The sequence below is a fragment of the Aquarana catesbeiana genome, linkage group LG03 (assembly GCF_042186555.1).
Source record: "Aquarana catesbeiana isolate 2022-GZ linkage group LG03, ASM4218655v1, whole genome shotgun sequence".
NCBI classification, from domain to species: domain Eukaryota; kingdom Metazoa; phylum Chordata; class Amphibia; order Anura; family Ranidae; genus Aquarana; species Aquarana catesbeiana.
Window position 1 is genome coordinate 607,251,944 of NC_133326.1, and position 72,089 is coordinate 607,324,032.

Below are 72,089 nucleotides of genomic sequence, written 5' to 3' on the forward strand. Positions count from 1 at the left end.
TTTTTGTTACCAAAAATATGTAGAAGAATACATATCAGCCTAAACTGATGAAGATTTTTTTTTTTTTTAATTGGGATATGTCTTATAGCAAAAAGTAAAAAAATATTGTTTTTTTTTCAAAATTGTCGCTTTTTTCTTGTTCATAGCGCAAAAAATAAAAACCGCAGAGGTGATCAAATACCACCAAATGAAAGCGCTATTTGTGTGGAAAAAAGGACGTCAATTTTGTTTGGGTACAGCGTCGCACGACCGCGCAATTGTCAGTTGAAGCGACGCAGTGCCGTATTGCAAAAAAATGGCCTGGTCTTTAAAGCGAAAAAATCTTCTGGTCTGTGAGTGGTTAATCAGTAGAGTTGTCATCCAAAAATACAATAGAAATACACTACAACACATGACATTTTTTATTCTGTCGTACGGAATTTTCATACCTTTAGTAACAATATGTGACTAGCATGCAAAAAAAAAAAAAATGAACGATCTGTCGTCCGATTTTTGGATCGTGTGTATGAAGCTATTATTCCTGAATCAAGTCACCACCCACCAGCTTCTGTTGCAGGAGACATTTTTAAAATGAAGGTCAGAAAATGAAGGTCTTCTTATGTTTGGTCATTGTGAAAAACTGCATTTTCTTTTCGAATGCACAGTCCACCTGGTTCTAGCAGTTTTAACTAGTGTGTATGTATTTTATGTATGCAGGTGCTATAGGTTGGGAGCACCCCTGGGCTGTATGGATCAGTAAAGGGTTAATTTCAGTCAATTAATTAGTGGAGGAATGTGCAGGACTGAGTCATGGCTCACAAGGAAGTATTCCTGCCATCTCCCTCCTGCAGGGACACATCTGAGTTCTATTAATGTGGAAAGAAACAGCCTTGACACAGCACACAGACAACTTACACCTCAAATCCTACTCAGGCGTAACACCTACCATATATTCCGTGAATGTGCATTATACCACAGAAACCTAATGCTTAGACCTGCACATACAGGTGCATCTCATAAAATTACAATGTCATTAAAAAGTTAATTTATTTCAGTAATTCAATTCAAAAAGTGAAACTCATATATTTTAAATAGATGCGTTACACACAGAGTTATATTGTACAATTAAAAAAGGGTGCGCTTGGCCACTATAGTGAAAGACTGCAGCACTAAAAAAATCCTTGGATTGGTGGGATGTGGTAAATGTGGTATTAAGTGTAAAGTGCCCTGTCAAAACTAAAGCCTCGTACACACAATTGGATTTTCCGCAGACAAAACCTCTGACTTTTGTCCGAAGGCGTGTGCCTGGATTTTGTCTTGCATACAAACGGTACACAATTGTCGGCCAACAAACACAAACGTAGTGACGTACTACGAGCCGAAAAAGAGGAAGTTCAATTGTCAGACACCACCCTTTGGACTCCTTCTGTTAATTTCGTGTTAGTAGAAGTTTGGTGAGTGTTGATTAGCGCTTTTCATTTTGTGCTTTTCAGTTTGTTTCTGAACGGCCGTTTGTCAACCAGCCATGTTGCGGAATCGGAGGAGATAACGTGTTATTTATTATTGGCCTTGGAGTTATTGCTTTGACCACAAGTCCAGTCCTGGAACAGGAGGAGGAGGATTTCTTGGACCAAAAATTAGTTGCTTTATAAATCGTGACCAATTATGTCATATGCCTTTGCTGCGGGAGCTCCAGGAGAATAATACAGATGATTTTCGGAATTATCTCTGGATGAGATTGCTTTCAATAACTCTTGGCATTGTTGACCCCCTATATTAAGAAGCAGGACACATGCATGAGGCTTTTATTTTATTTTTTGGTTGAATATGATTTGACTTGGTATAGTTTCTATATTTTTGGATGCATGTCTAATTATATTTGTTTTCTTTTTTTAATGCAATACAATAAAAAATTGTGTAGAATAATACTTGGCTATGTGTTTTACTTCAAATGACAGTTTGGGAGTAGGCAGTTACATTTAAAAAAATACAATGTAAAATTAACAAGGGACAGCAACATAGTTGTATCTTTGATCTTAAAAACTACGGGATAATGGCGTTGTGGTAACTTGAACCAAAAAAAAAAAAAGCATAATAATATTATTCTTGATATTACTAGAAAAAAAAGCCTTTGAAAATTTGTTTGCAATAACTCCATCAGTATCACCAGCAAAGCAGCTTCATTATTATCCCATTAAAGAAGAAGAGAATTGTGCGCTGCATTTTGAGATTTCATAATTTGCCACGTCATGAATGTTAATTCTCCATTATGAACGCTAGTTTACAAGACCAACTGCTTCTAGCTCGTCCTTGCTTCCGAGCATGCGTGTTTGTACTTTGGACTTTTGTCCGATGGACTTGTGTACACACGCTCGGAAAATCCGACAACAGACATTTGTCTGCGGAAAATTTTAAAGCCTGCCATCCAACGTTTGTCCGCGGAAAATCTGACAACAATTGTCCGATGGAGCATACACACGGTCGGATTTTCCGCCAACAGCCTGTCATCACACAATTCCCGCTTTAGGCTGCTGGGTTCACACTATTGCGAATTGGATGCGGATTTCCTCCGCATCCAATTCGCACAGCAGGAGATTGTGACCGGCTCTATATGGAGCCGGTTCACATATCCCTGCAGCAGCTCAGGTGCGACTTGAACAGGAACGCACAGGAACGCTGTGTGTCATTTGGTCTGTTTTAGATACAAATTCAGCCAAAAATTGAGGCTGAATTCGGACCTGAAACGGTGAATAAGGACGCACCGGACCCCTGCTGTGAGCCGCTGCATGCTCATATATGAACCCAGCCTAAAGGTTCAGTGCAAACATATCCAAAAATACTTCACCACCATGCTAAGGAATAAATAGACGGTAGCTTACCAGATCTTAAAAGGATCTATATGCACGTGTCTCCACATTGCTGGATCTCAAGCTGAACACCGACTCCACCTCCTGCTTAAGAAATCCCAACAGGATCCTTGTGTGTGTGTGTCTCCACCAGGGTAATTCAGCTAGTTATGATCAGTCGCTGGGATTCACATTAGACACCGGCTTGAAGTGCTCAAAAATAAATGTGTTGGAGAGGTAGAAAAAAACTCATAGTGCATAAACTTTTTAAACAAATAAAAGTTTAATAAAAAGTTGCACTTACAAAAAATTAGATAAAATAGCACAATAGTGTGAGCATAACCGCCTGCAGTACGGTCTGTGCTCTAAAACACCACACTGCTAGCTCCTTGTCCGAAGCGTTTCCCCTGAATAGGCGTCAATTGGGATTGGAGGCTCCAATCCCCGTTGACGCCTATTTAGGGGAAACGCTCCAATCCCAGTTGACGCCTATTCAGGGGAAACGCACTAAAGTATTTACATATTCTGGAAAAAAATGGATGTAAACTGATAAACAGTCCGTTTTTGCATTGGTAGTGGATGTAAATAAACTGATGACGGTCGGCATATGTGAAAGGGACCTAATTCCTGGCATTTTCTGGAGTCTGACGTGCCACAGGTCGGGGTACAGCAGGCCATAGAAGTGAATGGCTGTATGCAGTGGCAGGTTTTTTTTTGGGGGGGGGGCGGCAAACAAACCCCCCTACCCACTCATATCATATCACCCCGCCTATTTGCAAGCCCACCAACCCCGCACTTACCCCATCCAGGTTGCGGGCAGCTTCGGTGGGTTCACCGGTTTCTCCCCCCAATCCAGTCCCTTCTCTACCCGTCCAATCGGGTCTCGGGATCCGCTTCCTGATTGGCCAGGAGGTGAAGCAGGAAGACATTAGCGAATATTATTTTGCAAATGTCACACAAGTGTGTGGGCTCGGGGCGCAGACCCACCCTTTTTGAAGCAAATTAGAGCCTTTGACTCTTATCTCGTGCGTTACAAAAAAATAACTCATAGAACTCTATGCGTCCAGTGCCCCACATGGAGATTAGGAGCTGGTGCATAGAGATTAGGGGGGTGGAACCCTGTGCCCCTTATGGACTGGCTGCCACTTGCTGTATGCCCCTATGCCTGTGTAAATGCTTCTGTGCATTGGCATTTACCTGCACATGCGCATATGATGCATATTCCAGAATGCAGAGGTTTTGCTGAACAGGTCACAGATAATCTGCTTGCTGCAGACATGCTTGCATTAACCCCGTAAGTCCCAGAGTGGGTGTGAGCTGAGCCTGGCATGGGTGCAGGGTGCAAAGCTATGCAGGGAGGGAGATCGCCATTGCTGGAGAAGAGGAAAAAGAGACATAAACCAGAGACTCGCAATGATGGATGTACACATACAGGAGCTAGGGGAAGCTATGTGCGTTACAATACTGGAATTAGCCATTGTTCTCACTGCAGCCCACTGATAGCTGTTGGTTGGTGGTTACTGTACATCACACCTTATGCACTTAAAGAGCCCAATAGGGTGTAAAAAGTCCAGGCACGCTGGCTGGATTATTGGTGAGACATCACTTTCTTTGGGTCAGGACAATTCATCCTAATGTGGCCATTAGGGTCCTGGTTAAGGGAACACTTTGTCCACAAAAAGTGGGGCACTTTGCCCACTCGCCAACAGAAAGGGAGGCACTAGTCCACTGACCATCAGCAAGGGGGTTCTCCTGTCCACTGACCATCAGCAAGGGGGTTCTCCTGTCCACTGACCATTAGCAAGGTCAGTGGACAGGAGAAAGTACATCAAACCAGCAGTATATAATAGAAGGCTAATCTCAAAAAACCTGCAGTAAATCTGCACTGCACCCGCCTTGTGGGTAAACCGCAGCACATCAGTGTGGAAGCAGGCTTATACTATTATGCCCAGTGTATTGCTTCACACTGACCTGAAGATCTCTTCTTTCCAGCACCACTCTGGAGACCTCTAGCTGGGATAAGAGGTGGAGTGCTGTTGGTATCACTTCGCATGGGACAGGAGTCAAAACTTCAGAGGAGGCATCGGCTTATGTGGCTCATGCTCCCTACTACAGCTCCAACTTTACAAGTAATTCCTCTGCATTGCACTCTGTTTGATGCTCTGGGATGGCGGGTCAACAAGCTCAGACCACCAGTCACCAGGCCGCAAAGGTTGAAAAGGCATTTCTAAACATCGGGGTTCAACCTCCCAAAGCACCAGTGCCCAATGCTAAGAGGTATCGGGGTCTTTGGCATCCCAGAAGACAAGAGAGGGGTGGCGGTAAAGGAGGGGCTTATGTATCATTATTTTTAGTACAAAATGCAATGACTGGTCATCTCAAACCAGAGAAATATTAGATAAAATGGGTTCAAGAATGTTCAGTAAATGTTGTGTAAGGACCTTTTTTATTGAAGAACTGATGTTTTCCAATGTCAGGGAATGTCATTTTCACTTTGGGAATCTTGACCTAAATTTGGCTTGATACATAAAGATTGCTTCTCTAAAGGATTTATAAAATAAATTGTGTGAATATTTTCTTCATTTATCCAGTCATGTGTAGATAGAATATGTAAACAGGAATTTTCTGTATGATAAAAACTGTATACCCCTTAGACTTTAGATGTCACCAGTGGTGGCTGGTGCACAATTTTCTTGGGGGAGCAGCCGCCACTGGATGTCATTATTACACTTGTCAATTATGAGCCAGTGAGTCTTGCAAGTTATATAACTTTATACATACATATACACAAATAATCATTTTTAAGGCTACGTTTACATGGGGAGTACTAAAGCATACACCTAAGGAAGGCGGCTGCGTGTTTACCTGCATGAGGATGCATGGATGTTCTGTGCATCCCAGTGCAGACAGTCACATTTTTTCAGTTGGGACACCGCACAGATGTCAGATTGGGAGCAGCGCCCCAATGCACCTGCTGAGTCCCAACTGTGCATCCACATGCAGATAAACAAGGCCCCCCATGGACATATGCTTTAGTATGCCCCATGTGAACATGGCCTTAGAATAACCTAATTGAGGATAGCCATGCAACTTGCATTTGTATTTATTGCATCTTGTGTTTATTAAAATGAGAAAGCAGTGTGGTTCTTAATTAGACATGTGCAATTCATTTCGTTCCAAATCGAAATTCGGACGAATTTTTTTTCATTATTCAGAAATTCAGATGTATCCAAATTACTGAAGAACAATAGTAACAAATTTAAACAAATCCGAAATAACGAACCTAAATTCGGACAAAATTCAATATGAATTAGAAAACAAATTCAAATCAAAATAAAAATTAGAAAAAATTAGAAATTGATTTTTGAAAAAAGAATAGAAAAAAATAGAATATAAAAGAATAAAGCAATGGAATAAAAATAAAATAATAGGATAGAATAAATTAAAATAAAATAGAATATGACTGTCTTTCAAAATTTCAAATAGAATAGATTAGAATGGAATCCAAAATAATAGAAAATAATAGAATAGAAAATAAGAGAATAGAATAGAAAAACAATAGAATAGAATAAAAATAGAAAGAATATAACCATTTTCAGAAATTTGAATTTCGAATAGAATGAATTTCAATTGAAAAGATTAGAATAGAAAATAATATAAATTAATAGAATAGAAAAGAAGAGAATAAAATAGAAAAGAATAGAAAAATAATTAATATAGAAGGGAATAAAATAGAAAGAATATAACAGTTATTAGATTAGATATAGAATTAGAATAGAACAGAAAATAATTGAAAATAATAGAATAGACAAATAATAGAGCATAATACTGGTTCGAATCCCGATCACGACAGCATCTGCCAGGAGTTTGCATGTTCTGTGCCTGCGTGGGTTTCCTCCGGGTACTCTGGTTTCCTCCTACCTCTAAAGACATGCTGGTTGGTTAATCAGATCCTGTCTAAATTGGCCCTAGTATATGTATGAATGTGAGTTAGGGACTTTAGGGGAGAGACTGATGTGAATGTACAATGTACATGTAAAGCGCTACGTAAATTGATGGCGCTATAGAAGTACCTGAAATAAATAAATATATAAATAATAGAATAAAATAGAATATAGAATCATCTTCTGAAATTTGAATTTCGAATAATATGAATCAGAATTTGAATAGAAAAGATAAGAAAAGAATAGAAAAGAAAATAATAGAAGAGAATAGAACAGAAAATGAATAGGATAAAATAAAATAGCAAGAATATAACGGTTATTTTGTTCTATTCTATTGGTTTTCAATTCTAATCTCTTATTTTCTATTCTATCCTTTTCTATTATTTTCTATTCTATTCTAATCTTTTGTATTCAAATTCATTCTATTCGAAATTCAAATTTCGGAAGATGGTTATATATTATATTTTTTCTATTTTATTTTATTTTATTCTATTGTTTTTCTATTCTATTATTTTCTATTCTATTCTATTTTCTTATTTTCTGTTCTATTCATTTGTATTTATTTCTATTATTTTCTTTTCTGTTCTAATCTTTTCTATTCAAATTCAAATTCATTCTATTAGAAATTAAAATTTTGGAAGATGGTTATATATTCTTTCTATTTTATTCTATTCTGTTCTATTGTTTTTCTATTCTTTTCTTTTCTAAACAAATTTTTGCGTCCTGCACATGTCTAGTATATATGGTCATTTTTAGATTAGTAAGTACACTTTGTTATTAAAGATAAAGTGGACCTTCCATGCCAAACAGAAGGCCCTTTTTTGCAAGCTCCCTGCCCAACCAACACAAGTGACAAAAAAAAGCAATTTGTAAATAAACAAAAAAAATTGCCTCGGCCCTGGCCTACGGTGCACCTGGGAGGCAAGGGTGGCGTCACTATGCCTTCAGGTAGCGCTAAGAGTTCCACATCCCGCAACAATGCACTTGTGAAGTGGACTGAAGTGCCTTCTCGCAGGATTTAAAGTTTCCAGCTTTGTTCGAAGGCACAGTGTTCTGTCCCAGGCGTGTGGGGTTTTTTTTCTGTGTTGTATTGAACTGTTTATCTTTGTTTTATGTATGCTGGCATCTGCTGGCAGTTTTGCACCATTACTACCTATTTTCTTATATGATTGGGTGTCGCCCTCTGCCCTCCCATCCTGTTTAGTACTAGTTACTTTAGTCCTGGCTAGGTCCTCTCTGTTTCTTCCATGTTCCCTCACTCAGTGTTAATTATTCACAGAGACGGTGCTTAGGAAAGTTGTTGTCTTCATAGACTTCAAAAGAATGCAAAACTGCAATTAGCTGAAGTAACATTGCATTTAGAATGTAAGCTCTATGAGCAGGGCCCTCCTGTCCCTTCTGTATTGAACTGTACTGTAATTGTGCTGTCCCCCTTCTACATTGTAAAGTGATGCGTAAACTGTCGGCGCTATATAAATTTGTGTATAATAATAATAATTTGATTTAAATTTTGTGCATTACTGAAGAGATAAGCTGCCTGTAGATGGTAAAAAGTCAGCAGTTGACCATATTGTTAGGACACACTGAGTGTAAGGATTTATGTCAATGCATAAAGCAGGATTTGAAACAGAACACACGGTAATGTAATCTGTGCCTCCCAGAAAAGCCAAGGTAAGTGTTTTTTTTTTCTGGTGAATGGATTGTGTACAAATAGATTTTAAAGATAGTTGTGTTGGAGGAGGCAAAGGGCTTGCTAAAAAGCAGACCTTTCCTTTGCTTAGAGGGATCTACTTTAAAGTGATTGTAAACCTCAGACATGAAATATGAACAAAGCATATCCTTCTTTAGTGTGTACTTGTCTCAATTAAAAGCACTAAGTGTCAGTTCTTTCTGCTGATTTGTTCCTCTGCTAGCAGCATGAATCACTTATGACAAGTTTTCCTGACACCAAGAGAAAAATGGTGACAGGGGAGGGATCTCCAACAGATTGACAGCCTCAGCTCTGTTCCTGTGTGCTGTGTGAAAGGGGGTGTGTCCCTTCTCTCCAATCAGATATCAGAGCTCTCCTCACTGAGCTCTGCAGAGTGTGATTCCAGCTCTCCGCCCCCTGTTTTCTGACAGCTCAGACAATCTTTATAAATTCTGGACTTATGTAGACACATCTCTTAGTAAAGCAAATTATTAATTTAGACCAAGCGCACTATTTAAAGTCACAAGCTAACACATAATGTGCTAGGTACACTACTGTGCAAAGACAGGTGTGAAAAAAAATTGTAAATTAGGAATTCTTTCAGAAGTAGAAGTATAAATAGTTTATTTTTACCAATGAATAAGTAATAAAAGTAAGTGAACAAATGAGAAATCCAAATCAAACCAATATTTGGTATGACCACCCTTTGCCTTCAAAACAGCATCAATTCTTCTAGGTACACTTGCATACGGTCTTTGAAGGAACTCGGCAGGTAGGGTGTTCCAAACATGGGAACTAACCACAGATCTTCTGTGGATGTGGGCTGCCTCAAATCGTTACCTCTCTTCATGTAATCCCAAACAAGAGATCAGGGATCTGTGGAGGCCAAACCATCACTTCCAGGACTCCTTGTTCTTCTTTACGCTGAAGATAGTTTACATACATTGGCTGTATGTTTGGGGTCGTTGTCCTGCTTCAGAATAAATTTGGGACTAATCACACACCTCCCTGATGGTTGGCATGATGGATAAGTATCTGCCTGAATTTCTCAGCATTGAGGACACCATTGATCCTGACCAAATCTCAAACTCCATTTACAGAAATTCCACCCCAAAATTGCAGGGAATCTCCACAATGCTTTGCTGTTGCCTGCAGACACTCATTGTACCAGCTCCAGCCCTTCACCAACAAACTGCCTCCTGCTACAACCAAAAATTTCAAATTTTCACTCATCAGTCTAGAGTACCTGCTACCATTTTTCTGCATCCTAATTACAATGTTTTTGTGCATGGTTGAGTCTTTTAGCCTTTTTTCCATGTCAGAGGTATGTTTTTTTGGCTGCATTTCTTCCACGAAGACCACTTCAGGCCAGACTTCTCCAGACAGTAGATGGGTGTACCTGCATCCCACTGGTGTCCTCCTGTCCTCTGCTGATGACACTGCTGGACGTCTTCTGATCTCAAAGTGAAGTAAGCATGATGTGTCTTTCATCCATTTCAAGTTTCCTTGCTCGACGACTGTGTTTACGGTCCTCAGGGTTGCCTGTTTCTTTGTGCTCTTGAAACCCCAGTCTACTTTAAAATCTTTGCCTGGGAGAGACCTTGCTGATGCAGTATATCTACCTTGTGTCTTTTTGCTGTGCTCAGTCTTGCCATGGTTTATGACTTGTTAAATGTCTCTAACAGCCTCACCTTAGTAGCAGAGTTTGGCTGTTCCTCACCCAGGTTTAAGCTTCCTACACAGCTGTTTCTGTTTCAGTTATTGGCTCGGTTTCAACCTACATATGAAATTGATGATCATTGCCACCTGACTCTAATTCTACAAAATCCCTATATTTTGGCAAGCGTAAGAACTGATATGGATATAAAGCCAAAGGGTGGACCCACTAAATACTGATTTGATTTTGATTTTTCTTATGTTCGCTCACTTTGCATTTTGTAAATTGATAAAAATAAACAATTTAAAATATATATTTTTGAAAGCATTCTTACTTTACAGCATTTCTTCACACCTGCCTACAACTTTTCGCAGTACTGTATGTATACAGTATGTTCACATCTGCCTGGGTTAGAGTTAAGGCATTTAATTGTTTGTAGAGTGTACTGTACATGTAAATAGTTGCATGTGTATGTGTTTTGTTTTTTTTACCTTGGAAAAGATTGTCCTCTTAAAAAAAAATTAGAGCTCTCCTAAATTTCTAGTGCAACAGGAAGATGAGAAATAAGCTTCTTTCACAAATCCAAGCCCCCTGTCCTTCTAGTCAGGCTGGCCCATCATGCAGGTTTCCCGAGACGAACACCTTTTTCACCTCTTTTTTGTTTTTGGCCCTCAGCACTAACTATACTATAACTGTGCTATAGGTACCATAGACGTATGCACAAGGTGTGGCGGGTGTGCCTGAGCACACCCTAATCACCCCATGTGGTGCCGATTTCCTCTGCTTCCTGTTTCCTGTACCCCCGCTGCATTGCTGCCAACTTTCCCTCTCTCCTCTCAGGAGTGGAGAAAGGGGCTGGTAAATATTTCTTTCTTTTCTGAATGAACACAGTAAGCGATCTGTACTGATCGCTCCTGACTTCATTCTTAACTCTTCATTCTTAACTCTCCTGTCTTCATTCTTAATATAAAACTGTTTACTGCAGGCTGCAGAGAAAGGGACTGGGGAATCTCTGTCCTTAGATTCTTTCTCTTGTTTCAAAAGTAAGACATCAGGGGTCTGTTTAGAACCTTGATATTATACCAAAATAATTTTAAAAAAATAATAAAAAATAATATTGTAAAAAAAATGAAATTGTAAAAAATAATTATAAAAATAAAAAACTACAGATTAGGTCGTTATACAACCCCTGAAACCATAAAACCTCCACCCACTCCAAATCTTTTCCTCACCTACTCTTACTCACAAAGTCACTTTCCCCGAGTCTCCAGCTTACTCATACTTCCTGATATCCAACTTCACTTCTCGTAGGGTTTGCTAGTGGTCCATAGTCAGCAAACTAGCTGACTCTTGAGCCACCAGGTATATAGAGACAGGTGACAGTCGTCACCCTCATACAAACACACAGCAACACCACTTAAATATCTCCCATCTCTTCATCCCTAGCAGTGAGTCCACACACTCGAACTATAGCCACCATACTCTCTACGGGCCCACGCTCCCTACATATATGCTTTTAGCGAAAAACAGGCCATAGGCTTAGTATCGCATAAAGCGGTGAATAGATTCCCTTGATTGTATCAAGGTATTTAATTACAGACAATACACATACCTATCAAGGAATCCGTACAATGTTTCAACCATTTCGTTAAATAAAGGGCTCATTGCCCCTGTTGAGTTTTCGGTTATTGGTTATATATTTAGGATTTCTTCTTTTCCTTAAACTTGAATCATATAAATCTACAATGCTGTTTGATCATTTTTGAATACTGTACTTCCTACTCTGTATTACCATGTTGATACAAGCCTGTAACACCTTTCTTATTTATCGAGATTGTGTATTTCAACATGTAATTCAACTTGTTTGAACAATAAAGGTACCTTAAAAAAAAAACAAAAAAAACTACTGACACCATCCACTGCCCTACTAATACAAATCTTTGCTCTACTGCTCTGCTGATACACACGCATGTGTGTTTGTGCTCTGGGGTGCACACCTTTTAATGCAAAAGCTGCGCACACCAATGATAAGTATCATCTTAAGAGGACTCCAGGAACATCCAACATGAGACTCCCACGTGCCAACATACCATGTAGGCTTTGGCCCATATGGGCTTTTACAACAAGTGATTCCATATAATATACAATATTTTTACCAAAACAATTCTTTAATAAATGAATGTATGAACACATTCTGTGCAATCACAGCCACATCACTGCTGTTGCATTAATTAAAATACATTATCTGCATTGTTTTCAATTAAAGGTGTAAATTAATTAATTTAACTGAACCCAATTTATTAGGAGTATTCTTAGGGCCAGTCCACCCAAAACTCATTTTCGATCATTAATGCCACGTACACACGACCGGACTTTCCGGCAGAAAAGGTCTGACAGAATCATTCCGACAGACATTCCGATCGTACGTGGGCTTCATCGGACTTTTTCTTTCTAAAATTTCGACGGACCTAGAAATAGAACATGTTTCAAATCTTTCCGACAGAATCAGTTCCTATCGGTAAAACCGCTCGTCTGTATGCTAGTCCGACGGACCAAAAACGACGCAAGGGCAGCTATTGGCTACTGGCTATTGAACTTCCTTTTTATAGTCCCATCGTATGTCATCACGTTCTAAACGATCGGACTTTGGTGTGATCGTGTGTAGCGGAACTCCGTCGGAAAGACCGTCTATTCTGACGGAAAGTCCGGTCGTGTGTACGCGGCATAACTGCCTTTCCTAAATTATTCATGAGCTCCAGCTGCAAGATCTTCCTGCTGGAGTAACACAATAAAAACAATATAACATATCTAAAGACAGTGAGACCCTCTCACAGTGGCCATGGAAGATAGGCAGGTCTAGAAACTCATTTGCTGAGATCTTACCATCAGGATCTTTATGAGATATACAAAATAAGAAATTGATCACATCTGCTGGTGTCTACCTAATTTTGAAATATTAGTATTAGATGAACTGACCCTTTAAGTTTTCCCAGACTACTAGTATGTACAGTATGTTGATCTGGTTTCTACAGGTGAGTGACATATGTTTCTCTGCTTTTTAGTCTCAAATGTCTCAGAGGGTGTCTCTATCCCATTGTCTGTGGGACATAGAGGGTAAGGGTGAAGCTGATGTCCCCCTTGTCACCATCTCAGTGCTTCGTTCTGCTTCAGAGTCCCAGCTCCAGCAGCAGAAACAGCGTGTGATGGGGGAGAGCGTGCTCTGTCTTTAAATGAGAAAACAGTCTCACATGAACACTGTGTGTGGCTTTGGACATTTGGTCTTCTTCACTTTGCGCATAAAGCGGTTAAACTCGCGATTAGCCTTGTCCCACTTGTGGATTGCGGTGAGAATGTGCTGATTTTTCACTTTCCGCCCCAGAACCAGAAACTGGCCGTTCAGTTGCTCCAGCTGGGGACATGGACAATTAGCTCCATTTTTCAAGTAAAGGACCAGGTCCCCCCACTCCTTCCTCTGGATAGGACCCTTATTCAGTGCCTTCTTCTTCTTCAGAATCAGCTTTCTGTCTCCGCTCTCCTTCTTCACTTCCCGCACAGAAACCTTCAAGGCTATAACAAAGAAATATATATTAGGAGCAGTTATAGAATGACCCCTAACCCCCCCAAAATCTGACTCTACATTTCCTCTGCAGTTCCTACTACTGCAAATATCTCTGATGCCTTATTTACAAATCAAGTCCAAGTAGCACCATTTAACTTGATGCCAGTAAATCGTAGACATTTCTAGTCCACAAAAGATAGGATACATCTTTAAAAACCAGTGCCAAAATTATCACCCCTTTTGGCATTCAAAGAGTTATGAGCAAGCTAAGCAACAAAATTATCATCCGCACTCAGGTCGTATATGTCAAATAGCTCTTTTATTCAAGTTTATTAAAATCCAGCAGCAAACAGACTAATGTCTTGGTTAATACATTGTAGAGATGACGCCTAAAGCTGTCTTTTTCACGTTTGGAGTTCCCTCTAGTTGGTCAGTGCAGATACTCCTCCTGTCTGCTGATTGGTGATACACTTGAGGGTTTATATATAAAACATTTGTTGGACAAATGTGACATTCATCCCGCCTGCAGGAATTTTCCCTGTAGTTTCTCTAATATGATTATTTCCTATGATTGTCAGCTCCATCTAGTGGACAAAATGCTGTATTTTTTCTGATTAAGGCATTTAGGAAAAATATAACACATTATAGACACTAGATGGAGCTGATGATCTTGGTAATCATCATATTTGACAAACTATGGTGTGAATTCATGCAGACTGGGGGAATGCTTGTGACATTTCTCCAACAAATGTTTTATAAATGGACCCTTTGGTGCATTACTTAAAGCAGAGCCCCAGCCCCAGCCCCCCCCCCCCGAGCTGCTGACTTTTAAAATTAGGGCACCTGCCGGTCCAAGGATCTCGTGACGTCGCTCCCCAGCCAATTTTTCAGTTGGCTCTCGGGTACTGCCACCACCATTTCTTGTATGGGAAACCGACAGTGAAGCCTTGCAGCTTCACAGCTGGTTCCCTACTGTGCATGCACAAAGCGCGCTGCACTTTTTGAGTGGCCCAGCGGCGGTAGAAGGAGGAGGGGGGCGGGACTTTGCCTTGTTTTTGACAGGTACCCCCCCCCCCAAAAAGGTGTCAAATGTGGCAGCGGAGGGGGGGTGGAAGCAAACAAGCGCAGCTTCTACTTTTGGGTGGAGCTCTGCTGCTCATGCCATCTAGTGGCCAAATGCTGTATTTTCCATTTTAAATCAATGAAAACGTTTTAATCAGCACAGAAAATCACATAATAACATGTAAAGCATGGAAACATGGAAAATCTTTAAAAATACACTTGCAGGTGCACAAAGCTCAGAATACTCCAAGCTTGAATGGCCCACCATCATGACCCACAATATAAAGTAGAGAATACTTTGCTCCCCGGTAGGGATGAGCTTCGAGTTCGAGTCGAACTCATGTTCGACTCGAACATTGGCTGTTCGCAAGTTCGCCGAACAGCGAACAATTTGGGGTGTTCGCGGCAAATTCGAATGCCGCGGAACACCCTTTAAAAGTCTATGGGAGAAATCAAAAGTGCTAATTTTAAAGGCTAATATGCAAGTTATTGTCATAAAAAGTGTTTGGGGACCTGGGTCCTGCCCCAGGGGACATGGATCAATGCAAAAAAAAGTTTTAAAAACGGCCGTTTTTTCAGGAGCAGTGATTTTAATAATGCTTAAAGTCAAACAATAAAAGTGTAATATCCCTTTAAATTTCGTACCTGGGGGGTGTCTATAGTATGCCTGTAAAGGGGCGCATGTTTCCTGTGTTTAGAACAGTCTGACAGCAAAATGACATTTTGAAGGAAAAAACTCATTTAAAACTACCCGCGGCTATTGCATTGCCGACAATACACATAGAAGTTCATTGATAAAAACGGCATGGGAATTCCCCAAAGGGGAACCCCCGAACCAAAATAAAAAAAAAAAAATGACGTGGGAGTCCCCCTAAATTCCATACCAGGCCCTTCAGGTGCGGCCCCCCCCCCCCCTCCTGAACCGTACCAGGCCACATGCCCTCAACATTGGGAGGGTGCTTTGGGGTAGCCCCCCAAAACACCTTGTCCCCATGTTGATGAGGACAAGGGCCTCATCCCCACAACCCTGGCCGGTGGTTGTGGGGGTCTGCGGGCGGGGGGCTTATCGGAATCTGGAAGCCCCCTTTAACAAGGGGACCCCCAGATCCCGGCCCCCCCCCCTGTGTGAAATGGTAAGGGGGTACAAAAGTACCCCTACCATTTCACTAAAAAACTGTCAAAAATGTTAAAAATGACAAGAGACAGTTTTTGACAATTCCTTTATTTAAATACTTCTTCTTACTTCTATCTTCCTTCATCTTCTGGTTCTTCTGGCTCTTCTGGTTCTTCCTCCGGCGTTCTCGTCCAGCATCTCCTCCGCAGCGTCTTCTATCTTCTTCTCCTCGGGCCGCTCCGCACCCATGGCATGGGGGGGGCTCCCGCTCTTCTCTTCTTCTTCATCTTCTTCTCTTCTTCTTTTCTTCTCTTCTTCATTTTCTTCTCCGGGCCGCTCCTCACACATGCTAGCATGGCGGGAGGCTCCCGCTGTGTGACGGCGCTCCTCGTCTGACAGTTCTTAAATAACGGGGGGCGGGGCCACCCGGTGACCCCGCCCCCCTCTGACGCACGGTGACTTGACGGGACTTCCCTGTGACGTCACGGGGAATGCCACAGGGAAGTCCCGTCATGTCCCGTGCGTCAGAGGGGGGCGGGGTCACCGGGTGGCCCCGCCCCCCGTTATTTAAGAACTGTCAGACGAGGAGCGCCGTCACACAGCGGGAGCCTCCCTTCATGCCAGCATGGATGCGGAGCGGCCCGGAGAAGAAAATGAAGAAGAGAAGAAGAGAAGAAGAGAAGAAGATGAAGAAGAAGAGAAGAGCGGGAGCCTCCCCCCATGCCATGGGTGCGGAGCGGCCCGAGGAGAAGAAGATAGAAGACGCCGCGGAGGAGATGCTGGACGAGAACGCCGGAGGAAGAACCAGAAGAGCCAGAAGAACCAGAAGAACCAGAAGATGAAGGAAGATAGAAGAAAGAAGAAGTATTTAAATAAAGGAATCGTCAAAAACTGTCTCTTGTCATTTTTAACATTTTTGACAGTTTTTTAGTGAAATGGTAGGGGTACTTTTGTACCCCCTTACCATTTCACACAGGGGGGGGGCCGGGATCTGGGGGTCCCCTTGTTAAAGGGGGCTTCCAGATTCCGATAAGCCCCCCGCCCGCAGACCCCCACAACCACCGGCCAGGGTTGTGGGGATGAGGCCCTTGTCCTCATCAACATGGGGACAAGGTGTTTTGGGGGGCTACCCCAAAGCACCCTCCCAATGTTGAGGGCATGTGGCCTGGTAAGGTTCAGGAGGGGGGGGGGCGCACTTTCGTCCCCCCCTCTTTTCCTGCGGCCTGCCAGGTTGCGTGCTCGGATAAGGGTCTGGTATGGATTTTTGGGGGGACCCCACGCAGTTTTTTTTTTTTTTTTTTTGGCGGGGTTCCCCTTAAAATCCATACCAGACCTGAAGGGTCTGGTATGGAATTTAGGGGGAACCCCACGTCATTTTTTTTTTTTAATTTTGGCCGGGGTTCCCCTTAATATCCATACCAGACCTGAAGGGCCTGGTATGGAATTTAGGGGGACTCCCACGTCATTTTTTTTTTTTAATTTTGGTTCGGGGTTCCCCTTTGGGGAATTCCCATGCCGTTTTTATCAATGAACTTCTATGTGTATTGTCGGCAATGCAATAGCCGCGGGTAGTTTTAAATGAGTTTTTTCCTTCAAAATGTCATTTTGCTGTCAGACTGTTCTAAACACAGGAAACATGCGCCCCTTTACAGGCATACTATAGACACCCCCCAGGTACGAAATTTAAAGGGATATTACACTTTTATTGTTTGACTTTAAGCATTATGAAAATCACTGCTCCTGAAAAAACGGCCGTTTTTAAAACTTTTTTTTGCATTGATCCATGTCCCCTGGGGCAGGACCCAGGTCCCCAAACACTTTTTATGACAATAACTTGCATATTAGCCTTTAAAATTAGCACTTTTGATTATTCATGTTCGTGTCCCATAGACTTTAACGGTGTTCACGTGTTCGAACGAACTTTTTTCCTGTTCGCATGTTCTGGTGCGAACCGAACAGGGGGGTGTTCGGCTCATCCCTACTCCCCGGCTTCTCTTTACCTCTCTGATAAAAAACACCTGCTGTGCATAGTTGCACATTATAGCCTTATGCTTCAAAAATAAAGGACTAAAAAAACAAAAACAAAAAAAAACTTCATACAAACAGATGTACATAAAGGCTAAAGTCTTTTTAATAAACCCTGATGGAAAAAGAATGCTGAGACAATAGATAGTAAACTCAGTTATTTCCTGTTGCTGTTCTGATGAATCCTCTAGCTGAGCTGCACTGCTGAGGGTCACTGGAGATGGCCTACAATCCTACAGCTGAAGACTGTCCATGAGTCTACAATGGGATATGACTAATCTGAATCTCTCAGCAGTATCATCCCAGCCTACAAACAGCTGGAACAGCAAAGACACAGATGATGGAAGATCCCATGCTGCTTCGCTGATACCACTGACATGACACAGGAAACATTCAAAAATGCTACTTAAAGGACACCATACCTGAAAATTAAGCAAGATATGTTATATGCGACATTTAAATTTACCCACGTCTCTACAGAAACTGTGATAGTGGACATAAATCTCACGCTATTGTGTTAGCAGTAAAACTATCCTTTGCTTCTGTTATGCCCCGTACACACGATCGGACTTTCCGACAACAAAACCGTGGATTTTTGTTCGAAGGATGTTGGCTCCAACTTGTCTTGAATACACACGGTCACACAAATGTTGGCCAACAATTACGAACGTAGTAACGTAAAAGACGTACGTGATATCTCCATTATGAACGCTACTTTTACAAGACCGAGCGCTTCCGGCTCGTACTTGATTCCGAGCATGCGTGGACTTTTGTCAGACGGACTTGTGTACACACGATCGGAAAGTCCGACAAACATTTGTTGGTGGAAAATTTGAGAATGTGCTAGCCAACATTTGTTGGCGGAAAGTCTGACAACAAATGTTCGATGGAGCATACACATGGTTGGACTTTCCTGCCAACAAGCTCAAATCCAACATTTGTTGTTGGAAAAGTATTAGGCAGAGAAAAGAATAAAAGAAAATGATGAATGTGTGAGTGTTCATAAAATAATGGGTGTTAATATGAAACGGTTATGGGGAGTTATAGTAAATACATGTACAGTATTGACATTGTGGTTAGTACTTTTGCCTTGTAGTTCTTGGTCCTGGGTTAAAACCCCAATTGGTATTGAAGATTCTATGCTCTCACATGTCTGCATGGGCTTGCTCCGGTTGCTCAGGCTTTCTCCCACAATACAAAAACATCCAGGTGGCTGCTTTCTCCAAAATTGTATAAAGGGTGGGTGTGCATGGTAGGGGAATTAGACTGATAGAGCTTCTTCGGGGTACAGGCACTGATTTGGCTCTATGGTGTTGATTTACTAAAGATAAATAGAGTGTTCACCTTGCAAGGGTAGTTGCAATTGTAAGGGAATTTCCCCAGAGCTTGGTGAATTAGGTGGAGCTCTGCTGACTGGTATCCAATCATGTGCAAGAAAAAAATACATTTTTTTTTAAATTGTCCTTGCTCATATTGGGCTATTTTTGCAACATGAAAGTTCACCAAAAAAACAACAATGAAATTCACTAAGCTCTGTTTAAAGTTCTCTTGCAAAGTGAACAACCTGTTTGCCTTTGGGAGATCAACCCTAAGTACTCTGATTGTGTATGAGAACTGGTCATGTTAGTCCTTACATTTATTAATGGATATTTTATTGTGCCCACCCCGGGGCATCACATTTTTTATGGTTCTGTCTTTCATACGGCATGTTCCTAGGACATCCTTTATTAGCTCGGAAGCTGAGGTGGCAGTACACTCTAAGTACACCTGTAACAAGAGCAATATGGAGGCTGCCATTGTTGACCTTCTTCTGAAAATGCTAGTTCTCTGGCTTCAATACTCTGACTCACTGACCTGGAACATACACTGTATTGTCAAATTTAATGGGATGCCTGCCTTTACAGGCACATGAACTTTAATGGCATCCCAGTCTTAGTCTGTAGGGTTCAATATTGAGGTTGCCCACCCTTTCCAGCTATAACAGCTTCAACTCTTCTGGGAAGGCTGTCCACAAGGTTTAGAAGTGTGTCTATGGGAATGTTTGACCATTCTTCCAGAAGTGCATTTGTGAGGTCAGGCACTGATGTGGATGAGAAGGCCTGGCTCTCAGTCTCCCCTCTAATTCATCCCAAAGGTGTTTTATCGGGTCAAGGTCAGGACTCTATGCAAGCCAGTCAAGTTCCTCCACCCCAAACTAGCTTATCCATGTTTTTATGGATCTTGCTTTACCCCTGCAGCCATCCTCGTACCCCGCTCTGGCGGCCGACATTGTTCCCGGAGTTATTTCCAGGTATCGCGGGCACTGTGATTGGCCAGAGCCGCGATGACATCACTCCCGTGCGGGAGCCGCCGGTAACGGCACAGTCTAACTGAAGCAACGGCACGTACGTGCCATTGCTTCAGTTTGCTTCAGTGCACATGTGCCGATGACGTCAGCACATGCAAATACAGGGGATATCTCTTAAACCGTGCAGGTTTAGGAGATATCCAGTGTAGCTACAGGTACGCCTAATTATAGGCTTACCTGTAGCAAAAAGTAGTTATAAAGGGTTTACAACCACTTTACTAAAGGGAAATCCACTTTGCACTGCAAGTGCACTTGGAAGTGCAGTCGCTGTAAATCTGAGGGGAAGATCTGAAACGAGTGGAAGCTCTGATGATTTTATCATCCAATCATGTGCAAGCTAAAATGCTGTTTTTTATTTTCCTTGCATGTTCCCCTCGGATCTACAGTGCCTGCACTTCCGAGTGCACTTGCAGTGCACTTATAATGCAAAGTGGATTTGCCTTTAGTAAATAACCCCCTTTGTGCTACAAGCAAGCTCAGCTTATTTACCGAGGGCCCCCATGCCAAAACACTGGCTAAAATAACATTTGATTGAAACACCCTGCAGGTAAAAAACATTAGTTAATATAATCACCTTACTCCCAACTTACGTAGAGATCGGAGTGACACCACAATCTGTCTGGTGAAAGCCCAAGGAGTGCTAAGAATCTCAAATCTTGCAATACGAAGCTCGAGCAACCATTGCAGGAGCGTTTCCTCATGAGGTTTGAGCTATTCACCATTCCTTGGGAACTCACCAGGCCCTCACCTAGGCATTACAACCACCAGGAAGCTGTGAGTAAGGTAATGCTGGCCATACACTATACGAAAAATCGGCCGAAAAATCGTTCGTATGGACACTTCGTTCGTTTTTCGGCAAGTTAGTGGGTACAAATCGATAATCGTTTGTGACGTTTTTGTGGAAAAAAAACGAACGGCATGTTTGGAAAATTTCTGCCGAACGTACGATAAATTGCAAGGTTAATGTGTTTCCCGTCCGAACTGCCTGCACTAGGTATATGTAAAAAAACGAACACAAAATTATTTATTCATGTCCACTGAACAGATTATCGGACATTATATGATGGCACGATCGTTTGCGGTCACGGTCGAACGTTCGTTTTTCGAAAATGGGTTCGGCCGATTTTCTGTATAGTGTATGGCCAGCATTAGTATATTACCATTTTTAAGCACAGGTTTTTTGTTTTTGTTTTTTCCATTATAGTGCAGCATTTTAGCATGGGGAGAGGGTTCTCTCTAAATAAGTGAACCTTGCATTTTAATGCAAGATCCACTTAAGTTGTGAATAGAATGTTAAACAGTAGTTCCACAAAACAATGTAAATGAGTTGCTGAGTGGAATCTGGTGTATTAACCCCTCTGGGTCTTCTAATTAAATCAGCAGGAGGCCCCTGACCATCACCTCAATTGCCTTTACTTCAACTAGATTTCTAATTAGAACAGAGTTGTCGCAGCTCCACCCTCCTCATTATAATGAACAGTCATAAAACAAGGCTGTGACTTCCGTGTTTTGTTGGGATGAGGACACACAATATAAATTATATACAGTACGATGTGTAAAGATAGTCTTACCAAATTCACTGGCACACATATGTTCATAGAGAGAATCAGCCTTTATCTCGCTGTCACACTGCGGGCAAACTTCTGATCCTGTTTAACACACAAACATTATCAAAGACTTAATTATTTTTGTTATTATGCACGATAGTAACAACATTTTGCTTATCACTTCACTAAATAATGGGAGACAGTACAGTTACATTGCCATGAGCAGGAGAAACTGTGCTACAATCTCCTTAATATCCACGGCTCCAAGTTCCGGCAAAACATCTTCTGCCTCCAAAGCTGTGTAGTTCACAGGATAAAACTGGCGCTACAATATATCAGCACGAATGGATGTCCTTTATTAAAAAATGGGGAGTACAGTCAATAAAACGTGTTTCGGCCATCCTGCAAGAAAAAGGCATAAAGAGCTAGTATGCATTGCATACTAGCTCATTATGAAATACTTACCTTAATTCGAAGCTGTTGCAGCGGTCCCCGTACACCGCTGTGGCTGGCGACATGTCTCCTGGAGTTATTTCCAGGTTTGCGTGCTGCGGCGCTGTGATTGGCCAGAAGCCGCGATAACGTCAGTCCCACGGTCACGGTACGGCTCCTGAAGAAACGGCACGAGCGGGCTGCTTCTTCGGTGGGCATGTGCCAATGACGTCGGCACGTGTGAATACAGTGAATATCTCCTAAACTGTGCAAGTTTAGGAGATATTTCCAGTACCTACAGGTAAGCCATATTGTAAGCTTACCTGTAGATAAAAGTGGCGTAACACTGCCTACTGTGAGTACAGATCTGTGTCTTTGGGGCCTGTCGAATGAGGGCCTCCCCCTTCAGCTAGAAGAGTCAGTGGACAGGTGTCAGTAAAGGGGATGCTAGATAGTGTCCTGAAGATAATTTAGAGCAGTGGTCATCAACTCCTGTCCTCAGGACCCACTAACAGGCCAGATTTTAAGTATTACCTTGGGGAGATGCAGACTAGAATACTGCAATCACTGAGCAGCAAATGATATCACCTGTGATGTATTTCAGTTATATTGCAAACCTGGCCTGTTAGTGGGTCCTGAGGACAGGGTTGATGACCAGTGATTTAGTGCATCAAGTCTGCTGCTAGTGAGAGCAAGAAGACTTAACCCTTCCATGCATGTGGCTGTATGGTCAAAGCAGTGTGACTGCTTCTACTACCAATCCAACGAGGCCAAGTCATGTTGCTTGCCTTGATTCTGAGTTGCTTATGAGATGCTTTCACAATGATTGCAAGGGACAGACAAGCTGTCCATATAAATACTTCTATTTTGCCCATAATATATCTTTCAGTACTGTCTCCTATGGCAGTGGCACCAAAAAGCATGAATTCCTATAAATCCATAGAACACCTTCCAATAACTTTCTCCCATTACTTGTAAAATGTAATCATTTATTACTTAAATATATTGCCTTTAATATTTTTCACATAAAGTCATATCTTCCATTATTTAATTTATCACCTCCTAATAGATGCTCCAATTACTTCCTATATCAACTTTTTTTAATAACTTTCATTACTCCACGAATTACCTCAAAAAACTCCCCCTCCTCCAACCAAAATAGGGTGGGCTCTGGACGCAGAGCATTGCGCTCAAAGCCCACTTAGGTGTGTTAGAATAGCTCTGTTTGCTGCTCCCCCCCCCCCCCCAAAAAAAAAATTACCACCAGCCGTCACTGCCCTCCACATTTCTCCTTCCAGTAAATTAACTCCTAGTCTACCTAACTCTATTTCCTTTCAATAGGATATATGATCAGTTTATTAAATAATTTCCATTAATCTTTGTTGCTGCTCCATATTTGAATACATTTAAAGTACAGGCATACCCCACTTTTAAGTGCACAATGAGGTTTATTTACTAAAGCTGGAAAGTGCAAAATCAGGCTCACTTCTGCATAGAAACCAATGAGCTTCCAGGTTTTATTACCAAAGCTTAATTGAACAAGCTGGGGTTAGAAGCTCATTGTTTTCTATGCAGAAGGGAGCCTGATTTTTCACTTTCCAGCTTTAGAAAATAAACCCATTGTGTACTTAAAAGTGGGGTATGCCTGTATATCTAAAACCAATACAAATTTCTTAAATATTGGATAATATAGAAAAGGGTCAAAGTGTATCTAAACTGAGGAACAAAAATGTAATACTGTAAATGGCAGCTTACTAGTACTTATGGGGTGACTTCATTAGTTTTCCTTTTAGTTTTTTTCTTTATTTTCACCTGCCAGTAACACACTTCATATGGAGAAGCAGTGCTATTAACCCACCCATAGACGGTCCAAATCTTAGCTGGTTCAGCAGGGACTGGCCAGGACTCAAACCATTTTTGGGCAGGCTGATTGTACCCAAGTTGATCGATTTTTCATGCGATTACTACCAGTGGCTATAATCACAGTGTGTTCTCCCAGCAGGGATGGCTCCCCGCGCCAAAGGGATGGTGTTCTGCAGTTCAAAGAAGCTACTTGGGCAGGCATGATAATGCTGGTTGAGATTTCAGTGCACTAAAGAAAGAAAACACAGGAAGTTAAAAGCTCACTGGATTTCTAGTAGGATCAACAGGTATTTTTATTAAAATTTTCAAACATATACAGTAAAACACTTTCAATGGTATATTTAACAAACCAAAAATTGTGAGAATAGTTAATTGTTAGAGTTTATATACACTTTAAACTCCTTGTCGGTTTGTTTTATTTCTTTGCCATCTGTGTTCCATTCAAGGATTTTCCTTTCATTTCTCAATGGTTTTTGCCACACCATGATGCAGAGCATCGCTGCCATACCATGTGTATAACCCTGTAGGGTTGAATTTGCAGTGTAGAGGGGCAGTAAGACCCATCCACATTTCTTCCACCCCCCCCCCCCCCCCCCCCAATCACAAGTGTAAACAAAGCTTTGCTGAATGAAACGCATTAGTGGTATGAGCTCAGGGCATCTGCTATGCACCAGATGGAATAATAAAACATGGCTCCCAACTGTCCCTGATTTTGAGGGACTGTCCCTTATTTGGAGCAATGTCCCTCTGTCCCTCTTCCCCCCCTCATTTGTCCCTCATTTTGGTCTGATCTATATATTTGTACATAAAATGCACTTTTTATCTTTCAAAAAGTGTTTCCCAGTGCTAAAACTTTCAACCAAATTCTAAATTGCTGCATTTGTAATTTTTAAGAGCCAATATAAAGGAATAGAAGTGGTAAAAAAAAGCACTTGTGGATTTAATTAACCTTTTTTTGTTGGCTAATTCTCCTTTAAGAAGGTGTGATAGGGGGCGTGTCCTATGCCTACATACATTTGCTGGTAGGTGTCCCTCATTCCCATCTCAAAATGTTGGGAGGTATAATAAAATTATACGGCAAAAGTGTATGTCAACTTTGAGATCTATTCCATTCTAGTATTACTACTTAGCTATAAATATCTGCATATAGAGTATCTCCTTCTCATACTTCATAAATCACCTCTGAAAATTGCTCGCACAGCTCCACGTTAGCCCTTCACAACACACTTGATAAATCTTTTATAACCAAGTGTCAGAATCCAGACTTGGTCTCTGGATAAAGTGGTGTAAATAGTCACACTCACACTCCGGTTGACACGTTTAGCTAACGGGCTCCCTGTAACTCATAGACTGTGATGTGTAAATGGGATCTCTGGCCTTCTTCCTGCTCTGTTTTGTAGTAGCTGACACTTATAAGACAGCTGTACTTCACAAGGGAAAAAAATCAATTTGAACATATATAAGAAATTCAGCTTCACACTCGTAAAGACCTACATGTACATAAAAGGCTGGCAGAAGATTACATACACCAGATACCTTCACTTTCTGACATCCTGTATTGCAGGGGCAGTTGCATCTGACTCCTTCTCCACTTATCTTGTCCTCAGGAAAACAGATACTACATATTTACTAGACTGCTGGCTGACAGACATGCCCCCAAGGCTTTCAGATCATGACCAGATAGTTGACCACTCTCATGTCTGTGACTACTTCAGCATGAATAGGAGATCACTGCAAAATACCTGCACATACCTCTCAAACATGGCAAAGCCACATGTCTGCTCCATGAGGGACCCCCATCCCCGGGTGCACCGTATTAAAATTCTAATCTACGCCCAAGTCTACGTTCTGGCATGCCGCCACATATATCCAACAATGCAATGTTCCTCAGCATTTATAGAAAGACGCATCAACTGCAATGTGAAAATTGAGGGGGCTTGTGACTCAACCTGGCTCCAAGCTGACCTATGTATATGGTGGCACACCCACATACAGGTGCCTCTGGGGTGCACAGGGCTGTTTTGTTTTTGCTTTGTAATAGTGACAGGCCCACTTTATAGGAAATAAACAGCCATTTTTTTTTAGATATACTGTATATGTGAATTCAAACTGAGTGCAACTAAACTAATCTAAGTACATTCATATTTTCTTATTTTACTTATAGTTTTTAAATATATACTGTATGTGACTTAGAGACTGCCATATTAAATCATTTACGGATTTAAATAATAAACTCTAGATGTGGCTTTTTCCTGTCGATACCTTTATCTCAGCAGTGATTTAGCAGACTGCGATGACTAATAATCAGGTAGCCACCAAAGACATTCTCTACAAATATACTGATACTGTATACAGTATTATAAAACTGTGTCTCAGTACACATATAAAAATATGAAAATAAAAAAATATATTTTATATAAGCTACAATAGTAACTCTAAATGACTACTTATAGAAAATAGACAATTTTCCTTTAATAAGATTATATAGGTTGCTTTTACAGGCTGCTTCTATCGACAAAATCTTCTCTTGACCTCATCGTAGACATCAACGTCCTCATAAAGGTCAGTCCTTACAGCTTTACTCAAGCTTGAAATGTTACAAGTTAAATAAAAACCCTAATTGCTTCTAATGAGACCTTGTGACGCCCAGATGCCAGTCTTTGGTTGAGTGGTTAGCACTCTTCTGCACTGAATGGGACCTTGGCTTAATGCCCCAAAGAGCCCACAAAAATCAATTTTTTCCATTTGCATAGGCTTCCTATACTGTAGATCAACTTTTCCTAACATTTTTAACACAGAGGAACTCTTGAAGTGACTTTCAGATCACAGGAAACTCCTGCTAATAAATGCTATTGCTACATCTCACTGTACATTAGTGTGATGGTTAGTGGGAAGAATGCTCCTTACATTTGTGGTCTTTGGGACAAATTAGACCTCTTATGCTGCGTACACACGAGCGTACTTTTCAACCGGACTGGTCTGAGGGACTGAATCCGGCGGACAATTCGACCGTGTGTGGGCTTCATCGGACCTGCAGTGGACTTTTTCGGTCGTAAATCTGATGGACTTTAGATTTGGAACATGCTCCAAATCTTTATGGCGGAACTCCGCCGGACCCAGTTCCTATCAAAAAGTCCGCTCGTCTGTATGCTAGTCCGACGGACGAAAACCGACGCTAGGGCAGCTATTGGCTACTGGCTATCAACTTCCTTATTTTAGTCTGGTCGTTCGTCATCACGTACAAATCCATCGGACTTTGGTGTGATCGTGTGTAGGCAAGTCCGTTTGTTTGGAAAGTTTGTCGGAAGTCTGCCGAAATTCTGCCGGATACACCGTCGGATAGACCGTCGGACCAGTCCGGTCCAAAAGTCCACTCGTGTGTACGCAGCATTACAGATAGCTAAGAAGAATGCTCCCACATTTGTGGTCAGCGAAAAGAAACCAATTCTTACAGATAGACTGGAAGATCTTTGGCGTCAGTGGGAAATTGCATCTTGTTCAAGGAACCCCTAGGGACCCTAGTTGAGAAAGCCTGCTCTAGATGCTCCAATTTCCCCCACATTCAAAAGCATACAGATCAGTATAGTTTACTTTCTGATTTGGCTTTACTGATATGTAGGTAAGGATAGTGGTGTAAAAAGTGTATTAAAATAGATAGTATTGATTGCAAATATCTTCCAGCATGTCCAATTTGCTCAGGAAAACCATGTTTGCAAACCCAAACAGCCAGGCTGGTGAAAGATACTGTGGTTACTATGGTCATTGATTTGATGTAGGCAGTTCTTAGATGGAACAGGAATCTTAATGTGCCAGGCCCCCCTTAAGTGCATCTTAAACGAAGAACAAGAATGTAATATACTGCACTTTACCGGTCCTGGGATGTGTTAGCTAGGATGTGATTTTCCTTTTCAGGATAAATACGTTTCTGTAAGTACAGAAAAATACCTTTTCATCCAGACAGAAATCTTGGGAGTCAATTTAACGTCTTGTGCACCAAACTTGCTTGAAGTGATTGTAGCCGTATTAGAGCACTTATGACAGAAACAATTGAGTACTGTCCATGATACTTTTTATTTTTGCACTAACATACAATTTTTCAGGACAAGCTTTTGGGGTATGTCCCCTTCTTCAAGGTCCAAGTAGTACTGCTAAAACTTTTGTGAGTTAGTTCTGCTTGGACCTTAAAAAAGGGGACATACTCCGAAAGCTTTTCCTGAAAAATTGTATGTTAGTGCATGGGCAAATTTAAAAAGTATCATGGACAGTACTCAATTGTTTCTGTGTACCAAACTAAAATCTCTAATGGTATTATCAGCTTTCCCAGCTATCTTCTGTGAGCTACAAGACCCCCATCCCCCTATGCAATGGGGATGAGGAGAAGAGCAGTTTGTAGTCCAACCCAGGAAAGCAGCCTAAGGTTTCAGTAACACACTTCCTGTTCTAGAATGACAAAGCTCAATCACCATACTGAATCGGTGGGCAGCGTTTTTACTCTAGGACAGGAAGTGTGTTAGTGGCAGAATTGTCAGGTATTTTAAAAGAGATGTTTGGGTTTATCTTTTTTTTTTTTAACCACTTAAAGTGTTACTAAACCCAATGAGATGAAAATAGTTCACCCCCACCCCCCACAGTGCCCACAGCTTATAAATCTACATTAAAATACTTCCACTAGATATCTTTTTGGATGATCTGTATACCACGGTTATACGGTAAACTGTACAGTTTCTTCAGTGCTGAGAGTTCAGGAAGGAGGAGATATTCACTGCAGACTGCATACATGCCCACATGTGATGTCAATATCATGTGACCTGGCTATCTCTGAGAACAAGTAACTGTTCTCTCCAGCATAAAAGATCATGTCCAAGTCGGCTACTCTGCCTGTCTTAGCTGGCCTTCCCCAGATAGACAGTGCAGAAGGGGGAGGATCTATGCATACAGGATAAAACAGCCTTTTTTAACCCCTTAAGTTCCACAGTGAGTATAACAAGCATGCTATGCTGCATATACAGACTGATTTTACTGTTTGTGGGTTTAGTAACACTTTAAGGACCAGGCCTATTTTTCAAACTTGTTGTTTACAAGTTAAAATTAGGGGTTTTTTTTGCTAGAAAATTACTTAGAACTCCCAAACATTATATATTTTTTTTCAGATACCCTAGAGAATAAAATGGCGGTCATTGTAATACTTTATGTCACACCGTATTTGTGCAGCAGTCTCACAAACGCAATTGTTTTGGAAAAAATACACTTTTTTAAATAAAAAAATAAGAAACTAGTAAAGTTAGCCCATTTTTTTATATTGTGAAAGATAATGTTACGCTGAGTAAATTGATACCCAACATGTCATGCTTCAAAATTGCGCCCGCTCATGGAATGGCGACAAACTGACCTCTAAAAATCTCCATAAGCAACGTTTACATTTTTTTACAGGTTACCAGTTTTGAGTAACAGAGGAGGTCTTCTCTGCTGGAATGATTGCTGTCACTCTAATGATCGCTGCGATACCTCACATGTGTGGTTTGAACACCGTTTACATATGCGGGAGCGACTTACGTATGCGTTTGCTTCTGCACGCGCGCACAGCGGGTCAGGGCGCTTTACTTTTTTTCTTTTTCTCATTTATTTTACTTTTTATTTTTACACTGTTCCTTTAAAAAAAAAACATTTTGGATCACTTTTATTCCTATTACAAGGAATGTAAACATCCCTTGTAATAGAAAAAAGCATGACAGGACTTCTTTATTGTAAGATCTGGGGTCAAAAAGACCTTAGATCTCACATTTACACTTAAATGCAATAAAAAAAAAAAAAAAAATTCCCCTTTAAGGCCGCTGGGCGGAAGTGATGTTTGACGTCCAATGTTATGGAGCCGAGTGGGGGCTATCTTTCCCTCACTCGTCTCCAGGGCTCTCAGGGTAAAGGATCGAAGATCGTCTTCACTGCTACTGGCGCTCACAGAAGTGCTGGGCTGTAGAGGGGGTGGGAGCAGCTGGTTCCGGCTCTCAGCGGCTCCAGCAGCCCAGAGGCTGAGCTGGGTGCTGGTCCAGGGATCTGGGTGGATCCCAACCATATATCTATATATATATATATATATATATATATATATATATATATACATAGTATCTCACAAAAGTGAGTACACCCCTCACATGTTTGTAAATATTTTATTATATCTTTTCATGTGACAACACTGAAGAAATGACACTTTGCTACAATGTAAAGTAGTGAATGTACAGCTTGTATAACAGTGTAAATTTGCTGTCCCCTCAAAATAACTCAACACACAGCTATTATTGTCTAAACTGCTGGCAACAAAAGTGAGTACACCCCTAAGTGAAAATGTCCAAATTGGGCCCAAATAGCCATTTTCCTGCCCCGGTGTCACGTGACTCGTTAGTGTTACAAGGTCTCAGGTGTGAATGGGGAGCAGGTGTGTTACATTTGGTGTTATTGCTCTCACTCTCTCATACTGTTCACTGGAAGTTCAACATGGCACCTCATGGCAAAGAACTCTCTGAGGATCTGAAAAAAAGAATTGTTGCTCTACATAAAGATGGCATAGGCCAGTAATGGCGAACCTTGGTACCCCAGATGTTTTGGAACTACATTTCCCATAATACTCACCTACACTGCAGAGTGCATGACCATCAGGGGAAATGTAGTTCCAAAACATCTGGGGTGCCAAGGTTCACCATCACTGGCCTAGGCTATAAGAAGAATGCCAAGACCCTGGAACTGAGCTGGCCAAGTCCATACAGCTGTTTAACAGGATAGGTTCCACTCAAAACAGGCCTTGCCATGGTCGACCAAAGAAGTTTGAATGCATGTGCTCAGCGTCATATCCCGAGGTTGTCTTTGGGAAATAGACTTATTAGTGCTGCCAGCATTGCTGCAGAGGTTGAAGGGGTGGGGGGTCAGCTTGTCAATGCTCAGACCATACGTTACACACTGCATCAAATTGGTCTGCATGGCTGTTGTTCCAGAAGGAAGCCTCTTCTAAAGATGATGAACAAGAAAGCCCGCAAACAGTTTGCTGAAGACAAGCAGACTAAGGACATGGATTACTGGAACCATGTCCTGTGGTCTGATGAGACCAAGATAAACGTATTTAGTTCAGATGGTGTCAAGCGTGTGTCGCGGCAACCAGGTGAGGAGTACAAAGCCAAGTGTGTCTTGCCTACAGTCAAGCATGGTGGTGGGAGTGTCATGGTCTGGGGCTGCATGAGTGTTGCCAGCACTGGGGAGCTACAGTTCATTGAGGGAACCATGAATGCCATGTAATGTGACATACTGAAGCAGAGCATGATCTCCTCTCTTCGGAGACTGGGCCGCAGGGCAGTACTCCAGCATGATAATGACCCCAAACACACCTCCAGGATGACCACTGCCTTCCTAAAGAACTGAGGGTAAAGGTGATGGACTGGACAAGCATGTCTCCAGACCTAAACCCTATTGAGCATCTGTGGGGCATCCTCAAATGGAAGGTGGAGGAGTGCAAGATCTCTAACGTCCACCATCTCCATGATGTCGTCATAGAGGAGTGGAAGAGGACTCCAGTGGCAACCTTTGAAGCTCTGGTGACCTCCATGCCCAAGAGAGTTAAGGCAGTGCTGGAAAATAATGGTGGCCACACAAAATATTGACACTTTGGGCCCAATTTCTACATTTTCACTTAGGGGTGTACTCACTTTTTTTGCCAGCGGTTTAGACATTAATGGCTGTATTTATTTATTTATTTATTTATTTCAGGTACTTATATAGCGCCGTCAATTTACGCAGCGCTTTACATATATATATTATACATTCACATCAGTCCCTATACCCTCAAGGAGCTTACAATCTAAGGTCCCTAACTCACATTCATACCTATACTAGGGCCGATTTAGACAGGATCCAATTAACCTACCAGCATGTCTTTGGAGTGTGGGAGGAAACCGGAGTACCCGGAGGAAACCCACGCAGACACAGGGAGAACATGCAAACTCCAGGCAGGTAGTGTCGTGGTCGGGATTCGAACCAGCGACCCTTCTTACTGCTAGGCGAGAGTGCTACCCACTGCGCCACTGTGCCGCCCTGTATGTTGAGTTATTTTGAAGGGACAGCAAATTTACACTGTTATAAAAGCTGTACACTCACTACCATATATTTTAGCAAAGTATCATTTCTTCAGTGTTGTCACATGAAAAGATATGTGTGTGTTATTGTATAGATCATGCCTTCATTAGTTTATTTCATTAATAAATCATTTACTCTTTTTAGCAAACATTCTAATTTGGATGCATGTATTAAAGGTTCAAGAATAAGTGATGCTTAACTATTTTGTAAGCTCCCTATTCATGAAAACTTTGATAATTCCATCAGGAACAATCATTCCATAGAAGAGCACACATGGTATTGGATTACCTCTCCCTAATGAAATGTTCATTGTTCATCTGTTTATGATGGTTTTAGGTTCATTCATGGTCAAATTCCTGCACGATCGCATTGGAATTATTTCGATAAGACAATTAATGCCTGTGTGAATTACTGAATCTGGCCATTTTTCCAAGCTCTGTATTTGCCATTGTTTTGAGAAAGTTTTTTCTTCTAAATAAAGCAAGTAGGTATGCAGGAAACTTTTGGCTTTTAGGCTTTTGAAAGAAAGAAAACCAGGATAATTATACTTGGGCAATGAGCTACAGGTTTCCAAAGATGTGTTTGGAGTCATCAGTGTTTACAGTTCCTATGGAGATGCACAGTTGTATGGTACAAACATATTTCTTCATGGATTTGAAGCAATAGATCATAAGAACTAATGGTTTATCTAACCTGATGGCCTTCTGTATATGAGTTTCGTACTGTTCTTAATAAGGTAGAAGGAAAATAGTAGACAAAAATATTCAAGGCTTTTGGTGATGGTTATATGTCGATCTTAAATCATGACAGACATCAGCAATGAACAGAAAATTCAGACTGGCAAGCAGCAGCTGCTCATTTACAACACTATCCTTTGTGACTTAAATTTGCCCTCCTTGGTGGCCCTCATTTAAACTTCAGCTGTTAGGGGTACAATTGACCCCCTGCTATCTTTTTCAGCAATTACCCTGCTATCCTGGTCAGACCCCCTGCTATCTTCTTCAGTTTTCCCCTGCTGGTTGAGACCCTTCAACCTGGGTCTACTTGTATGTTTTGGGTAGATTTATACCTTCACTATGACTACAGAAGTATATTCCCTTAACAGCTGGGGAGCATTTTGAATTTTGTTTATGGGAAAGTAGTAAATGAATTCACCCACACAGTCAGGTTTTTTTTCTGTGCTGGTAGTCTCCTCAATTTGGCTCATACAGTTGTGTTCTTCTGAATAAATATGTTGAATGTTCTTTTATATTTGTATGGGCTTGTAAGTCTTCATTGAACCATCTCATGTATGGACTCCATAAGGCAGTATAAAGGGGACTGCTAATATTTATAAGTATAACAAACCTTTGTAGCTAATCAAATTTTGGATTATTATTTTCTCTTTTTTCTTATTATGTTCTCCTTTTAGTTTTCATACACACAGGGGGTCTTCATACACACAAGGGTTACTTAAACGTTCGTTTAAGCATTATAAGACCCTAGGAATCTCTTTCTGTATTCTGTACAAAGAATGCTCAATGAACACACAGTGGGGGCATTTATGAGCCCCTCTAGGCTATAACTGTAAAAGTTTCACTGTCTACTGAGCTTTTCTGATAATTATTTACCTCTCAAAACAGTAAAAAAAAAAAGTAATAGCATGTTATACATAACACATATTTCAGAAAAAATACACACGATGCAGACTTTGATGGTTTTTTACCAGCATGACTTTTATAATTGTTCCCCCAAATAAAATGTTGTAAACATCACAATTATCTCACCACTTGCAGTAGAATCACTAAGAAATCAGATTAAAGATTTAGAGCTGAGGTCATGTGTAGCATATTCTTGTTCCACACACAAACCTTGGGGGATGTTTGTGTTGCCAAAATCAACAAATCAAATTCTGCTGTAGGTGAATAAATGAAAGCTGGTATCTGCTTGTTTGTAGGATGAAAATGATTCAGCTAAAATGCAACACAATGGGGTTGATTAACTGAAACTGGAGAGTGCAAAATGTGGTGCAGCTCTGCATAGAAACCAATCAGCTTCCAGGGTTTTTTTTTATCAAAGCTTGATTGAACAAGCTGAAGTTAGAAGCTGATTGGCTACCATGCTGCACACGATTTTGCACTATCCAGTTTTAGTAAATCAACCCCAATGTTATCACATTTATTTCTTATTAACGTCTTTCAGGGAACACATTTGGAAAATTAACATTCAGAAAGTCCTTGTTTACTGGATATTAAATTGGACATACATGCACAAGATCTGTGGCCACGGCATGAAACACAATGGAAAAGTCAGGGGGTTGCATAACGGACATCTGGACTTGTGTATGTCACTATTATAATGTATATAAAATTTGAAAAAATGCCTAAAGTATTCAAACTGTATCTGTCAGCCTCCCAAACTCCTACATATTGAATGTAACAATGAGGATATCCAGGTTCTATAAAATAAACACCTTCCAAACCTTGTGTTACTGCCCCTTGGATGCACTTATAGTTATAGATTTTAATCTCATGTGTAATGATTGGCTGCAGCTAAACTGGTTACATCCCTTCTTGGCAGAAAATCTTGATGTAAATTAACATGCTGTAAGTATAGTTTACTATATACATCGCTCATGTCAAACAAAAATGAAACCGAGTGCTGATTTGATAATTCCATAAGGGGCCCCTTGTGCCAGATTTAATATAAATTAATAAGGTTCTTAAAAGATTACCATATCAAATATAAAATGTGGGTGCAAAGAAATAAAATAATAAAGTAGATCTAAACCCTAACTGGGTGACATTTAGATTTGTAAAACATTTTTGGGCTTTTTTTTCATGATAAAATAATGTTTGCAGCTTTTTTTTTCATCTTTTGTTGCATCTCAGTGCTGATGATTCCCTGCATGCTCTTTTAACCACTTCCTGTCTATATCACTTACTCTGTCATCGGATGCAGATAATGGGGTTGATTTACTAAAGGCAAATCCACTTTGCACTACAAGTGCACTCGCTGTAGATCTGAGCGTAAGATCTGAAATTAGGGGAAGCTCTGCTGATTTTCTCATCCAATCATATGCAAGCTAAAATGCTGTTTTTTATTTTCCTTGCATGTCCCCCTCAGATCTAAAGCGACTGCACTTCCAAGTGCACTTGCACTGCAAAGTGGATTTGCCTTTAGTAAATAAACCCCCCCAGTCTTTGAAATGGCTTCCTGATGGTGACAATGGCAGAGCATGGCTGTGTAATGTGTGCCAGCCACTTGCAGTCTCCATTAGGGGCATGTGTAAACGGTTGCAATGGCAGACAGTTGTCACCCTATAACAGGAAGCGAAAAATGACCTACATAGCAGGATCACCATTGTTGTTTTTTTTTTTTGTTTGTTTGCATTCTTTCATCTATACAGTAGATGTATTCATATCACAAGACAGGGTGAACAAAAGTAAAAAAAAAAAAAAGTGTAACGTCAATACATGTTCCATGCATGATTAGTCATAATGTATTGAAAGCTCCAAAAATAAGGAACCTGGGCATAGGACATCATCAAAAATGTACACCTCAAATAAGAGGTGGGTCCTTCTACAGGAAGGTTCCATATGGATCACTACGCTTAGTTTCACGAAGGCCGAATTGTGGGCAAGGGTATGTCCAAGGCTGGTAATTTTTGAACCAGGTATCATTTTTAATTAAAAATCAACTTTAAAAGAATTAAAAATAATCTTGTAAATACATGAATAGCTTATGTGATATTTTAATACCTGGGTTTAGATCTATTGGATATCTAGTGGATATCAACGTGTTATAAATAAGACCTGTCTGTGCTACTTTTCTAAATTTAATTTAATCATCTTATTTTAGTTTTAAGGTTCGTTTACTAGTTTTGTTGCTATGGTTAACTGCACTTGGCACTTTAATCTTAAGCCGGGCATACCTGAAAAGGCATACAAAGGGTACTTCAAGGGCTGCATCCAATGGTTGACCATTGATCTTCTGCCCCAATGAGCATTCTGATGAAGTGGTCCTTTGGGCGCCTTTCCAAGTTCACAGTTGCTGCTTCTCAAGCTCTTCCACGTGGAATCTCCAGTCATCTTTCTGTGACCCACCGAAGAAATTCTCGCTTTTTTTTAATAAATGCTGGAGGAATGGTTTTATGTGAGAGGATGGGCCTTTTTATATAAAAGCTTCCCTCCAGCAGGAATTCCCTGTCTGATCAGATGGAGAAGAGCATTTGTTTTGGCTTTAGTGAACTGGTAACATGTCCACCTCTTGTTCTATCGTTGACAAAAGATACAAAAAAAAAAATTCTGTACATCTACTTCTATGGAATTCAGAGATACAAGTCAGTTTACACTGAAACAATAGGAATCCCTGGCATTTATACACATGGTGGTACCTGAGCACTTAGCTAACCTTCGGGGCTTTGAGAACCACTACCATATAAGGCTCCATGCACACTGGGCTTAAAAAACGTTGCTTCCATAGGAGTTTTGTGTTCTGCCTGTAGAAGAAACTCAATGTTATCCCGTGTCCATGCACATTAGGACAATTACAGGCATATTTTGAGCTCAACATTTAGAGGCCGGGAAAGAAAAACCCTTCTGGTTTGTGTTCCTGATTGGAGCTTTCTTGCAGAAAAAACACAAAACTTCCTAAACTCTGTATAAAAAATGTTCTATATGAGTTATTTTTTTCTTCCAATGGAACTGGAGTTTTTTAAGCCCAGTGTACATGGTAGACACGTGTGGCTCGTTTAGTTCCGAATTAATATTCGGACAAATATTTTGTTATTCGGAGATTTGGATATATCTGAATATATCCGAATACCCAAATTAAAATATAAACAATTTTTAGATTTTTCTTTTGTTTGTTCACTTTGCTGCATTGGAATTCAAAAACAATATATCATTTTCCTTTCGACTGATTTGAAAATGTATCGATTTGATAGTTTTGAATCGTCAAAAATTGGTAAATTCGAAGAGAATTCGAAAATTACGAATTCCGAATACAAATTCTGAAAACTAATCGAACGAATCAACCGAATTTAACGAAATGAAATAACTAGATTAACGAATCAAAAAAATGTATTCGTCATGCAAATGTCTAGTACATGGAGCCTTACAACCAACCAGATCCCAACCAAGCTGCAACAAGTAAATGACAGCAAGAATGACATTTGAATTGGGGGCAATAAATAATTCTTCAGATAACTAGAAAAATGAAGATTGCCGATAGCATTATTGCTACTTACAAAATGTTAACCCTCCTAAATGTTTAGGAAAGTTACTGATTTGCAAAATGATAGAGCTGTAGCCATAATGGGCTACATAAAGTTTGGAGCTGCACCCAATGAATTAATAACGTGGACAAAAACAGTTTGACATGCCTGATATAGAGGGATTCACTCTAGATACTAAACATGCATAGGTCTGAGAGCCAGAAAAAAAGAAAGAAAGATAAAGCTAAGTGCTTTACAGCTGCACAGCTTATTGTGCTTTGTTGAAACAGCAGCTCATTGTTTTCTTTGTGGTCTTTTCCCCACAGGTGCTGCAGTTGGAGGAATGAGACATATAGGGGGATATTTACTAAAGGCAAATCCACTTTGCACTACAAGTGCAAACTAATAAGTGCAAAGTGCACTTGAAATTGCACTGAAAGTGCACTTGTAAGTGCAGTCGCTGTAGATCCGTGGGGAACATGCAAGGAAAATAAAAAACAGCATTTTAGCATGCACATGATTGGATAATAAAGTCAGCAGAGCTTCCCCCCATTTCAGATCTACCCCTCAGATTTACAGTGACTGCACTTCCAAGTGCACTTTCATTGCAATTTCAAGTGAACTTTGCACTTGTAGTGCAAAATGGATTTGCCTTTCGTAAATAACCCCCATAGTTACAGACACAAGTCCATCTAGTTGAACCATAAAAATAAATAAATATCTAAGAATAATATCATACAATCCCATATACCCAATCTTATACCCACAGTTGATCCAGAGGAAGGCGAAAAACCCCAGAAAAGCATGATCCAATTTGCTACAGCAGGGGAAAAAATTCCTTCCTGATTCCTGAGAGGCAGTCAGATTTTCCCTGGATCAACTTTACCTATAAATATCAGTACCGTTATATCCAGGCCTTTCTTAAAGCAATCTACTGATCTGGCCAGAACCACCTCTGGAGGGGGTCTATTCCATATTTTCACAGCTCTTATGCCCCGTACACACGATCATACTTTCCAACAACAAAACCGTGTATTTTTGTTCGAAGGTTGTTGGCTCCAACTTGTCTTGCATACACACAGTCACACAAATGTTGGCCAACAATTACGAACGTAGTGACGTACAAGACGTATGTGATATCTCCATTATGAACGCTAGTTTTATAAGACTTCCGGCTTTTCCGGCTTGTAATTGATTCCGAGCATGCATGGACTTTTGTCCAACGGACTTGTGTACACACGATCGAAAAGTCCGACAACAAACATTTGTTGGCGGAAAATTTGAGAACCTGCTAGCCAACATTTGTTGGCTGAAAGTCCGCCAACAAATGTTCAATGGAGCATACACACGGTCGGACTTTCCGCCAACAAGCTCACATCCAACATTTGTTGTTGGAAAATCCGATTGTGTGTACAGGGCATTATTGTGAAGAAACCTTTCCATATTTGGAGATGAAATCTCTTTTCCTCTAGGTGTAAAGAGTGCCCCCTTGTCCTCTGTGTTGACCGTATAGTGAATAACCCAACACCAAGTTCACTATATGGACCCCTTATATACTTGTACATGTTGATCATATCCCCCCTAATCTCCTCTTCTCAAGGCAGAATAAATTCAGTTCCTCTAAGAGACTACAGGAATTCTCATGACTGTGGTGTATGGAACCCCTATCCAGAAATATCACGCATGTATAAAGCTGCAGAGCACAGCTCCAAGTCATTAGAAGTTGTTCTGCTGACCTGACTTAATTAGTTAAAATTTATCCTAAGCTAAAACTTTTTTGTTTTTGAGTTTTGAATAAAGAATAGAAGGTTTAAAATCTGGTCATTTTTTTTTTTTTTTGGCTGCCTGTGTCCCGCTGGGGAGAATTTCCTTTACTTCCTGACTCAGAACAACAAAGGGAAGGGAGAGAAAATCTCTCTAAAGTAAAGAGCAATTCACAAAGCAAACACTCCACAATAAGTTGTTGATTTACTAAAACTGGAGAGTGCAAAATCTGGTGCAGCTCTGCATAGAAACCAATCAGCTTCCATTTTTTTTTGTTTTTTTTTGTCAAAGCTTTATTGAACAAGCAAAAGTTAGAATCTGATTGGCTACCATGCACAACTGCACCAGATTTTGCACTCCCCAGTTTTAGTAAATCAACCTGTGTATTCTTATTTTGAAAAAGTTAGTTATTTTCAGCTGGGTCCAGTTAGAAATAATTTGAAAATTACAGTCACATGGCTGAATTAGAAAGCCTTATGCTTGTGTTACAGGTTTGTTCATGTAGTCTAATCTCTCTAAAACAGTTTTTACCGGAACCCGTGTCCCCGTTAGAAGATTCTCCCCCGCCACCCCCACTTTTTTCCAGTGACAACTGAAAATGTTGACATTTAATCACAGTGATTATGGTCACCAAGGCAAATAGAGATGTTAAACTTCATCAGTAGAAACACGGAAAGAAAATAAAAACCTGATAGGGGTTCTAACCCTTTCACAGTTTATGCAGAATAGAAAAAAAACAAATTGGCCTTAGATACACTTTAAGCCAGACTAGCTCCCAATCCTCCCCAAAAAATGTGAACATTGGCACATGGCCACATTTCTCAGCCCCCACTCTCAAACAAATCCCACCCCACCGTCCCCTCCCTTACGTAAATCACGGGACTCTTCTACCCGCAGCCTCCTGTAATTTTTTTTAAAATTCTTTAGTTCTTTAGTAAGGCCTGGTTCACATTTATGCTCCCTGCACTATTTCTAGAATCGCAGTCCACGGAGGAACTGCAAGTTCAATGCAGGTTCGATTTTCAGTGCTTGCGGCATGCCATTAGGATTAATAGCAACTGCATGCATCCAGCACACCTTTCTGTGGCAGCAGGACCCACCTGCATAGATGAGAACCAGACCTTAAAGGTGGTTGTAAACCCTTGTGTTTTTTCACCTTAATGCATCCCATGCATTAAGGTGAAAAAACACCTGGCAGTAACCAGCCCCACAACTCCCCCCCCCCAGTTTTACTTACCTGAGCCCCTTATTTCCCTCGGCAGGGACATGCTGTCCCTCTCTCCACGGGGTCCCAGGTCTTGATTGGATAGATTGATAGCGGCGCAGCCATTGGCTCCCGCTGCTGTCAATCAAATCCAATGATGCAGGCACCGGGGGGCGGGGCCGAGTCCGGCATTCTGTGTCTATGGATGCAAATGCTGGACTCGGGAGCACGCCCGCAAGGTAACCGCCCCGGGAGAGCGCTTCTCCTAGGGGGTTATCTGATGTGGGGAGGAGCCACCGGGGGACCCCAGAACAGGTGGATCGGGGCCACTCTGTCCAAAACGAGCTGCACAGTGGAGGTAAGTTTGACATGTTTGTTATTTAAAAAAAATAAAAAACAATCCTTTACAATCACTTTAAGTTTTTTTTTGTCAGGTTACAAAACAAAATGAAAGAAAAAAAAAAGTAGAAAACAAAAAGAAATGGAAAGAAGGTATACTGTAAGCAATGTGACTTACCCCTATAACATGACTGGTAAAGGTTGGGGTGGGAGAGTAAGAACCAAACTCCCCGATCTCCAGAGATCTGATAGGAACTCATAAATAAAAATGAAGTGTGGAGGTTTCTTTCTAATACACCCCAAAGCCCACAAAGTGATCCTTTATTTCTATAATTTGGCACTCTGTCCGCACGCCCGCATTATCCATTTAAACGGATCCGTGAAGGGGAGACCGCAGCGAACTGCATTTCATTGGAGCACAAGTGTGGTGACATCACCGCACTCGTAGTCTATTATTTCCTCCAGCTTCAAAACTGAAGGGCCATACCTTTATACAGACCTGGGGCTGGAGAAATAGGCCGCAAGAGCCTGTGCATTGCACCAGACATCCATTGAACACACTTGCAATGCTTCACAGTCTCCAACACATATAAAATAAATAAATGTACATTTTTTTTTCTAAATATGAGTACATACATTATTATTATTTTTTTTTTATGTAAAAGGTAGACTATACCCTTAATAAACAATAATTAACAAAGCAGACTGATCACCTATTTCCAACCACCTAAGATCTCCACTAATAGACTTGCTAGATACCTGTGGGAAACACGTATAGTTTATTTAAGCCAAATTGTATTTGAATTAAATTCTTCAAAAAGGGTATTAATCCCTCTAGCTATGTCATACTGCTTCTTATTAGAAAAACTTGCATTTCAGCATATTTGGTTCACTGACCCACATTTCCCTATTCATGTTAACTGAATGGAAGCCTTTATAGACGTGTCCAAATTGTGTGTACAGCATGTTAGACGTGCACATCTCCTGAGAACTTTAGAAAACTAGGGCATGTATTAAAGTGAAAATTGTCTTTAGAGCATAAACCCCAAAACCAAAAATGTTCCATATTGGAGTTAACCAGTGCTTAGCTGTGGTGGCTGCATTAGTTTCCTTATTTTTCAGGCTTTTTAATTTTTTTTTTTTTTCACCTGGTGACTCTGCCAGTAAAACAGTTCCACACACAACACACTTCCTGTCCAAGGGTGACAACACGCATGTACTGTATGGAGAAGTTGTCACGTCAGGACAGGAAATATTTTAGGACTACAGAACACCTCCCTGCCTTCTCATCTCAATAACATAGATTGAGATACACGGAGAATCAAGAAATGTGCTTGATTCCCCCATCAACACAGACAGTGTTGATGTAGGAATCCCTCCTGCCGGGCCATTGTCTTCTCCCAGCGTGGGGAGGGTGGGGGAGGTCTCCTCAGCTGAGAGAAGGCAGTGATTATCGCTAGTGGCTATAGCAGCCACTAGAGAAAAATGCAAGTGAATCAGGCAGGCTGGTTGTACCTAAGTTGATCGACTTGGTGCATTCATCCTGCCCATTATTGATTAGAATCTCATCCAGTTTGTGCTGAATCGGCTGAGATTTGAACCATGTATGGCTGGCCTAAGCCTTTCTCAACCTTTTAACCTCTTTTCAGGTCGCAAGGAACCCCTGCTCAAATTAATTAATCGGGCGGGGGTCAGTGTAAAGAAGATCTCTGACAGGTAAAAAGATCCACCAAATAGTATTGGACCAAGAATTATGCAGGCACCTTCATATGGTCAGTCATCCACAGCTCAAGGAACCCCTTGCCCACCTCCAGAGGAATTGTAGGATTCCATGGAACCCTAGTTAAGAATGGCTGATCTAACTGATGCCAGTTCAACACAAGTAGAAAGCACAAAAAGTTATCAATTCACAAGATTTCTGGTAGGATCAAGGGGTACTTGTTTGCACTTATTGAAAAGATAAAACAAAATTATTTTAGGTGTGTATTTAACAGACCAACAGGTAGACAATAGGAGAAATTCATTGGTTTACATATCTGGTCTCTGCAGCCAATACTTCCAGACATGAGCCATACTTCCAGCAATATCAAAGGTCAACCTGGGAGTGCTGGGACAACAGACTGGGTGGGCCACAAGGCTGTAATCTGCATTATGTGTGTTGTTTCAAAGTACAGTAAGGAAGGTCATCAGTGCTACAGAGGTCAGAGATAACCCCCTTCCTTAATGACCTCACTAAGTAGTTAGTATAGTCTGTAGGATATTAACTCTGATGTGTAAAGGCCTTTTCTCACTTCTCCACTAACAGTCCACTCCCTTGCCCATTTAAATGTAAATGTTTATCCTGCTAGGCTTATGAAGATAAGATGTGTTTGCACAGAGGGGTGAAGCTCTATACATGGACCCTTGGCCTTTCACAAGCTGAAAAGGTCTGCGTAACCAGAAGCCATGAGGAAAGCAAATTATGGCCATTTTTTTCTAAGGTTCTTATCAAGACACCTAAAGACATAGGGTGGCAATCATTTCTTGGGTATTTCATTGCTAAAAGGTTCTTTCTACCTTCTGAATATATTGAGTATTGACACTGTAAATTACGTATTGCCAGGTTGTACCTAATAAGCAGATCAACTCACTGTATCATAGATTGCCATCTGTCTTGCGAGGCTAATGACAATCAAGGACAATTCAGTTGAACTGAATCTACTTTTAATGCAATGTTGTCCATCCTGAGAAACCACATTCCCCAGCTTGTATAAAACGGCATATTACTTTACAATTATGGGTAGCCTTTGGATACCCTAAGAATCTATAATGTTAAATTTCTTCTACCACAATTTTACTGTAATATTACTCATAGATGGAAAGACCTGCCCAATGACTAAAGAAGCCATAGGTCTTTTTAACAACCATAATGAACTGCAAGATGTTGTGATTTCTTCTCAAAAAGCTTCATTAAAACAGTTACCCAGTTGGGAAGAAAACATTTTTTTACTTAATACTTCCTGACTTCTCCACAGGAGGCCAGAAGCCCAAAGTGATCATGCAGTCGTACCTACCCATTATTATTTAAATGTTGCTGCTTTATAAAGAAATTGGCAGAAACTTAGCATAGCTGGAGGAATCATGGGGACAAAAATATCCCAATGGCACAACGTGAGAACATAGAATTGTGGTTCAGAATAAAAAAAGGTATCTGACATAAATTGTAAATGTGATTATTTTTAAACAACAAACATTTCATACTTACCTGCTCTGTGCAAAAACATTGCCCCCCCTCACCCCCCACACACACTGAATCCTGTTCCTTCTCTTATGGAAAGCCCTGCTGGCGCTCCTGGCTCCACCCCCTGCCGAGTGCCTCCATAGCAAGCCGTTTTCTATAGGGGCACTTGTGTGGGCTCGTTCCCGAGATGCGCTGTGTGTCCATAGACACACACAGCATGGCTTGACCCCACCCTCCGCTCTCTCCTCACAGGCTGTGAATGACAGCAGCAGGAACCAAAGGCTCCCACTGCTGCCTCCAAGTCTAGTGAGAAGAGAGAGCAGTAAGAGCCGCTGCTCTGGGGCACAGCCCTGGATCAAGATAGGGCTTCAGTAAGTATTTAGAGGGGATAAGGTGGGTCCTGTTTAGAGAAGGTTTTTTACCTTAAAGCAGAGTTCCACCCCAAAATGGAACCTCCGCTTTAAGTGTTGGTGACCCCCTGACATGCCACATTTGGCGTGTCATTTTTTTGGGGTGGGAGCAGGTACCCTGTTTTTAGAGGTACCCAGCTCCCCCTCCATCCCTGCAATCTTCTGGGACACGTCACAGGTCCCAGAAGATTGCTCGGTCATTCACAGTGCACAGAGCGGTTTGCGCATGCGCAGTGCACGCCTGGCTGTGAAGCCACAGCCGGGCGCCCACAGTTAGAATGCTGGTGCCGCGGAGAGGAGGGGCAAAGGATCCAGGGCTTCGTGTGCCCGCATTGCTGGACCGTGGGACAGGGAAGTGCCTGATTATTAAAAGTCAGCAGCTACACTTTTTGTAGCTGCTGACTTTAAAATGGGTGGAACGCTACTTTATTGCTTCTACCTAGCCTAGTACACATTATTAGTTTTTTTTTTCCATTGAAACCAATGGGCTGAATGAAAAAAACTGAAGCGCTCAGGAGGAGCCACTATACTAACTTTGCAATGTTAGTACAGCGATCTCCCCTGCTGAGCTATTGTATTCTGACAGGGGGACTGTCCCCCCCACCAGAACACACCGGCCAGCACTCTCAGCCATTAGCTGAGTGCGTTGATCGGATGCCGATCAGCAGACCTTTTTAAGTCATGCACCTTCGACGGAACCTGGCTGAATGGCCGGCTTCTGTCAGACTGGCTGCTGTACAAATGGGCTAATGCTGCCCGATATTCGGCCTATGTATACGGTCCTTTACAACCACTTTAAGCTGGTAATACACCCGTAAAATTTCATTCCAACGAAATTCTGAAAAAAAGTTTGTCAGAGAATTTGATCTTGCCATCGTTAACTCAAATAATTTCATTTGAAAACCCTTAAAATATCATCCATAACTGCTACTTGAATAGAATCACATATATTAAAGTGGTTTCTTGCCTAGAACATGCGTATTACAATATGTAGATTTTTCCTGAACGAAAACCACTTTCGGGGTTTAGAATTTGGTTGCAAATAATTTTCCATCCCGCTCCTTTGAATTCTCTCATCACTACGGACAAAAAAGAAAGTTGATTTGACCCCTCTAACTGTTAGAAAATGGAACATTTTGAAAAAGAAAATTTTTGAAATTTGAAAATTCTACCGGTGTATGGTCAGCTTTAAGCTATACTTTAATTCTATTTCATGTATAATTAAATTACCTACAATTCCACAAAGCAGAACCTTTCATTGGTTGAACTAGATGGACTTGTGTGTTTTTTCAACCAGACTAATTATGTAATTATGTAACCTTTTATGTGATGCAATTATATAACAACATCCATGTGTATGGAGTGCAATCTTATATTACCGTATCAGCACACACAAGAGATCAGCATCAACATTTTGGTAATGAAATTGTTCCTCTAATGTTCTTTTCATCTCTGTTATTCAAGTAGCAATTAAAAGAGTAATCCAAAGCTCACTATTACTAGGCTGCAATGACTAGATTCCCAACATTACGGATGTTCATTATCAAATTCTTCCACGTATGGCCAGCTGTACATAAAAGGCACACATTGCCATTCTACACTCAAACCAGTAAATTGGGTTTTCCATTATTCTATAGATCTGATGTGATATCAGGTTTAGGGTTCATACATATGGGTACAACGCTGACCATCTGTGATCCCACTATCCAGTTCTGAATGATAATGCCATGCTTTTGCTAAGAAATATTAAAATCATAAGATAAAACCTGAACATCATTCACATGGCTTATTCCCTATATAGTTACAGCTATACAATGCAGTAGCCCACAGGCACCAATGAGATCTCAGCTGTCATCGGTTTAGCAAAATCACTGAAAAGTCAGTTCTTTAGGGATATTATATGAGTTAGGCTTGATTCAAACTAATGCATTTTTTGATGCATTTTGCAGAAATGCAGGGAAATTTTTTAACATGGGTTCCTATGGAACATGTTCACATCAATGCATTTTTGTGCCTCTGTGCTTTTGGAAAGGGTCGGGGACTTTTTTTCCATGCAAAATGCAGCGTTTTGCGCGGCACAGTGGTGTAGTGGTAGCACTCTCTCCTAGCAGTAAGAAGGGTCGCTGGTTCGAATCCCAACCACGACACTACCTGGCTGGAGTTTGCATGTTCTCCCTGTGCCTGCGTGGGTTTCCTCCGGGTACTCCGGTTTCCTCCCACACTCCAAAGACATGCTGGTAGGTTAATTGGATCCTGTCTAAATTGTCCCTAGTGTGTATGAATGTGAGTTAGGGACCTTAGATTGTAAGCTCCTTGAGGGTAGGGACTGATGTGAATGTACAATGTATATGTAAAGCGCTGCGTAAATTGACGGCGTTATATAAGTACCTGAAATAAATAAATAAAATAAATAAATGTATTAGAATTCAATGGACCCGCATCCAAAATGCAAGTAGCGCGGTTTTACTGCAATTTTACCGCGATTTGCATTTTGCTTTTTTTAATTTCTTTTTTTTACACTGTATATAGCTGGATGCTAAGCAACCAAAGTGTAAAAAAACAAAAAACAACAGTGTAAAAAAAAAAACGCAAATTGCGGCAAAAACGCATGTTCAAAAACGCGGCAAGCACTGCAAAAAGCACTGCAGAAACGCTCAAAAGCAACATGCATAGATGTGAATCGAGCCTAACTCTGCATTGCAATTTGCACTATGCTTCATTAAAAGCTACAAAATCGTGCTTAAAAAAAATCAAACAGTGATTGAGATCAAATGCAATTTGAAAATGATATTACATGTCTCTGGTGCATGAGTATCTAAATGATAGAGGTGTATGATCTTTTACAATGCAGACGTTGCTTTCATTTTTAGTAAATGTTGCTGTTGCCAAGTAATCTGCAGTAGAAAATCAGCAAATGTGACACCCTCTGTTTAATTTTTCAACACAGTGGCAAGAAGCTGCATGGGTACTGAGATTTCAGCACTGATCTGCTCCTGAATGCTAGGGGTAGAATGACAATAAGGATGGCCATAAGCTGCCAAATTATAGCAAGTCATTTTCCAAACTTCTGTGACAATTTGGGTCATTTTTGTTTTCCAGGGGGCAGGGGGTAATGAGTGCCTCTGTCGTTGGAAGCGGACATTATAACACAGGGAGAGTTGCAAATTTGTGGGAAGATCTTTTTGCGTATCGGGGCGATCCATCATCAAGAAGAAAGACAGGACAGACGCTGGTATGATTTATGTGAAGTCAGCTGTATGTGACTATTTGACATTCAGTATAAAAAAAGTCTGTATATGTGAAAGAGGTTAATTGACCCAAGACTGATAATAGCTGAACTCCAGCATGTCTATGCTAAGTCCTTTTAATAAAGTGCTAGCCATGCAAAGTGACTACATTTGCAATGCTGTAAGGTATTATTAGTATTTTAGTAAACTTTTGCCTTATTACTTTTTTTTCTTTTTTTTTTATCATTATCACTTATTACTTTGATAACAATTGTGTTTTTAAATACATATCAGGTTAAATAACTGAGCAGCTGCTGCAATAGATTTCTGTATGATGAATATGACTATAATGAGTTTGTCTGCTTGAAAGAATTTAGCCAAAATTGACACTGAAGTTTTTGATGGGGAACTGAATTATCCAGCAGCATCTTCTGTCTCTCAGACCTGATGGTTCATAAGTTTTCATTTATCTTATTGAGAATGCAACAAAAGGAGTGAGTCTCCAAGTTAAAGCAGTTGGGAGGGAACTGCAGTCCCTTTGTTTTCTTTCCCCCAAATCTAACCCATTGAGGAAATTGTATAATTGGAGTCTCATGAAATACTGTGATGAGTCAACTCACCAGAATCTCCTGAAAATTGAATGTAATAGGTTGACGGATGTTTTCATATTAATTAATTTTGCAAATATCTTTTCCATGTAACGCAATGGGGTTGATTTACTAAAACTGGAGAGAGCAAAATCTGATACAGCTCTGCATAGAAACCAATCCAGTTTTTTTTTGTCAAAGCTTAATTGAACAAGCTGAAGTTAGAATTTGATTGGCTAAGATGTAGAGCTGCACCAGAATTTGCACTCTCTAGTTTTAGTAAATAAAGTCCAATGCCTTCTTAGGCTGGCCATACATTATACAATTTTCTTGCACAATTTTCCTTTAAATTTACCAAAATCATATAATATGAGGTCAAACCTAAACAATTTTAATTTGTATGCAATCAGGCAACCCCTTGCACTACATAATTAAAGGTAAATCTAAAGGAAAGTGAATAATGTATGGCCAGCCAAAGAAATGTATACAACAGATAGAAACGGAATAAATCTGTGGCCCATTGAATGACAGCCCACGATGACTTCAGTTCAGCATACAGAGCTATACCGGACTAGTGTACCTGGTGTCATAGTATAGCACACAATCAACTAAAGCTGAATCATAGTAGAGGCATGGGTTACTACCATTACATTTCTACATTAAATACACAAAAAGCATATTAGTGCTCCCAAATGCAACAGTAGGTACGGTAGTACAAGCTTGGCAGGTGATACTTACTACGTGGACGTGGGGCCTGAGTGGCATTTGGTGAGGCTATGCAGACGTCCTCCCTCGGGAACTGCTCACAGCGAAGCATTTCTGGCCAAGAAAAGCCAAAATACTGCATGACTGGCTCACAAGCATCTCTCACCTCTTCGCAGAGCCATCGGCATGGGTAGAGGGGCTGTTCCAGGCACACTGGGGCAAAGAGTGAACACAAGAACACCTGGGTACCGGGGTGGCAGTTTTTGCTTAGCAATGGAACCCAACTGCTGGCTTGGTACTTCAATTCCACCATAGTTTCATGGTCCAGAAGATTAGGCAGCACCATCTTGTTGTAACCCACACCATGGCACAGTGGAAGATCTTGAGGAATGTCCAGGCATTGGGGTGTCCTTGAATAGAACCTTCCACTTTGATAATTCCGAACCTCCGGCTGAAAGCCTACATAGTCATATTCATTTGGCTGAACCTCCTTAGATAACAACCCAGGTGAGATCCAAAGAAGCAACAGGGGCCAAAGGCCACCTCTCAGTGACATTGTTTCCAATAATAAAAATACTCCCTACTTAACTGTCAAAAAAGTAAAAAAAAGTTGAAGTGAAAGTTTTTGTTTTAAATTAGAAAGAAGTCACAAACATCACACTACCTTAAGTAATCAGAATAGTGCTGACAGTGCAGTAGCACAGTATAAAGGTCTGGTGGATGGCTTGGAGCTGCCTGCTGTAATTGCAGAATTTGATATTGGAGTGAGGAGAGCAGAAAGTGTTAGCCAGGAAAGAATCAGAGAGATCCAATGAAAAGTGTGCAGTCCCTCCTCCTCTCCACCCTCTCTCTTCCTTGTGTCACACTTTTTTCCTCTCACATTTGTGCTGCCTTGCTGCTCTTGTCTCTTTCTTGTTGCTCTTTCTTATTCTGACCTCTAGCAGTTTCTCTTACACCACCCATCCTCCCTAATTTTACCCCTTTCCTCTTCACTCACTCCTATGTCCTCTACATCTCCACCTCAAAATCCTCCAGGCATAATTAATTTGCAAGTGTCACTCATAGTCCTTGAAAAGTGCAGACACAAAATTAACCCCACGTGCTGAACGGCTTACCTGCAGCTGTCGCAGGTTACCAGTCACAGCTGGCTGAGAAATATTTTCGCACTAGGGAGATCGGTATCGCTTAAAGTGAACATACCTCCAAGGTTCTGTCAATTTGTAAACCACATAAAAATTGTTTAGACAGCCAGAACGCATAAAAATGTTTATTGACGCAATGCAAAGGTCAGTGTTGTTCAGCAAACTATCCGAACATTTTACAAATGAGCTTTCACTGTCTTCCCACTCTAGAGCTGAAAAGTGGCCAGATGTTGGCAGATTCAACTGTAAAGTCTTTCTCAACCAGGCTTCTCTAGGATTCTTCCAGAGGTTGCGAGGGGTTCCCTGAGCAATGAACAATTTCTGCCTCTCGGATAATTTACCATTGATACCAATCATCTTTTTAGCTATCTGTTAACTGTGGCATTCTCACTTACCATGAAACTCCAGCGTAAGGGACATTCTTTTCTATTGACCAACACACTAGGGGGGCTATTCTCCACAGACCAGCAATGAAACACAGAACTTCACTCGCCACCAGTGTAATGGGGACATTCTCCACTGCCCACCAATCTAGGAAGGCGATTCTCCACAGACCACCAATGTAATGTAGCTCTTCACTGATCACCAGTGTAATGGGGACATTCTCTACTGCCCACCAATCTAGGAAGGCGATTCTCCACAGACCACCAATGTAATGTAGCTCTTCACTAATCACCAGTGTAATGGGGACATTCTCCACTGCCCACCAATCTAGGAAGGCGATTCTCCACAGACCACCAATGTAATGTAGCTCTTCACTGATCACCAGTGTAATGGGGACATTCTCTACTGCCCACCAATCTAGGAAGGCGATTCTCCACAGACCACCAATGTAATGTAGCTCTTCACTGATCACCAGTGTAATGGGGACATTCTCCACTGCCCACCAATCTAGGAAGGCAATTCTCCACAGACCACCAATGTAATGTAGCTCTTCACTGATCACCAGTGTAATGGGGACATTCTACACTGCCCACCAATCTAGGAAGGCAATTCTCCACAGACCACCAATGTAATGTAGCTCTTCACTGATCACCAGTGTAATGGGGACATTCTACACTGCCCACCAATCTAGGAAGGCGATTCTCCACAGACCACCAATGTAATGTAGCTCTTCACTGATCACCAGTGTAATGGGGACATTCTACACTGCCCACCAATCTAGGAAGGCGATTCTCCACAGACCACCAATGTAATGTAGCTCTTCACTGATCACCAGTGTAATGGGGACACTCTACACTGCCCACCAATCTAGGAAGGCAATTCTCCACAGACCACCAATGTAATGTAGCTCTTCACTGATCACCAGTGTAATGGGGACATTCTACACTGCCCACCAATCTAGGGAGGCGATTCTCCACAGACCACCAATGTAATGTAGCTCTTCACTGATCACCAGTGTAAGGGGGCATTTTTCCACTAACCACCAATCTAGGAAGGCCATTCTCCACAGACCACCAATGTAATGTAGCTCTTCACCGATCACCAGTGTAAGAGGGCATTTTTCCACTAACCACCAATCTAGGAAGGCCATTCTCCACAGACCACCAATGTAATGCAGTTCTTCACTGATCACCAGTGTAACGGGGCTTTTTTCCACTAACCACCAATCTAGGAAGGCCATTCTCCACAGACCACCAATGTAATGTAGCTCTTCACTGACCACCAGTGTAAGGCTAAGTTCACACTGGCATTAAAAACGGGCATTTGAATGGCATTAAAAATGCTCCTCAAATGCCTATGCAAATGATACAATGGGCAGCACATAGTGCTGTTCACATTATGAAAACATGAATCGTTAGGCTCGCGTTGTTTCAAGATTGAAGCCTCATGTTGAGGCAGGAGGCGTTTGAAGCCTTTCAACGCCTCCCATTCAAGTCTATGGTAACACTCCTCAAATGCCCTGGCAGGCGTTTGCAGTGCGGGTGTGGGGCATTAAAATTAGTTTATTTCCTGAATTATACCATATTGTGGAGAAGTTTTAATGTGCCTTAATGCTCATCAAATGCTTCAAAATTGCACATAGGGCATCTGGGGAGCGTTTTTAAGACTTGTAAAATGCCAGTCTAACGCCCATACTAAAGCTCATTGACGCAAGTCTAATGTCCATACTAACCCTATAGGAGCACTTGTTAAGCATTCGAAATTTAGTCAAATGTGAACAAGCTCCAGGGGGGCACTTTTTCACTGACCACCAACGTGAGGGAAGATATAACATATAACTTTTCCACTGATTACCAATACTAGAGGGGTGACATTATCCTCAAGCCACCAATGTAACATATAATTTCACTGCTCACTGATGTAATAGGGACTTTCTACCCCAATCAATTTTTATTGTACTACACCTTACTCCTTATTCTTCTATTTTTTTCCTATTTTGACAACATGCAGTTTACATGAATGTCCTGCGAGCTGTAGATATATTAAATATTAGTATGGATTCCCTTGACCTGAAAGTTAGTTCAACAGTTTCTCAGTGTTTAAAAGTTTGAATGAGGCTGGTATAGTATGCCTAACTCTTGGCCTTCTGGCTTCTGCCATCCCTCACTTTTAGATATGAGCATATTGATTCACGATATGTGAGTGACCTGAAGTGCATTAGATTATATTTTCTAGGATAACTGCAGTTCTTCTGAATTTGCAAGTGCTTGTAAAAAATCGCATAATTCATGAATCCTGACTGCTGGATTAAACTCTTGGCAGATACAGTGAATTGCCACACATGTTTTAAGGATAATTAACGAATCACGAATTGCCTAGAAAGATTTGCACAAATTGCAGCCAGTTAATACTCTCATCTTAACCTACGTGTCACCCCCAAACCGTACTGTGGGAAAGGCTGCCCTGCATAGTGTCCTCAGAGACAACTATTATGTAGCTTGTCTCAGTATATTAAAAGCATGCATATAGCGGGTGGATGCTTGATATACTGCACTGAACTCTACATTGATCTCACCAACGATCCTCTTATGTATGTATAGATAGTGTGTAATATATAATAGAGAACCCTAATCACTACACTGGTCAGCCAGCTTCCTGTATGTTGATTTATTTTAGGTATTTATATAGTACAGATAATTTATACAGTGCTGTGCTTATTGTACATTCAGATCATTCCCTGCCCTCACAGAGCTTACAATCTATAGTACACATATTAGGGCCAATTTAGACAGGAGCCACTTTAACCACCAGCATATCTTTGAAGTATGGGATGGAACTGGAGAACTGGAAAATCTTGCAAGCACCCCAGTGCAACCAGGCATAAGTGCTACTAACTAATAAGCCACGGTGATGCCCAGGAAGGGTCTGGTTATACACAGCCTGCAAGTGCTAAAGTGACCATTATGATTGCTAGTATACAGTGGCAGCTGGTGCTCGATAATTCAGGGGGGGGGGCAACCAACGGCATCAGCCCCCCCCTTGATTGGAGACAAGTTCGCCCCCCCGGGAGACAGACATGGATGCGGGGAACACCCCCCACCGTGGGAGACCTCCTTAACTTATGTATTAAATTTATTTTATTGGGATTTTATGTGATAGACCAACACAAAGTGCCACATATTTGTGAAGTGCAAGGAAAGTGATAAATAGTTTTCAAAATTTTTTACAAATACATATGTGAAAAGTGTGGCGTGCATTTGTATTCAGCCCCCTGAGTCAATACTTTGTAGAACCACCTTTTGCTGCAAATACAGGTGCGAGACTTTTTGGGTATGTCTCTACCAGCTTTGCATATCTAGAGAGTGAAATTTTTCCCCATTCTTTGCAAAATAGCTCAAACTCTGTCAGATTGAATGGAGAGCAATTTTCAAGTCTTGCCGCAGATTTTCAATTGGATTTAGGTCTGGACCATGACTGGGCCATTCTAGTGCATGAATATGCTTTGAACTAAACCATTCCATTGTAGCTCTGGCTGTATGTTTAGGATTGTTGTCCTGCTGGAATGTGAACCTCTGCCCCAGTCTCAAGCCTTTTGCAGACTCTAATGCCGCGTACACACGGGCGGACTTTTGCGGACAATCCGATCGTGTGTGGGCTTCATCGGACCTTCAGCGGACTTTTCCAGTCAAAAATCTGACGGACTTTAGATTTGGAACATGCTTCAAATCTTTATGTCGTAACTCAGCCGGACCCAGAAATCCGCTCGTCTGTATGCTAGTCTGACGGACAAAAACCGATGCTAGGGCAGCTATTGGCTACTGGCTATCAACTTCCTTATTTTAGTCCGGTGTACGTCATCACATACTAATCCGTCGGACTTTGGTGTGATTGTGTGTAGGCAAGTCCGTTCATTAAAAAGTCAGTCGGAAGTCCCTTAAAAGTCCGCCTGAAAGTCTGTCAGACCAGTCCGGTCGAAAAGTCCGCCCTTGTGTACGTGGCATAATAGTTGCCCTGTGGACAGATTCTTCCTCCTGAGATGTGGATCTCTGCAGCTCCTCCAGAGTTACCATGGGCCTCTTGGCTGCTTCTCTGATTAATGCTCTCCTTGCCCAGCCTGTCAGTTTAGATGGACAGCCATGTGTTGGTGGGTTTGCAGTTGTGTCATATTCTTTCCATTTCTTTCCATTTTCAAAATAATGGATTGAATAGTGCTCTGTGAGATGTTCAAAGCTTGGGATATTTTTTTATAACCTAAGCCTGCTTTAAACTTCTCCACAACTTTATTCCTGACCTGTCTGGTGTTGTGCAGGCCCTTGAAGTGTATCACAAAATTAAGTAATTAACGAATATATATACATAGAGTGGGGACGGAAAGTATTCAGACCCCCTTAAATTTTTCACTCTTTGTTATATTGCAGCCATTTGCTAAAATCATTTAAGTTCATTTTTTGTGGGGTGTTTTTCAGCTGCAGGGACAGGATGACTGGTTGCAATCGAGGGAAAGATGAATGTGGGCAAGTACAGGGGTATCCTGGAGGAAAACCTTCTCCAGAGTGCTCAGGACCTCAGACTGGGCCGAAGATTTACCTTCCAACAAGACAATGACCCTATGCACACAGCTAAAATAATGAAGGAGTGGCTTCACAACAACTCAGTGACTGTTCTTTAATGGCCCAGCCAGAGCCCTGACTTAAACACAATTGAGCATCTTGAAGAGACCTAAAAATGGCTGTCCACCAACGTTTACCATCCAACCTGACAGAACTGGAGAGAATCTGCAAGGAGGTATGGCAGAGGATCCCCAAATCCAGGTGTGAATAACTTGTTGCATCTTTCCCAAAGACACATGGCTGTATTAGATCAAAAGGGTGCTTCTACTAAATACTGAGCAAAGGGTCTGAATACTTAGGACCATGTGATATTTCAGTTTTTCTTTTTTAATAAATCTACAAAAATGTCAACAATTCTGTGTTTTTCTGTCAATATGGGGTGCTGTGTGTACATTAATGAGGGAAAAAAATGAACTTAAATGATTTTAGCAAATGGCTGCAATATAACAAAGAGTGAAAAATTTAAGGGGGTCTGAATACTTTCCGTTCCCACTGTATACAGTGCTTCACATGCATTGACTGCAGTCAATTGCAGAAAAATATAAAATAATTAAATAAATAAATAATAGTTTGTTCTCCAACAGTGATATGCAAAATATAATCAATATTTTCCCAATAAAGTGCTGTTTTTGTGCAAATATATAAATATACAGTTGAATCGGTGTGCTTTCACCTCCTTGTGTTACCTCTATGCTCCCAGAACTCTCACCTTAAAAGGCAAAAATATAAGCCTTATGGTTGTAGCATTGGAGTAGTTTTACATCAGTCTTGGCTTGTTCCAAAGTATCCAGGTGATCACTTGGTGATGGTCCCTATAAAACTCCATTTCCCACGCTCAACCCTCATGTAAGAGTAAAAGAAAATATTCCCCCATGGTGTAGTTTTTTAAAAGCATAAATTTTATTAAAATAGCAACTCTTGCATCACTTCCGATCCAGGAGGTATAATTGAGTAGCAAACATGATTCCTCACAGGACATATGTTCACACTTAGCAAACATTACCGGAGGTATGATCATGGATTAGCAAATATGGCTCTTCACAGGAGGGATGTTCAGCACATGCAAACATGGCTCCCTACAGGAGGTATGATCGGGTAGCAAACATAGTTCTTCACAGGAGGTATGATCAGGTAGCTAACATAGTTCCTCACAGGACATATATTCACACTTAGCAAACATTGCTCCATACAGAAGGTATGATCATGGATTAGCAAATATGGCTCTTCACAGGAGGTATGTTCAACGCTTAGCAAATATGGCTTCCTACAGGAGGTATGTTCAGCACCTGCAAACATGGCTCCTCACAAGAGGTATGGTCAACCCTTAGGAAACACAGCTCCTCCCAAAAGGTATAATCAGCCCTTAGGAAACATGGCTCCTTCCAGCAAGGATGTTTAGGCCTTCCCAAAAATATCTCCTCCTAGAAAGTATGATCAGCCTTTACCAAACATAACTATTCACAGGAGGTGTGCAACCCTTAGCAAACATAGTTTCTACTATGGGGTATAAGCAGTCAGTATCAAACTTTGCTCCTCACAGGAAGTATATTTGCTAAGAAAAGTCTGTATTTAGTAAGAATTTTCAGATTCATTACTGAATTTGGAATCTTCCAACTCCAGTTTGCAAGATTTAATTGAATTCAGTTGTTTTTATGAAACTTAATTTGGATTGTGTTATTTGTGCGTAGCATAATTCTTTCAATACTGACACAAACACAGGTATTGCAGCAACCTTTTTTTAAGAACATTCTTCTTTATGGAGGCGTTAGGAAAAGCATCTAAACTTTACAGAAGACTAGCCATATGACCACATGAAGCTTTGCAACATGTAACCTGTGTACTGACCCTGGACTGCAGCACCCAGCAGAGATCAGGTTAATCTGCAGTCTGGCTGGTTAGATAAGTATTGAATGAACATGTGTTTCTAATAACTCTGCTGTTTATGTGAAACTGATCTGTTTATTGCTTCGAGCTTAACTTTTGTTCCCAGTAAAAATAACATTTTCCATGGCAGGGAGTATGATATAGAAGGATGCATATAATGTATAGCCTGTAAGCAGATTGTTACTAAGAACGTGTTAGCAATTGTATCGTATCCTCCATATAATCAGAGCAGAAGATGGCTTTAACAATAACACACAGCTTTTAAAAAGGAAGAGAATATACAGAGTTTAGAATGAACATTCAATTTGAAGAAATTAACCAAAAAGGAACACTGGACGGTTTTCAGACTTGCAAGAAAAAAAAACACAGGTGCTCACCCTGTTTGTAAACCATACACAGTTCTAATAATGAGCAGAGCAAATTAACCACCTAAGGAACAAGCCTCTTTCTGAGATTTGGTGTTTAAACGTTAAAAACATTTTTTTTTTTGCTAGAAAATGACTTAGAAAATCCAAATATTATATATATATATATATATAATTTTTTTTTTTTTTCCTAACACCCTGGAGCAGTGGTCATCAACCCTGTCCTCAGGGCCTACTAACAGGCCAGTTTTTATGTATTACCTTGGGGAGATGCAGACTAGAATACTGCAATAACTGAGCAGCAAATTATATCACCTGTGATGTATTTCAGTTATCTTGCAAACCTGGCCTGTTAGTGGGCCCTGAAGACAGGGTTGATGACCACTGCCCTAGAGAATAAAATGGTGGCCGTTGCAATACTTTCTGTCACACCATATTTGCGCAGCGGTCTTACAAGCGCACTTTTTTTGGAAAAAATACAATTTTTTAAATAAAAAAATGAGACAACAGTAAAGTTAGCCCAATTTTTTTTATATATTGTGAAAGATAATGTTACGCCGAGTAAATTAATATCCAACATGTCATGCTTCAAAATTGCGCTCGCTTGTGGAACGGCGACAAACTTTTAAATAAAACTGCTATAAGGCAGTCGGCACTTAGTTAAATCAGGGACAAGGGGGGGAGATGGTGCAAAAGGGACTTGTGCCCTGGGTGCAGTGTTGTTATGTGAAGGAGGGAGCTTCAGTCGCCCCATTCTCCTGCACCTCACTGACAGGAGTAACTGCATTCTCACTCCTGTCAGAAGGAGCAGGGACCTTGATAGCTGCTGGAGGGAGAATTCTGTTCTCTCCTTTCTCCTAAAACAGCCTGCTGTGGGCAGAAGAAAGTGGGTGCTTACTGAGAACACACCTCAGTCTCAGCACGCTGCTGTCACTGGGGTTTGAGGGCAGACTACCCTTCTACCCGGACATATAACATGATCTGAAATAGGAAAAAGGAGAATCTGCCTTGATTCCCAGCTGGTGCTGCGCTGAGAAGGAGGACTGAATGATAGAATGGAGAGGGATGGGAACAATTGTTAGATTTGTATTGCTGTCTGTGTCTCTGTTAGAGAGATTCACCTATTTGTCCTGGTGACCATTTTCACCGAAAGTGAAAAAAAATCCCAAATTTTGAGGGGTCACCAGAAAAGGAAGAAAGGAAATCTTTCAATGGGGACACTACTGCTGGTGACTACCAGGGATTTCACTCACTTTGAAGGGATTTCCTCTCACCTCTTTTCTAGCTATGGAGAAGGAAGTTATGGGAAATTACCCCAAATCAGCAGAGATTCTTACCGTCTCTTACGCTATCTAAAAATGGGGGAAAAAATTGCCTTAAGTTCTACTTTTTTAGGTATGATTTAGACAATGTGAGTGACTGGAGAAAAGTTTCAAACTGGAATTGAACTCATGACAAAAGATCTTCAAGGTTGTTCCAAACTTGAATTGAACCCAGGACATAAGAGCTGCAAGATAAGAGAGATAACCCCTCAGCCACCTGCTTTAAAAAAAAAAGGTTCTACACATCTTTATTACCAACTGAACTCTCATGTAAAACATTGCAAATAGATTCAGGTACAAGAAAAAGCAATCACAGTTCTGTCTCCTGCCATCGTGCTGCAGAGAATGATAGCTGTCCTCTGTGTGAAACTACTGGATTCTCTGAAAGCCCTATCTGTTTGGCTGAAGTACACATGTAGTGTATGGGTTAATTGTTGGGTAAATAAGGGCTCTTTCACACAAGCATTAATGCTTAATGTCCTCTGAAAAGCAATCTAAAAAGGTAATTTTACATTGCGGGGCAGTGCCACAACTGGAAGCCAAGAATTTGGCTCATGGTTGGAGTACGGTCCCATTGATCTTGTAAAGCAAAGATTAATGGTTTTGGCATGTCTACAGCCCTGTCAAGCTGTAATGTTGGAATTCTGGTGGACAGCCTGGATCAATAAAACTGTGGCTCAGCCACTTGATGTTACCAACGCCAAGCCACTAGTGTAAAAGAACTCCATACCTGGCTAGTATATGGCTGCCTTCAAACTTTTTAAAGAGGAAGTACAGTGCCTTGAAAAAGAATTCATACCCCTTAAAATTTTCCACATTTTGTCATGTTAAAACCAAAACGTAAATGTGGTTTATTGGGATTTTATTTGATAGACTAACACAAAGTAGCACATAATTGTAAAGTGGAAGAAAAATTATAAATGTTTTTCAATTTTTTTTACAAATAAATATCTGAAAAGTGTGATGTGCATTTGTATTTGGCCCCCTTTACTCTGATATCCCTAACTAAAATCTAGTGGAACCAATTGCCTTTAGAAGTCACCTGTTCAATCCATCATCCGAAAATGAAAAGAGTATGGAACAACTGCAAACCTACCAAGACATGGCCGTCCACCTAAACTGACAGGCCGGGCAAGGAGAGCATTAAACACAGAAGCAGCCAAGAGGCCCATGGTAACTCTGGAGGAGCTGCAGAGATCCACAGCTCAGGTGGGAGAATCTGTCCACAGGACAACTATTAGTCGTGCACTCCACAAATCTGGCCTTAAAAGAAGAGGGGCAATAAGAAAGCCATTGTTGAAAGAAAGCCATAAGAAGTTCTGTTTGCAATTTGCGAGAAGCCATGTGGGGGACACAGCAAACGTGAAAGAAGGCGCTCTGGTTATATGAGATCAAAATTGAACTTTATGGCCTAAAAGCAAAACACTATATGTGGCAGAAAACTAACACTGCACATCACTCTGAACACACCAACCCCACCATGAAACATGGCAGCATCATGTTGTGGGGATGCTTTTGTTCAGCAGGGAAAGGGAAGCTAGTTAGAGTTGATGGGAAGATGGATGGAGCCAAATACAGGGCAATCTTAGAAGAAAACCTGTTATACCGTTTACACAAGGGCAGACTTTTTGTCCGGACTGGTCCGACGGAATGAATCCGTCGGATAATCCGACCATGTGTGGGCTTCATCGGCCTTTCAGCTGACTTTTTCTTTCAAAAATCAGATGGACTTTAGATTTGGAACATGTTCCAAATCTTTCCGCAGGAACTCCGCCGTACCCAGTTCCTATCGAGAAATCCGCTCGTCTGTATGCTAGTTCGACGGACGAAAACCGACACTAGGGCAGCTATTGGCTACTGGCTAGGAACTTCCTTATTTTAGTCTGGTGGTACGTCATTACGTACGAATCCGTCGGACTTTGGTGTGATTGTGTGTAAGCAAGTCCGTTCGTTAGAAAGTCCGTCGAAAGTCCGTCGTAACTCCATTGAAAGTCCGTCGGAAAGACAGTCGGACCTTTGATGCCGAAAAGTTTGCCGTGTGTACAAGGCATTAGTCTGCAAAAGACTTGAAACTGGGGCAGAGGTTCACCTTCCAGCAGGATAAAGACCCTAAACATACAGCCAGAGCTACAATGGAATGGTTTAGATCAAAGCATATTCATGTGTTAGAATGGCCCAGTCAAAGTCCAGACCTAAATCCAATTGAGAATCTGTGGCAAGACTTAAACATTGCTGTTCACAGAAGCTCGCCATCCAATCTAACAGAGCTTGAACTATTTTGCACAGCATGGGCAATTTAACATATATATATACAGACAGTCTCGTGTGTATATATATATATCTATATATATATATATATATAGATATATATATCTATATATATTATCTATATATATATATATATATAGATATATATATCCACTGCGTACAGTTTAGCTATATCTGACTGCAGGCCATTCCTGATGTACTTTTTCTAATATACTTCTGGCAGGCAGGCAATTCAGTTAGCTGCAGTGTATTTAATATATATATATATATATATATATATATATATATATATATATATATATATATATATATATATATATATATATATATATATATTTTACACACAGACAGTGTCGTGTGTATATATAAATACCGTATTTATCGGCGTATAACACGCACTTTTTTCCCCTTAAAATCAGGGGAAAGTCGCAGGTGCGTGTTATACGCCGATATCCTGCGATCCCGAGCTGTCAAAATTTCAAAATCGCCGACCGTGATTTGAAAATGGCGCCGCTGGCGCCGAAATACACAGAGCCGGTCCTCAGCTCTTTCCGGCGGCTCTCGTTTACTTTCGGCTCCACTCGTAGTCCCGAGCGGAGCTATCCGAACCTACTCGGATAGCTCCGCTCGGGACTACGAGTGGAGCCGAAAGTAAACGAGAGCTGCCGGAAAGAGCCAAGGACCGGCTCTGTGTATTTCGGCGCCGGCGGCGCCATTTTCAAATCGCGGTCGGCGATTTTGAAGCCCAGGAAGCAGGGACCGTTGATCGAAGGCTGCACTGGGGCAAGGCTGCACTGGGGAAGGCTGCACTGGGGAAGGCTGCACTGGGGAAGGCTGCACTGACATGGCTGCACTGACATGGCTGCACTGACATGGCTGCACTGACATGGCTGCACTGACAAGGCTGCACTGGGGAAGGCTGCACTGACAAGGCTGCACTGACATGGCTGCACTGACATGGCTGCACTGACAAGGCTGCACTGGGGAAGGCTGCACTGACATGGCTGCACTGACAAGGCTGCACTGGGGAAGGCTGCACTGACATGGCTGCACTGGGGCAAGGCTGCACTGAGAAGGCTGCAATGATGGGCATTTAAATGTAAGTTTTTTTCCCTTCAACTTCCCTCCTAAAAGTTTTTTTTTCCTTAAAATTCCCTCCTAAATTGGGGTGCGTGTTATACGCCGGTGCGTGTTATACGCCGATAAATACATAAATACGGTATATATATATATATATATCCACTGCATACAGTTTATATCAGTTTCTATATCTGACTGCAGGCCGTTCCTGGTGAACTTTTTCTAATATACTTCTGGCAGGCAGGTTATTCTTTTTTTTTTTTTTTAAAGATATTTTTATCAGTTTTATGACAAACAGACGAACAAAAAAAAAAAAACAATATGCTTTACAAAAACAAAAACAGAACTTGGGCAATCATAGGTAAACAGCATCAAATACTAGGCCCGTGCATTTGGGAGACTTATGATAATATATTGTTTAAGCATCATACATTCGTATGTAGAATACAATCAAGGTGTGAGTTACTTAGCACCAGTAAAGTTCTATACACACAGTATATAGAGTGGCACGACCTACAGGCAATCTGCAATCCATTTCTATTGTGAGGGGAGGGTCAGGGGGCTAGCCAGCCACCTGTCCCATATTTTGTGGAATGTTTTGCTTCGTTTCCGAAGTTCAAAGGTAAGTTTGTACATTGGGATAACATCGTTGATTAGCTTCAGTCATAAGGTTTTTAAAGAGGTCTGTGTTCCCTTCCAACAATATAACTTTTCTAACATAAAAGTAGAGAATGCGGAGTAGCCTTTTGGCAGACTTCGATATTTGCAAGTCACCAAAGAAGCCCAGCAGACAATTCTTGGGGTGAATAATGTTAGGGAGGCCTAGAGCTGTGGAGATAAAGGAGCCCACCTCTGCCCAGAGGTCCTGAACCATTGGGCATGCCCAAAAACAGTGTAAGAAGTCAGCTTCTTGGCCGCAGCCGCAGAAATATTCAGCCATGGGCGACAAACCCATCTTTTTCAACCTGGTTGGGGTGAAGTGAGATTGATGGAAAATTTTAACCTGTATAATGCGTTCTCTTGATGAAATAACTCATGTTTGTACGTGTCACTAAACTTCGTCCAGCCCTCCTCTGCCAGGTAGATGTCCATAGAGATCCATTTTTCCTGGGCCCTACGAAATCTGGGGTTAAAGTCAGTCATTAGGGTAGCATAATAAGTAGATATAAGTTTAGCAGGGTTAGGTTGTCTCAGCAGTTTCTCTAGTGGTGGTGGGTTAGTTGGGTCATCTAAGGAGCTGAACTGTGCTCTGATAGCATGTCTGAGCTGATAGTAGTAAAACAGGTATGAGTGTGGTAAGTCAAAGTCAAAGCCTTGTGCAGTTTATAGGTGACAAAGGTATTTAATCCCTTTGGAGTACCAACATTTATGGTCAGGTAAAGAGTAAAGTTCCTGCAAGGTGGGGTTGAACCATAGAGGGTTATTCAGGGATACCGACCATGTGTGCCATGTTATTTTGGTGGTGATATATTTGAACGATGAAAGGGATGTGGTCAGCATAGAGGTGCCGGGGTGGGACTTTGCCCCTATAAACAATATTGTGAAGGGTTTCCATGGAGGATGCAATGGCCCCCTTAGTGGTAGTACATGCATTTGCTGCTATTGGCTGTAGCCAGTCATGAATATGCACCAGTTGAGATGCTAGGTAATATAGAAAGAAGTTTGGGAATGCCAATCCTGCCAGGTGTGTCGGTAACCTTAGTGTCTCAAGGGCCACTCTGGGGGATCTGCCATTCCACAGGAACGTTGTACAGATTGTGTCTATACGTTTGAAAATAGATTTAGGTATTTTGCATGGAGAGTTGGCCAGGATGCATAGCAGTCTTGGTAAATAGATCATTTTGAGGGTATTTGCCCTCCCCATGAGATCCAGGGGCAGGTCCATCCACTGTTTAGTTTGCTCCTTTAAGCGAGTTAGTAGTGGGTCTAAGTTATTGGCAATGTAAGTGGACAGAGGTGTCTGCACCAGAACCCCTAGATACCTAAAGGAGGACACCACCTGCAGATTATAGTCTGGGTGAATATGAGAAGTTGCGTCTGGGTCCAAGGGGAAAAGACTGGATTTGTCCCAATTCACCCTGAATCCGGAGTAGTCTCCAAATGTATTGATCTCGGATAACAATGATTGGAGTGACACATCGGTTTCTGCCAGGTACACCAAGGTGTCATCCACATAGAGCGAGATTCGTTCCTCAATGGTGGCAATGGGGAAACCTTTTATTGATGGAGAGGAGCGGATACGTACCGCTAGCGGCTCCATGGTGTTAGGTTCAACTTTTAAACAAGTTGCTTAAGTTTATATTGCTTTGCCAAATTATTGCTTCTATAAGAATAATGACACGGAGTCAGGTATGTCTGTATCACAGTTCTGAGCATCCCAAAAAGGACTGCTCCCTTTACTTCTTTTATAGGCAGTTCCAAAAGCAGTAATCTTATCGGCATTACCAAATGAGGTTAAGGTACAAAGAGTTTCTCATCAGCGAACATGTAATGATTATTCAGCAGTTCCAAATTCCATCTAGATACAGATTGATAGAACAATTGATACGTACACAGGTAAGAAAGGAGCACAAACAACTTAAATAGAACAATTGATACGTACACAGGTAAGAAAGGAGCACAAACAATTTAAATAGAACAATTGATACGTACACAGGTAAGAAAAAACAGAAACAATTAAAGTGGAACTCTAAGTCATTATTTCAACCCTATCAATTTCCCCCTTTGACATCATCCTCTCCTTCCCCCTGGGTCCTCATGAATAAGTTCTAGTCAGTTTTTCCCCAGAGTCCTTTCCCTGACCGCGAGTTGTCAGAGGGGTAGAACCCATCCCCCTAGGTATTACCAACATCTTAAAATTCAAGAAGAGGAGTTTTATAGGAGTAGGGTGATGTCAATACACACTTATCAGTATACCCTGTCTATTCTCCTAATTTTCCTATTTATTTTCCTGTATACACATATATTCGTGATTGTAAGTGATATTAATATTAGAATAATAATTACCATTGGACTTAACAACCAGTGAAAGGTATTGGTTGCTGTAGAAGACATTCCACTAAATATATCCCACCAATGTGGTGCAGTATCCTGTTGTATCTGGGAGGAAAGATGTACTAGTCTACCTTTGTCAATAATCATTTGCTACTTTAGGATCATCTATAGCCCATTCGAAAGTTGTTGTTTCCTCTACTTCAAGTACATTAATACCAGGAGTCCATGCATATATTTGTAAAACAACAATCTTCAACAAAAAAAAATATGTAAGTAGATATTTCATCATGTTGTTTTCTCGGGTTGTTTCTTGCAATGTGATGCGTGTATCCAGGTAGGTTTTCCTTCCAGCTTTACTGAGGTGGCTGTGGTCAAGAGTACTTGGTAAGGACCTTCAAACCTGGGTTCCAATGTCTTTCTGGTGTGTTTCTTCACATATACATAATCCCCTGGTAGCAGAGTATGTGTACCTGTTATTGAATTAGGGTCTGGAAGAGAAGAATACACACTTTTGTGGATCTTAGTTAGACGTTGTTGTAATTGTATCACATATGCAGTCAAACTATCACATTGCAATTGCATACTCTGTGGAAAGTATAAACCCAATCTAGGTGCATTCCCAAAAAGTATCTCATATGGGGATAATCCTGTCTTTCCTGTTGGAGTGTACCTTATAGAGAACAAAGCCAAAGGCAGGCATTCTGGCCAAGGCTTGTTTAACTCTTGCATGGCTTTTTGTATTTTTAACTTTATTGTCCCATTTACTCTCTCCACTGATCCTGAACTCTGTGGGTGGTAAGGGGTGTGAAAACTTTGTTGAACCCCTAACATGGTCATCACATTCTGCATGATTTCTCCTGTAAAGTGTGTCCCCCTATCTGATTCTATGGTTTCAGGAAGACCAAACCTAGGTATTAACTCAGTGATCAGTTTCTTAGCTGTGGCTTTAGCTGTAGCCGATTTTACTGGATAACTTTCGGGCCAACCTGAGAATAAATCGATACACACGAGGACAAATTCAAAAGGGCCACTCTTAGGCATTTGTATGTAATCAATTTGCAGTCTCTGGAAGGGGTATTGGGCCCGGACCTGGTGTTTTCGTGGGGTTTTTACTCTCTGTCCTGGGTTATTCAGGAGACAGATTTGGCAGGCTGCACAGTAGTTTCTTGCAGTGCTACTGAATCCAGGGGCGAGCCATCCTTGGTTCACAATCCTATACATGGAATTGGAACTGACGTGTGTGGGTAGGTGAACTGCCGCTGCCATTTCTGGGTACAGAGAGGCAGGCAGGCATATTTTGCCTCCTTCCCTCCATACATTGTCAAGGTCTGGTGCTGCTCCCATCCTGACCCACTTATCTTTCTCGCTCTCCCCTGCTTGCTCCTGTAATTTACTCAGCTGCTGCCATGTTGGTTCTGGGATACTCACCTCTACCGCTGCTAAGGTCTCAGGGCTTCCTTCCCCTAGAGCTGCCTGTTTTGCAGTCAAATCTGCAAATGCATTTCCTTTTGCCTCAATTGTTTTTGCGCTCGTGTGTGCCGCTATCTTCATAATGGCTACTCGTTTAACCTTTTGAAGATTGTTCAGGACTCTCTTAATCCCTTCTCCATGTTTTACAGGTGTACCTGCTGCTGTCAGATAACCTCTAGCCCTCCATATGTGGCCATAATCGTGCGCTACACCATAAGCGTAGGCAGAGTCAGTGTAAATATTCCCTTCTCGTTCTTTTAAGTATTCTAGGGCTTGTTCTAAAGCTTTTAATTCTGCTTCCTGTGCTGACATGTGGGCTGGTAAGGGCTGTGCTTCAATTACCTGCGTATCAGTCACTACAGCATACCCTGTGTGATATTTACCCTTGTCATCAGCAAACCTACTACCATCTATATACAAGGTGTACTCAGCGTTTAAAATTGGTGTATCTGTAACGTGTGGGAATCCCAATGTCTCCTGTTCCATGAGCTGAAAACAATCGTGTTCATCTACTTGTTTAAACAAAAGAGTGTCAGTGTCCTCATTTCTTTTCTCACTAGTACTATTAGTACTATCATTCCCCCTTGCCAAATCTGGTGACTGAAGAGGCAAAAAGGTGGCCAAATTTAAGGTTGTACAGCGCTGAAAAGTAACATTTGGAGGTAAGAGTAAAGTACACTGTAATCTTAATTGCCTAGCCATTGAAATGTGTTTGGGCTGTACCTGAGACAAGATTGCATGTATGTCATGTGTGGTATGCACTACGACTGGATTGTCTAGAACAATCTCTGATGACTTATCTATGATAATTGACACTGCAGCTACCGCCCGTACACAAGACGGTGAACCTCTAGATACTGGATCTAATGCTGCTGAAAAGTAAGCGATTGGTCTTTGTTTCACATGTGCCTGTGTCAGAACACCTGTGGCGTGTCCAGTGATCTCAGCAATGTACAGATTAAATATCTTGGTGTAATCTGGTATACCAATAGCCGGGGCAGAAATCAACAACTTTTTCAAAGTGATAAACGACTCATAAGCTACTTCTGTAAGCACATACGGTACAATTTTCAAACAATCGTATAATGGCTGCATCAAAGCGCTAGCATGTGGTATCCACTGTCTACAATATGACACAATACCTAAAAACATACGCAATTGTTTGAAATTCCGTGGGGGTAACATTCCCTTTATCACTTGAACCCTCTCCTCAGTGAGATGTCTCGTACCCTGTGATATACAATGTCCCAAAAAGATAACTTTTTCCTGACACACTTGTAACTTTTTCTTATTAACCTTGCAACCTTTTTCTGCCAAAAATCGCAACAAATTAAGGGTGGTGGCCAAACAAGTTTCTTTGTCAGGGCAGCATAACAATAAATCATCCACATATTGTAACAATACACAGGAATCTGGTGGTACCCATTCTCCCAACACTGTTTGCAATGCTTGCGAATACAAGGTAGGTGAATGCGCCATACCCTGAGGTAGGCGTGTCCAGGTTAGTTGCCGATTTTTTATTGAAAATGCGAACCAAAGTTGGCATTCTTCAGCAAGCGGGACGGAAAAGAAAGCATTCGCTAAATCTATAACCGTAAAGTACATACTGGTTGATGGTATTTGTGACAGTAATGTATGTGGATTGGGTACTAAAGGTGTCATCGGGGCTAGTATTTTGTTGACCGCTCTAAGGTCTTGGACCATTCTATACTTAACCGGACTACCGGCTACTGATTTCTTTTTAACCGGGTACAAGGGAGTGTTTGCCGGTGATTTTACCTCTTTTAGAACTCCACTTTTTAAGAAGGATTGGACCTGCATTTCTATGGCCGTCTCTTGGGGTGCACTAAGTGGATACTGCTTTTGTTGGGGAAGCACTGCTCCTGGAATCAGCTGTAGGGTAACCGGAGGTATGGGCAAAAGTCCAACATCAGCTGGATGTTTTTCCCATAGTTCTCCTGGAATGGACGACAAAATCTGATCTAAGTCTGAAGGAGGTGTGCTGGACAATTCCGATTCCTCCTCTAGGTATTGTATCAGGTTACACATCTCCATGTGTTCTTGATTATCCCCTATAGCTAAGGTGACAGTGCCATCTGGGTGATAGGTAATGTTAGCTCCTATTTTCTGCAAAATGTCAGCTCCTAACAAATTAGTGGGGGCTCCTCTGGATACCAGAAAGCGTGAAAGGAACATGTGGTTTCCTACTTTAACTTTCAGAGGTTTTGTAAGCGGGGCGTCGGCTAAAATGCCATCATATCCAGTTATTAGTAAAGTGTCAGGTGATTTTTGGCCAGGGAGTAGTTCAGAGTCAGAAAGTAACGAGCGTGAAGCTCCTGTATCGACTAAACAAGAGATTTTCTTATTACCAACCGTTATATTTGTCTTAAGCATTGTTGTTTTGGATTTTTCTAAAACCGGGGTGAGTCATGCTCGTGGACCATCTCCCTGCTGCCTGATATGACTATTTTTGTTGTCCCTGGGCTGGTTCCTTCTCTGATTAACTGGAGAATCAACACCTTCCTCTCCTTCATCCCTTATTCTTTTCTTACAGTTGCGTCTGATGTGACCAATCTTGTTACAGTAGTGACAGGTAAGGGGTTTGCGAAAGGAACCTCTACCTTGCTCTTGGGGACCCCCGAGTGCGTTGATAGCATGAAATTTCCTCCCTTTGGTTTCTGCTAAGTCCGCCTCTATGCCTTGTGCTTTTTGTAACAACGTCCCTCTATCTCTAGTTGCCCTCCACTCTGGTGTGCAGGCTTTCAGTCTCTCACTTATCTGTGGAATTAATCCCTCCATAAATTGTCTATTGAAGGCTCGGATTGTGACTGGCAGGGCCAAGTCCAATCCCTCATCTGCCATCATACTTTCCATAGATAAGTAAAATTCCGATACAGTCTGTCCTGGCATTTGCTTCATGGGTGATATGGACCCCCTCTCCTGTTGTTTTGCCTGACAAAAAGCTTCTAATCTAGCAATAAAAGGGGCCCTTGAGTCTATATGTCTGACGTGTGTCCTGTCTCTAAATTGCCATCCCCATCAACTTGTCCTGCAGGTCTGTGTGGACCTATTTCTGTCATAAACTGGTTAAACAGGGTCAGAGTCATTTTGTTTCTGCATAGATCCTCCCCATCCTGCCAGGTCGCTTCATGTGTATTCATTAACTGTGTCACAAATCTACAAAAAGCAGCTGGCTTTGCTACCGGGTCTGGGGCGCTCTGTATTAATGCCATAAGGGTGTCTGCCTACCATGGTGCCCAAGTCCTTATTTGCATTCTACGAGTGACAGTAGGCGGGGCATTTGGATGGGCTGCTTGTCCAAATTCTGGATTGTTTACCTGAACAATGCGTGTATCAGTGCGTACGGGAGCTACAGTTTCTGGATGAGGTTTTTGTGCCCCACAATGCACACATTCTACTGCCCATTCTGGGTTTTGTGCTCCACAATCCTGACAAACCCATCCTCTCCCCTCAAGTACCGGATATATCTTGTGTGGTTTGCGTTCTACGTCAGTGTATGGGGGTGGGATGGCTGAGCTGGGAGCCTCGACATTTTTTGTTCTTCTATCTTTCATATCCCAACCATCACAATCTGGATTATACTTCCACCCCTCTTCTTTCACTCTATTTGAGACCTTAATTAAGCATTGAACCTGACGCATCCATTGCTTCTCTAACACCTCTCCTTGTCTGTCCCTTTTTATTTCACTCCATACATCCGGGTCTAAGCCCGCTGCTCCTTTCACCTTAAATTTACGAAGGACATCCTTTAAGTCCTGTGCTTCGGTTTTCCCATAAATGTTCTTAATTATCTGTGGCACCGTATAGTGCGCCACAATTCCCTGACGGGGTTTTGTGTTCCTCTGGCCCATTCTAACAGTCCTGCCTAGGTAGCGTGTGGGACACTTAGTGTACAATATAATGCGGCTACAACATATACAAGAATGAATAATTACTTTATATGCTAGCCCAATAGCAAACCAGCTAAGTTACACTAGTTCCTCGTTGCCTTCCTCCTAGGGTGCTAGAATTCTAGAAACCTCTCCGGAATGAGATTTCTGAAACCGAATTACTTTATATGCTAGCCCAATAATAAATAATTACTTTATATGCTAGCCCAATAACAAACCAGAATGCGGCTACAACATATACAAAAATGCGGCTACAACATATACAAGCATTCCTTTAAGTGGCCAGGTATCCGACTAGATCTCGGGACTTTGTTGAGACCTTATTCCCTCCCCGTATCTGGGAATCCCTCTCATACACTCTTATCCCTGCTTTATGGAGCAGACAGGGCTTATACTCTCAACCCGTCTATGGTTTATGAGTTAGATGTGAGGTTAAGCATAAGCGTCAGACCCCCAAGCTCACAAGCCCTCAGGTTCCCAATCGTGTGAGGTAAGGCGCATTCCGTTGCTTAGTTCGGCAATCCCCTTCTAACTCATACCATCCTTGACAAGGCTCATTCACTTTCTCAACAAGACAGACAAGACAGACAAGACAGACAAAACAAACAAATAATTCCAGCAATATAAACTAAAATATCCAGTAATTCTAGACTCACCACTACAGAGGCTGGTGTTTTAAAACCAGGAGAACCGTAACTGACAGAACGGATAGGCACAAATCAGGGGAGCACAGAATATAAGAAAAATAAAGCTTTTTCTTACCTGCGCAGGTTTTTTGATCTGTGATTCCCGGAATGCCTATTCCTTTTTGTTCCGTCAGCCGCGTTCGTCCACCTCTTGTAGTATCATCGGTGAGTCCCTGTTCTTCGGGCGCCAAAAATGTTAGGTTCAACTTTTAAACAAGTTGCTTAAGTTTATATTGCTTTGCCAAATTATTGCTTCTATAAGAATAATGACACGGAGTCAGGTATGTCTGTATCACAGTTCTGAGCATCCCAAAAAGGACTGCTCCCTTTACTTCTTTTATAGGCAGTTCCAAAAGCAGTAATCTTATCGGCATTACCAAATGAGGTTAAGGTACAAAGAGTTTCTCATCAGCGAACATGTAATGATTATTCAGCAGTTCCAAATTCCATCTAGATACAGATTGATAGAACAATTGATACGTACACAGGTAAGAAAGGAGCACAAACAACTTAAATAGAACAATTGATACGTACACAGGTAAGAAAGGAGCACAAACAATTTAAATAGAACAATTGATACGTACACAGGTAAGAAAAAACAGAAACAATTAAAGTGGAACTCTAAGTCATTATTTCAACCCTATCAATGGCCAGGGCAAAGAGGAGGGGGGATAGCGGACACCCCTGTCTTGTGCCCCTATTGATTGAGAAGGACTCAGTGACTGTAGAGTTAACCCGAATATGAGCCCTCTGGGACGCATAGAGGAGTTTTATCCACACCACCATTCTGGGACCAAAGCCGCACACTTTCAACACCTGAAAGAGGTACGGCCATTCCATACTGTCGAACGCTTTACATGTATCTACCGTAGGGATACTATGGCCCTTGTCGTTGAACAGTCGTGTGGGTATTGCAGATTATGAAATAGTCTGCAGATGTTCATTCTGGTGGACCTTCCGGGTATAAATCCCCCCTGGTCACTGTGTACCAGGGTCGTCACTACAGTGTTTAAAGGATTTGCCAACACTTTGGCCAGGATCTTAACATCCACATTTATGATTGATATTGGGCGGTATGATTCGCATTTAGGTGGGTCCTTAGTAAGTATAATCAAGGCTTCTCGCGTAGTGGGGGGGGGG

At 41.4% G+C, this 72,089-nt stretch overlaps 1 protein-coding gene across 1 annotated transcript; it reads right to left on the minus strand.

Annotated features, from left to right (window-relative positions):
- Window positions 1-12,265: 12,265 nt before the first annotated feature.
- Window positions 12,266-49,647, minus strand: SFRP1 (secreted frizzled related protein 1). Its single transcript, XM_073622207.1, has 3 exons — window positions 48,867-49,647; window positions 21,795-21,872; window positions 12,266-13,683 (listed from the first exon to the last, which is right to left on the minus strand). The coding sequence occupies exons 1-3, from the start codon at window positions 49,387-49,389 to the stop codon at window positions 13,361-13,363; spliced, it is 924 nt and encodes a 307-aa protein (XP_073478308.1). The 5' UTR covers window positions 49,390-49,647; the 3' UTR covers window positions 12,266-13,360.
- Between the last annotated feature and the right edge of the window lie 22,442 nt (window positions 49,648-72,089).

Excerpts from the sequence above, each read along its gene's own strand:
- SFRP1 (XM_073622207.1), bottom strand. The coding sequence starts at position 49,389 with ATGTCACTGAGAGGTGGCCTTTGGCCCCTGTTGCTTCTTTGGATCTCA. Across the intron at positions 21,873-48,866 it reads TCAGGCCCCACGTCCACGTA|GATCAGAAGTTTGCCCGCAG; the intron begins GTAAGTATCACC and ends TGTGTTAAACAG. Across the intron at positions 13,684-21,794 it reads TATGTGTGCCAGTGAATTTG|CCTTGAAGGTTTCTGTGCGG; the intron begins GTAAGACTATCT and ends TCTTTGTTATAG.